Source organism: Vigna radiata, chromosome 8 (assembly GCF_000741045.1).
Source record: "Vigna radiata var. radiata cultivar VC1973A chromosome 8, Vradiata_ver6, whole genome shotgun sequence".
NCBI classification, from domain to species: domain Eukaryota; kingdom Viridiplantae; phylum Streptophyta; class Magnoliopsida; order Fabales; family Fabaceae; genus Vigna; species Vigna radiata.
Window position 1 is genome coordinate 41,961,874 of NC_028358.1, and position 67,603 is coordinate 42,029,476.

At 31.5% G+C, this 67,603-nt stretch overlaps 8 protein-coding genes across 17 annotated transcripts; 4 read left to right on the top strand and 4 right to left on the bottom strand.

Annotated features, from left to right (window-relative positions):
- Positions 1–234: 234 nt before the first annotated feature.
- LOC106772705 (F-box protein SKIP22-like) lies at positions 235–3,283 on the bottom strand. Its single transcript, XM_014659259.2, has 2 exons — positions 1,717–3,283; positions 235–541 (listed from the first exon to the last, which is right to left on the bottom strand). The coding sequence occupies exon 1, from the start codon at positions 3,150–3,152 to the stop codon at positions 1,773–1,775; it is 1,380 nt and encodes a 459-aa protein (XP_014514745.1). The 5' UTR covers positions 3,153–3,283; the 3' UTR covers positions 235–541; positions 1,717–1,772.
- A 5,339-nt stretch (positions 3,284–8,622) lies between these two features.
- Positions 8,623–28,650, top strand: LOC106771898 (pre-mRNA-processing protein 40A). 8 transcript variants are annotated; one of them, XR_001376536.2, is made up of 32 exons: positions 8,623–8,766; positions 9,068–9,123; positions 9,207–9,275; positions 9,359–9,706; positions 9,795–9,968; positions 10,063–10,139; positions 11,631–11,700; positions 14,285–14,337; positions 14,421–14,478; positions 14,580–14,938; positions 15,032–15,104; positions 15,193–15,288; positions 15,369–15,437; positions 15,562–15,639; positions 17,021–17,107; positions 17,201–17,235; positions 17,349–17,454; positions 18,838–18,918; positions 18,996–19,088; positions 19,192–19,245; positions 19,340–19,456; positions 19,642–19,740; positions 20,187–20,234; positions 20,310–20,402; positions 21,321–21,428; positions 21,528–21,592; positions 25,668–25,770; positions 26,204–26,488; positions 26,581–26,699; positions 27,112–27,221; positions 27,346–27,458; positions 28,615–28,650. XR_001376536.2 is itself a non-coding variant. In XM_014657928.2 (30 exons), coding segments are annotated over exons 2-30 (3,051 nt in total). In that variant the 5' UTR covers positions 8,623–8,766; positions 9,068–9,090; the 3' UTR covers positions 26,833–26,936. The 8 variants fall into 8 exon arrangements, 5 of the variants coding, with proteins under 5 accessions (XP_014513414.1, XP_014513410.1, XP_014513411.1 ...); XR_001376534.2 differs by lacking the exon at positions 28,615–28,650 and having other exon boundaries at positions 27,346–28,174; XM_014657928.2 differs by lacking the exons at positions 27,112–27,221; positions 27,346–27,458; positions 28,615–28,650 and adding an exon at positions 26,832–26,936.
- Positions 28,651–30,993: 2,343 nt separating this feature from the next.
- On the top strand, positions 30,994–31,564 carry LOC106771899 (phytosulfokines 3). Its single transcript, XM_014657929.2, has 2 exons — positions 30,994–31,224; positions 31,321–31,564. Exons 1-2 carry the CDS (start codon positions 31,093–31,095, stop codon positions 31,444–31,446), a joined length of 258 nt encoding a protein of 85 aa, XP_014513415.1. The 5' UTR covers positions 30,994–31,092; the 3' UTR covers positions 31,447–31,564.
- A 3,624-nt stretch (positions 31,565–35,188) lies between these two features.
- Positions 35,189–38,351, top strand: LOC106771328 (ribosomal RNA small subunit methyltransferase E). 3 transcript variants are annotated; one of them, XM_022785689.1, is made up of 8 exons: positions 35,189–35,418; positions 36,057–36,130; positions 36,667–36,809; positions 36,916–36,962; positions 37,052–37,160; positions 37,321–37,382; positions 37,635–37,773; positions 38,043–38,351. In XM_022785689.1, exons 1-8 carry the CDS (start codon positions 35,257–35,259, stop codon positions 38,192–38,194), a joined length of 888 nt encoding a protein of 295 aa, XP_022641410.1. In that variant the 5' UTR covers positions 35,189–35,256; the 3' UTR covers positions 38,195–38,351. The 3 variants fall into 3 exon arrangements, with proteins under 3 accessions (XP_022641410.1, XP_014512774.1, XP_022641411.1); XM_014657288.2 differs by having other exon boundaries at positions 37,659–37,773; XM_022785690.1 differs by lacking the exon at positions 36,057–36,130 and having other exon boundaries at positions 36,674–36,809.
- A 989-nt stretch (positions 38,352–39,340) lies between these two features.
- LOC106771282 lies at positions 39,341–40,351 on the top strand. The gene is made up of 3 exons (XM_014657236.2): positions 39,341–39,630; positions 39,718–39,764; positions 39,867–40,351. The coding sequence occupies exons 1-3, from the start codon at positions 39,411–39,413 to the stop codon at positions 39,996–39,998; spliced, it is 399 nt and encodes a 132-aa protein (XP_014512722.1). The 5' UTR covers positions 39,341–39,410; the 3' UTR covers positions 39,999–40,351.
- Positions 40,352–42,399: 2,048 nt separating this feature from the next.
- Positions 42,400–43,581, bottom strand: LOC106771703. Its single transcript, XM_014657708.2, has 4 exons — positions 43,077–43,581; positions 42,911–42,994; positions 42,764–42,831; positions 42,400–42,667 (listed from the first exon to the last, which is right to left on the bottom strand). Exons 1-4 carry the CDS (start codon positions 43,443–43,445, stop codon positions 42,634–42,636), a joined length of 555 nt encoding a protein of 184 aa, XP_014513194.2. The 5' UTR covers positions 43,446–43,581; the 3' UTR covers positions 42,400–42,633.
- Positions 43,582–57,913: 14,332 nt separating this feature from the next.
- On the bottom strand, positions 57,914–59,873 carry LOC106771482 (cyclin-D2-1). Its single transcript, XM_014657474.2, has 5 exons — positions 59,379–59,873; positions 59,194–59,280; positions 58,782–59,088; positions 58,584–58,708; positions 57,914–58,326 (listed from the first exon to the last, which is right to left on the bottom strand). The coding sequence occupies exons 1-5, from the start codon at positions 59,622–59,624 to the stop codon at positions 58,069–58,071; spliced, it is 1,023 nt and encodes a 340-aa protein (XP_014512960.1). The 5' UTR covers positions 59,625–59,873; the 3' UTR covers positions 57,914–58,068.
- Positions 59,874–62,086: 2,213 nt separating this feature from the next.
- LOC106770683 (nucleobase-ascorbate transporter 4) lies at positions 62,087–66,722 on the bottom strand. Its single transcript, XM_014656481.2, has 14 exons — positions 66,657–66,722; positions 66,466–66,563; positions 66,171–66,347; positions 65,922–66,022; positions 65,723–65,798; positions 65,592–65,648; positions 64,908–65,086; positions 64,636–64,732; positions 64,279–64,365; positions 64,134–64,192; positions 63,627–63,718; positions 63,238–63,315; positions 62,815–62,975; positions 62,087–62,725 (listed from the first exon to the last, which is right to left on the bottom strand). Exons 1-14 carry the CDS (start codon positions 66,706–66,708, stop codon positions 62,507–62,509), a joined length of 1,533 nt encoding a protein of 510 aa, XP_014511967.2. The 5' UTR covers positions 66,709–66,722; the 3' UTR covers positions 62,087–62,506.
- Positions 66,723–67,603: the final 881 nt, after the last annotated feature.

Genomic DNA, 67,603 nt, shown 5'->3' on the forward strand with positions numbered 1-67,603 from the left:
CTTCTAATTGAATGGGTTAAAAAACTAAACCCACGTAAATACAAGTGGGTTCGGCCTGTAGAATCTGCACCCCTACCTCTATGTGTTTAATTTCCCTAGCATTTCTTCTCCCTTCCCACCTTCGTATCAAACAAAGCGGCCCAATAACCAGCAATTATAGTGTCCAAGTTATTCCTTATATGCAATTACACTACAACTTAAAAACAATTTCCATTCGAATCATTCCACAAAAAATTCCGTGCCTGAAATCACTTCCCTTTAGCCATATTCATATATATTCTTTGTTCTTTTTATTTTCCTACACTATAAGTCGTTTTATGGAGGTCATTTACAATGTATACACTCAAACTTTGAACATCAAATTTCGTTCAATAATACTCGAAAGATCCATTGTCATAACATCCATAAGCAGTTTAACAAAAAACTATATACAAAAACAGTTTATTTCACTTCCTTTATGGAGGTTGCATTTCACTTCAGTCTCCAGTGTCCATGGCCAATACAGCAGCTCCCTGTTTCAGTATCTTCATTGCCTGCATAACTGCAAAATATGTATGGATCTAAATTTGACACTTGGTTCAGCAAAAGTAACGAACTATAAGAAGTCATGCTCAAACCCGAGCCATGCTATGTATATAAGATAACAAACAATGGTGATCCCATTACTTCATGACACTAATGGTAAACAACTACTTCATGATTCAACTGATAGCCTAATGCATGACAAAAATAGTAGCAGAAATAGCCAACAAAAAGAAAAACATAAATCAGTTGTCAATTCAGAATGTCAGACGTCCCATTTATTTGAGTATGCAATGAGTAGCTTAGCAGTTACCAATACAAAGTAAACCTCCACACACAAAAGAGAGGCAACACAATGCACAGTTCTCTATTTTGGCCCATGATATTCCCATTTGCAAGAATCAAGATACAATGTCATCACGTAGTTCATGCACTTCATTGTCCATCATCCTACTATCTATTTATTACATCTGCCTATCAAGTTAAACTGTACACACGTTACACTGCAAGCATGCATACTACGAACTAAAACTAAATTTGACTCACTTCTAATAAGTTTGAGCTCACCATTTATCAAAACATGTTTAAGTTCAAAACAATGCCCACAAATATGAAATACAGGATAGCACAAAGGTGTACCATTACCGTAAATAAATACCCCTGGCATCAATGTCGACAGCCGGGAGGAATGTTGAGCAATCAAGAACTTTTTCTAATTTCACAACATACCATCGTCACATGGTTAATTGGCTATTTTAGTAAGAAACATCAGAAGATTCAAATCCTTTTATATTAATAATGTTATACACTTGACTGTTGTACTACAGTAATATGTACACAGCAAAAAAGCATGAGGTCCATTCATTTTTGGAGAAAATGATCCGAGACAGTTTTATACATATGCTGGAACAGCATTAGGCTTTGCCTTGGCATAAAGGGGAAAACATGAACCAAAGCTACCGCACAAAGACTGAAAAGAACAACTATGTCCTGACCACATTTGGAATACTATCGTTTATTCAAAACAAATAACTACACAAGTCAAACCGACAAAGAACTATGATTTCTGACCAGGAAAAAAGACCGACAAATCAATACTTACAAACATTATTTATTCAAAAACCAGACACTCATGATGCACTAACTTAGCAACTTATTTTCCAAACAACTAAGGAGAAGACAGTTGAGCCATACCAAGGTTTGAGTCCCAGCACTACACATCGATGATGAGGAGAATTTAACTCAGCAGCTTATAGGTTGAAATCTCTCAGAGTACACGGGGGAATGATAATCCGGCCTGGCTGGTATCTAGGGAATGCAACACCAAAGACTGGCTGCACACCATATTCTCCACCCCAAATTGGATTAGGAGGCATTCTAAAAGGGTTGGGAGGGAAAATAAAGTGTCTTGAAATCCCATGTCGTCGAAAAGGAACCCCCTGCGACCTCTTTTTTGTTTCCCAGGACACTGCAAACAAATCCTTGAAAAGCCAACCTCTAGTCTCTCCTTGCCCAAACTCCTCCAAATACTTCTTCTTCCACAACTCATTGCTGGTGGACAAGTATCGCAACTCTGAACAGGTGCAAGCTACTTTGGCCAAATCAACACCGGGAAGACGCTCCAAAATCAAGAGCTTAAGCTCCATCGGTAATCGCATGAAACAAGGTGGAAGATCCAATCCAGCCTTTTCACAAAGATCAATCAACAGTGGCAATGCAAGCCTATCTTTCACCATCTTCCACATTTCGAAAACTTCGTTCCCAAAGATAATCTCTTCCCCGTCATTAACACTGCCCTTAGATTCAGAATTTGCTAGCATCAACTCTAATGGCCTAACATATTTACGTCTATCCAGACAAACATAGTGCAACCTCGACCCAGTATCATCAGACAACGAACCACAAACATTCACAAAATGCCCCAATGTCTGAAATTTCAAATTCACACTATACGAAGCACCATTAACCAGAATTTCAGGCAGGGCATACCTCAACGATATCACAGAAGAACATGCTGAAGGAGAATCATCAAGAAGGTGAAAACAACTAACCGCCATACCGGAGTCCTTGTCGATTCGAACAAACCCGGACTCAAGAATCACACCGTGGACCGTAAACACCAACAATTTGAAATCACTAACGTTGTTTCCGAGGGCTTCTTTTAGAATCCTTCTCACAAAGAAAGGTTCTGAATTGGTACCCACCACCACCGCCTCGTCAGATCCATCAATCATTTCGACGGTTTCCACCTCCGCTGAATCCAAAGTCGGATGCTTTTCTACGGTGGGGTTCGAGGGGGCGTCGCAGGCGAGGGTTTCCGGCGAGTTTTGGATGGTGGATCGGTCGCGGGAAGCAGTCTCCGGCTTGTGGGGGAGGGTTTCGTGGGAGAAGGCGATGGGGTTGAGAGAGTAGAAGACAAGGTCGCCGGCAGCAACGCCAAGGGAGTGAAGCGAGTCGTCCGGCGAAGAGGCGCGAATTTCGTCCTTTCTGTTGATGGAAAGGTGCAGAGAAGAGGAAGAAGAAGAGATGGTGTGAGAAACGGTGTCAATGAGTTGCTGCAGAGAACATGAATTGGGGACTTCGATTTTTAGGGTTTCTTTGGATTCCAAGGATCTGAGTCTCAGTTTCATCGTATTCGATTCTGTGTCGCTTCTTCTTTCTGCCTCAGTTCTTCTTTGATGGGAAAACTGATAAACGTTTTGTGTCTCGCAGTACTTCAATTCGTTGACGGATCGTTTATAGCTATCGCCTTGCTTTGCATGTGTGAGCCTGAAAACTTAACAAGCACGAAACAAAACAATTTTATTATATAATAATATTTGTTTTTAAGTAAATTACTAAATTACAATTAGGTCAAATATGTTTCCCTTCGCAATAAATTTAAGAATATTAGTTTTTTCTAAAATTTAAACATATAGTTTTAAAAAATATATTTAAGTTTTAAAGGAACAGAAATAATATATTTAAATTTTTATACTAACAAAACCCACATTTCATCTTTAATAACCTTAGTTCGTTTGATTTTTAATCGGTTGATTTTTTTTAATTAAAGTTATTTCTTATGATTATATATTTTTTTTCTTCCTGAAAAGGAGGCATTTAAATACAAAGTAATTTTTAATTAAAAGTCACGAGGAAGTTGAACATTAATCTGCGAACTTTTCCTTTTGAATCAATTTCTTGAATTAAGCTTGTGTGTTCCAGTGACAGTAAGATCTTTATAACTTATCCGTAAAGACCATTCAGTTTCATCAACCATCGTATACGTCTCTTCAATAATTTTACCATATTTATCATGTGATGCTCATCTATGTATAAAATGACGGTGATTGGAAAAAATTATATACTATAGACTATTATTTTTAGAAATAATAAAATAGACTATTATTTTTAGAAATAATAAAATAGACTATTATTTTTCAAAGATTTAATTAAGTTTAAGTTCTCGTAAGTTAAATTTGAAGTGAACTTCTATAACAAAAATGGTCTGTGTCATTGTATCTTGTCCTTTTATTTGTTTGTGATTAAAATAACAGGAAATATGAAAATTTTATGCTTAATGTAAAAATGATATTATTGTTATTTTAAAATAGTAAATGGCTTTTGTTTTTTTTATTAAAAACTAGTTATATAATAAGATTGTTATGTATTTTTTTATATATTTTCACGTAATCATCTATAACTATAAGGGGGCCTTCATAGTTTCACATTAGTCACATTACCATTTTATATCAATCATTCATTTTCATATTTCCTAATATACAAAAATAAGAAAGCAATGGAATAATATAACAATCACACCAATTTGTTAATAGAAATGTGTTAATAACCAAATAATAACAATCCTCGTCAAACAAAAAGGTATGCTTATAATTGTTTATTTACTGTTTTAAGTATTAATTATTACTTTTTTTTTTAAAGCATCATATTACAAAGTACTTTTAATGTCAAATCATTTGCTATAGTACTAAATATCAAAAAAAAATATTGTAAATGTATAAATATTAAACAAGAAAATCAAATAACAATCACATAAGTATAATGATAAAGAAATAATATAAGTGATCACATACTTGTCTTAAAAATAAGTTATAAAATTGAAAGCAAAAAAAAAATATAAAAATATTTTAAATTACCTAATTATCTAAAGTGGAAAGGAGACAAAAAGAAACAAACACGAGAATAGGAACGATTCATTAAATTCCTATACTTGTTTTAAAAGTTAGATACTACACATATTTATATTCGTAACCACTCAATAATAGAAACTAATATTTGAAAAATTTTCACAAAATGAATTAATTTGTCAATCTTAATCCAAACTCTATAATAGTAACAATAATATATGTTTCGGTGATAATTTTTGGAAATCGATAAGCTAACCTGGATCACGTGGCATTCCTATTTTCTGGCGCTTGGATTGACTAGATCGGATCTTGTCCGCTCGCACTCCTTCAACCTTGACCATTCGGTGGACTTCGATCTTTAACCGGAGGGAGAGATACCTGCAAAAGGCACTCCGACACCCAAGTCGGACGTGTGATGAAAGAATCTCGGTTCTTAATTGAATATTCGTGAAGGGTTTTTGTATTTGAGAATATGAGTTGAATGTGAATGAAGTATGATTGGAAGATACCTGGCTTGTAGCCTTGATTCTCCATTTATAATTTTGAACTGACATAAACCCAATAAAATATAAACGAAATAAAATATAAACAGATTTACCTGAAAATCTGATTAGTTAATAAATATATATAGCTAATTTTATATTTTTAAATATATATTCTTCATTATTTTATATCTTTAATAAGATATATATGACAACCGGTTGGTCCTAATATCATATTGTATAATATATTTTATTTTTTATTTTTACAAACGAACTATTTAAGACATAAAAAATTCACATTCAAAGAAATTAATTATATTTCAACCAAAACGTAATTATTTAATAAGACAAAGGCAATAAACAACTGTCAGTCGAATTTTTTAGTATTAATATATTAATTTAGTTTTAATTATAGCGCATTAAAATTAGTGTCCATAAAGTTTCCAACATAAGATCTAAATTCCAACAAGAAGAAAATAAGGATGTATTTCTTAATGAGTTTTTTTCTTTTTTCAATATTTTAAGATCTTCTACCCTAAGAAATTCAAAGAGGATGAGGAGAATTGACTCACGTGGAGTGATAACAAAACTGAAAGGAAAACACAAAAATTATCAATGCAAATAATATATACGGATGATTTAATCTTATTTCTTTTAGGTTGAGACTACGTCAAATTTCTTACAACACGTTAAATATCGCTAATTCGTACATAAGATTAAAAATATTATTTCACAATTATATTTACTTATTTATCCGACTATATATCTTAGGTATTATTTATTATTATATATGTAAAATGAATTGTTATTATTTTTAGAATATCTTATAGTATTATTTGCTTAAAAATTAACCTAAATATAAATTGGAAATTAATGGCAACTTAAATTACAACTTATAATTTGCATATATCTCTTATAAAAAAAATCAACTTATTTATTATTTTTTATTATTAGTACTGTTATAAAATTAAATATAAATCATTTTCATAACTTTATTGAAAATATTTTATTTATTTGTAGATTTTATAATTAAAAAAATAAAATAAAAAACAAATACAGTTAAATTTAAATAAACACGGTCACTTAAAAGTTGAATATGATAAAACAACTATTTTAATTTAAATACAAAAATATCTAAAAAATAAATTTAATAAATAAATATAGACATCGAATAAATAAATATTCATTATGTATAGGTATAGAAAATAATAAAATCACGTGTTTGCACTATTTTTAATATATGTTTGATAGATGAAGTTAAAGACAACTATCTATTGACTTGATAATCGTTGAGTGATAATATTCCTGCTGTGAAAAATAAAAATTAAAAAGTTTACTGATTTGACAATTAAAGTCAAATAGTTCATAGTGGTCAAACGAGACAAGTCTTCATATGTTATTTTCTGTTATGTTTTATGTGAGATTTTTTTTTGTAAATGTTTATCTAATATTTTTTTTTGCAAATGTTTATCTAATCATGAAAGGTACCAATCAAATGAGAATTGATTATGTTTTTGTTAGTATGTATATTGAGATATAAGTTGGGTAAAAAAAATGTATCATTAACTTTAATAACCATTCAGGTTCAAACAGAGTACTATGAGTTATGTGGTGATAGTCGTAAGAGGCCATAGACACTAAATTGTTGATCTTAGGTGCGAAGGGAACTAACTTTGTAAGTGGTAGATAAGTATGTTGTTTATGGAATATAAACATCACTATAGGTATAGACATATATTGAAGTCCGATATAAAATCTATATATTTTGATAACCAGTATAATATCAATTGTTTATGTGAAAATAGGACTTTGTTGTATATTATACAGGTTTAGTTTATAAATCAATATACTTTGATTAAATCAGGCAAAATATTGTGTAAATTAGGTTTTTTTTTTTTTTATTTTTATTTTGTGTTTTGTTGGATTTTTGTGACGATCACTTTACTATATAGACAAATATTGAGATAAGTGATAATATCTTTTATGGAAGACATAAATGCGGTGGAATAGTTTTATAGATTTATTTAGTTGTTTCACATACGAGTTTATTTCTTTTTAAAAAATCATGCAGTATCTTTAATTATATATTTTGTCTTATCAATTTTAGAACATTTTATTTAATAATTTTATAAATGTTATCCTTGAGAACTTGTTGAAAATGCTTGTTATATGTATTAGAAAATTATATTTAAGTACATATAAAAACCTCATATAATATTATCTCTAGAGAGACATTAAATGTCTCATGCGACTTTTTTATGCTGCATTAAATTACCATTAACATGTTTTATCAGCTCGTTTTGTTGTTAATATAACACAGCATATTTACATTGCTAAAAGTTGCTTGAGCTCATATAATTTGTTAGTCAATTTCTCTCACTTTTTTTGTATCTCATTATTATGCAATAATATGCCTTTCTCATATTACTTTGGCCACTGTTATGTCCTTGTTTTGGAGAGCACATCCCATCACGTGCTATGAATGGTTGAAAAATATCATACAAAAAAAGATGCAATAATATATAACAATGTATAATAAATCAATAAATATTAACAATATGCTCACAAAGGAGAATACTGTATTTTTATAATACGTTTTGATTATATAAAGCCTTCTCTTATTATCTTAAACATGTTTTAGTTATTTAGTATCATAAAAATTAAAGACAAGTGCATGCAATTATTTTAGTCTAATAATATCTACCAGTCAAAGTATTATTGTTTACTTTGAAATCAATGTTTACTATACATAATAACATCACAATAGTTGTAAGTGAGACGCTCATTTACTTTGAAGTCTTATCATTTTACAATCTTGTAAGATTCCAAGCTTACTGTATATGATACGAGTTATTTTAAAGAACAATACCGAAGTTATAAAGAAAATCTCACATAGGTACTATGGTAAATGAGTGGAATACAATAAACATATAATAATATATATATCTTATGAATAAGTATCAATATTTTTTTTTCTAATTTTTAGTTAATATAATCTTATACATTTTCGTACCCTTTTGTCATTTCTATTTCACTTTAAAGTCTTAGATTATTATTATTTTTATCTAAAAGTCTGGGAATTTGTAATAGATTTGAAATATGAAAAAAAAAGAGAAAGTTTATAAATAATATTGAATATTGATCAAAGTTCTAAGATTATATTAGACAGAGAGTTGGGATTCAGAGAAGGGGAACTTTAAGATATTTTAAGTAAATTTTAATATTTTGATCTTTTAAGCGGGAGACAGTTAATATATTTCACTTTATATATTTGAAATGGAATTTGTGTATTTAAAGGTAATAAAAAAACTCAAATGATCTAACTTTAGAACGTTTTTTGGTATAAAAACATTACATAATTTAATTTTAAAAAATAATTAATGGGCCATGAGTCCACGACCCGTTTCTGTCCTTGCTGGGAAATCTGCCCTAAAAAAAAAGCAGAAAATAAAAAGGAGAGAGAAAAGGTTTTGGTTTGGAAAATCAATTAACCAAAAAGACATAAAGAGGGACACTTACCATTACCAAGATAAAACAGCCCAGTCATCTTGTCTTGTCTCCTCATCTCGTTCACTGTAAAATCCCCATTACCGTTTCATCCAGCACTCAATCGCAGGCATCAACCTAATAAATTGGTACGTATATCTCATCTTCTCTTCAATTATTCTCCGTACACTCACTTTATTCCACCCTCGTTTCTTCTTGCAACCTAATTTCCTTTATCCCCGGTGCAAGAAGATTCAGTAGCGGGGACTTTCTCTTCCATACAACTTCTCTGTCGGTGAATTTTTAGGCACATTGTTTTGGGTATCCGTTTCTGTGTAATTTTTTAGATTCCAATTTATGGGCACCCGAAACTCGTCAAATTTATTTACAAAATGATATCTTTGGGGTTCTTAAGATACTGATAACTATACACTCTTTTGATTGCATTAGTGTGTGGAGGGTTCTCTGCTCAGATGTCAAATAATCCGCAATTTCCAGGTTTACAGGTAGAGTACATATTGAACTAGGAAATTTTGGTTTTCCTCTGTCCCTTTTATTTTTTACACGTGTTTTGTTTTTGTTATGAAAGCCTCTTCGGCCTCCTATTACCGGTTCAGTGGATCCTCCCCGCAATTATGCTCCACCTATGCCTGTTCAGGTAATGTATTTTTTTTTTTCCTGTGATTGTATTGGCTCTTGTCAAATTATTATTTATTTCAAGGAACGTATCTGTTTGTGCAGTTCCGACCCGTTGTTCCTGCTCAGCAGCCACAACAGTTCATTTCCATGCCTTCTCAACATTACCAGCATCATCAACATCAACCTGTTGGTCCTGGTGGTGTTCCCATGATTGGTGTTGGCATGCCTCCTCAAAATCAACAGCCCCAATTTTCTCAACCAATTCAACAGTTACCCCCAAGACCTAGTCCGCAGTTGCCACCCCCATCGCAGGCAATTCCAATGCCGGTTGCTCGCCCAAACCTGCACATCCCATCTGAATCAATGATGCCTCAACCTGATTCTCAAGCTCCAAATGGTTACACACCAGGTGTAGGTGGTCCAGGAATGACACTCTCTTCATCATATACGGTAAAGTCTTGGCCTGTATCCTGCACTTGTAGTGGATAAGCTAAATTTCCTATATGTGAATGCTGATTTGAAGATCGCCATTACACAGTTTGCAGCACCCACTTATGGTCAAGTGCAGACAAATTTTAATTCTACCGGGCAATTTCAACCTGTTCCTCAAGTCCATGCTCTCACGGGCTCTTCATCCCAGAGCATTACCACAGGGACAACTCTTCAGAGCAACGGTGGAGGACAGCCTTTAGTTCCAACTGTCATGCCTTCGGTACGAACCTTACTTATTTTTTTCATAACATGGATTGAGTCTTATGGCTCATATATAAGTAGAATTTCATGCAAATTTAATTTCTGTCTTTCAGGCTACCATTGTCCAGCCACAGCTAGCTAAGAATGGCTCCACAGATTGGATAGAGCATACCACTTCTACTGGAAGAACGTAAGTGATTTGAATGTTTGCTTGCATTCCTAGGGTACAATGCTGTTGATATTGCATATTCTTCAAATAATTTATGAACATTATGTCGTGTTGTTGGATCCATGTAGCCAATCCTATAAAGTGGGAAACGGTTTTGGGGTTTTGTTTTCTATTACTGGGGTGAATGAAAAAAAAATAATGTATACTGGCATTAAGAATTGTTTCATTTGAATTACTCCAGATATTAACTGTATACTGTTTTAATTTTACCTATGGCTCTTGTTGACTGAGAATCGAGTTGTATGGACGGTTCCTTTCTACTTCATTGAATATGGATTGGTACAGTAAAGACACTTTGATGTTTGAGTCAACAAATATATTGGTAAATTAATGTTAAGCAATAGTTGCATTAGTTAGTGGGAGATGTGTCATTACTTGATGATGTCAGTATTTGAGCCTTGCCACAAACATGACAACAATTGTGGGGTTTTGTGTTGCAATAATGACAATTTAGATTTTTGGCCGAGGTTCCATTTTTATCTTTGGTTCCAAGGTGGAAAAGTTGTTTTTCGCCTCTAAGAATGTCTATCTATATGTTGGAACATAGGGTGAAAATGACAATGACAATAGATTTCAATTGACATGATTGCAATGTAAAGGAAAAACTTTTTTTAACAACACTTTTTTAACAACTTTTTGACAACGCATACGTGGCAGCTTGTGATTGGTCTGTTTTAAATATTTTTTAAACATAAATTCAAATAGACCAATAAAATGATGACACGTGTCCCGTTGTAAAAAAAGTTGTCAAAAAGTGTTGTCAAAATATCATTGTCCCAATGTAAAATCCTACAATTGCTGTCACAATTTTGCTGCTAGGGTTGAGGACTGACATCCAATCAAGAAATGGCATTTGCCACACTAATTGGCACATTTACCGCTAATCACTAAATTACAAAATTTCTGCTAACTTGAATGTTATAGTGTCTTTGTAACCTACCTCTGCCGCATCTTAGGCTTAGTGGGAAGCAAGACAACTTTCTGTTCAAGTTGAATCTCGGTCAACGGAAGCCACACAACATTCAGTCATTGTTGAGTACCTCATATCAAATGTAGCATAATGTGGTATCATGGTTAAATGTAAACCAGGGGTTGGTAAAGCGTGATTAGGTTTTTATTTAGTCAAACTAGGTTGATATCGCCATTCATTTTGGGCACATATAATTGAGCTTGAAATATTTTTTACAGTGGTTGGAGGGAAATCAAGGCTGGGGGGCTCACCCAGATGCACCCACACAAAACTACCTGCATATACTTATAATTATATATATTGACTCCCTTGTTTGATGAAGCCGTCAATTATTTAATGTTCAGGACATTTGTTTGGTAATTTGGATTGAATATCTATTTTCTTAGGGTAATGCATATTTTCTTGGCACAAGAAACATTTATAGGCTTCTAGATATAATTGTTCACAAGTTTAATTGTATAACTTTTCAATTAATTTTTCAGATTTTATTACAATAAGAAAACTAAAGTATCTAGTTGGGAGAAGCCTTTTGAATTGATGACGCCTATTGAGGTTAGTTATGCGACTGATTTTGTTACCATTTTGTTAAACGACTTGTTATTTGTACCCTTGGATCTTTTATTTATTTGGTTCTGCCAAGGTCGCAATGTATATATCTCTCTTGGTCAATTTACTGTATCAGCTGAGTCAAATTATTCAAGAATTGTTATGTGCTTTCTATTTGTCCAAGTCCGGTGAAAATAATCTGCCATTAGCTCATTCATTACTGAACTGATTTTCTCTCAGGCAGGCAACCATCAATCTTGACTTTTACGTCTTGTTGTAAGGTCAGTGTTGTGATAAATGCCGGTTGGGCTGTCTGATATCAACTTGTTTTGTTTTCCTTGGGTGATGCTCTAGAAGAAATTTCTTTTCCAATTTTTAGTCTAGAATAGGAATTCCCTTCTATAAATCAGCAAGAATGACTAAAGACTCTTGATCTTGTCCTATGTTTATTTTTACTATTCGACCTTAAAACAATCATCGGGGATTAGTTCTTTATGGGTGGGGCATTTAGTAATGTTTGTTGACTTGGTACTCATGATTTCTTATGTTTGTTTCTGAGATATTATGTTATTTGTTTGGCCTTACGTTGGAGAAGAAAGTGCTGTTTCTTTCCCTTGTATGTGTGTGTTTTTTTTTACTTTTAAAGGGATTTCTTCTGATTATGATTATTTTCTTTCATGTGTACTTCATATGCAATGGTGGACAATACATATATTATATTGTTACATTAAATAAGGAGAATCTTATTATTGGCTTGACTTCATATTCTACCCTTTTCTATTTTTGATAAAGTGTCAATCGGATCAAGGTTGTCAAAATCAAGATCCTACCTAAGATTAGGAGGGGGCATAAATAATGCAATCATAGCATGGATAGAAAAGATTCTACCTAAAATATAAATTATATTTTAAAATTTAATTTAAGTAAACTTGAACTGAAAATTCATAAGGTGAATAATATACTCAAACTCGGAGGTCACAACTTAACAATTTCAAGTATAAAAGACAATTTCTTTTTTGTTAATACTGAACTATGGTGTTTGTCTTTTAGTATTACTGCAGACAATTCAATTTTTGTAATGCTTTTAGGACTTAATATATTTCAATTTTACCATATTAAAATCTACGTGTGTTACTGCCATAGCTTTAAGGTGCTTACAGGTGCATGCTGTGCTACTCTATTGAGAGGTAGGTCGTGCTGTGTGTCTTTGCTGATTGCTCTATCTACTATATTGCTTGAATTATCACAGCTTTTCGTACTTGCATTCTATTATCAGCTTCAAATATCATGATTTGTAAATAGATGAAGTGAATGTCTTTGTGGCAATTTTTTTGTCCAAATTCCAAAAGAATGTTGCTAATCTTCATTTGTGTGGAACAAGTGTATTGTTAGAACATGGGTGTTAATCTTTTTTTCCCTTTTTTGTTGTATTACCATGGGTCACACTTTGGAGCTCTGGTTTTGTGCTATGGCAGCAATCTATTAGGTTGCCTTCTGTTTCCTCTATGCACTGTTTGCTGGTGTATGATTTTAGGATCTTAGAAAGATTACTGTAAATAATATTTGTAAAAGAAATTTACAGGTGCATTTATTTATGGACTTTTGGTATGAATGTAAGGTGTACTTACATAATGAAGATTCAGATCATCATGTGCACTCCCTATGACTCCTTTAGTACTCCTGTCTATACACAATATGCTCTGTTGGGAGGATTGTGATTATCAAGATGGACATTGACAACATTGCTGGTGAAATGGTTTGGTTCACTTGGATTTTTCTATTAATATTATGCAAGTAGGAAACATGTAAAAAAGTGTCTGATTCTAGGATCTTCGAAAGATTACTATGAATGATATTTGTAAAAGAAATTTACAGGTGCATTTATTTAATGGAATTTTGGTATAATGTGAGTTGCAGTTGCATAGCGAAGGTTCAGATAGTCCTATCTATACAAAATATGCTCTGTGGGGAGGACTGTAATTAGCAAGACAGACTTGTCTAAGTTGCCAGTGAAATGATTTGTTTCACTGAATTTTCTGTGAATATGGTGAAAACAAGAGAATTAAGAATAAACAACGTGGAAGCTGATTTCCAATCAGCATTACTACTAAATATTTAGAATTTTCTTCTAAATAGACATTTCTCAGAGGTACATTATTATAGGATACTATCTAAGCAATGTATGACTTCTGAAATTTATGTATATTCAGTTTTGGTCAGTTTTGGAAATACTCAATCCCTTTTTTATTTTCTGAAGTCCATAACACAAGAATATGGGACTGGACCAATAGAAACTACAAATTACATAAAACATAACTTCACTTTTAGCTGCTTAGAAATTAGAAAAATATAAGGAGTTGAATAGGCTTGTTGTCATAGTGCTTGTTGTGAGTTGGTTGTTTAGTCTTTATCCTTTACCTTGCCCATTTATTTTCTGGATTTGATATTCTTTCTTTCTTTCAAATTCTTGCTTTCTGAGACCTGAATTTCTAATTTCTATTACAAGATGAAGATACTAATCTTTCTTTTGAAAAGAAATAAATATCTTTATGAGAAATGACCCTCTAATTGCTTTCTTTTATTTTGTTAGAGAGTGGATGAATCAACAAACTGGAAGGAGTATATTAGTCCCGATGGACGAAAGTGGGTGTTTGTTCCATTAATGTCTTTCTCCCTTCTATATTTGATATTCATTTATGTTATTTTATTTGATGAATATTTTGTAGGTATTTCTACAACAAGGTCACAAAGGAATCTAAGTGGTTAATTCCCGAGGAACTGAAGGTTTCCACCATAGAAAACAATGCTCTTTCAAATATTCTTCCTGTTATTTTCTGCCTTTAATTTTTGAGCTAATTTTATTCCTGCAAATTATTTCCTCCAAGTTGGCCCGTGAGCAAGTTGAGAAAGCAATTGCCAGTGGACCACATTCTGAAGCATTATTGAATTCTCATATTCAACCCTCTCCGGCATCTTCTGTGGCTGAAGCAACAGATAATATATCTGTAAGCAGTCAAGGGGAACCATCAAGTCCTGTTTCAGTTGCTCCAGTTGTTACTACATCCACAAGTACTCTACAACCCGAGATGCCTTCTGGACCATCTACATCTCCTTCTGCAACCCCTATAACTGGAACAAAAGTGGATGAACTCGAGGCACCTGTAAATACTGTCACACCATCAGATACCAGTATGGGAGGTGATAAAGCTGTTGATACGGATGTTAGCACTGCTATAACTCCAACGTAGTGTCTTTCTGACTAATCTCCTGTTCAGTCTTTATTTATTTATTTTTTCTGTAGATTAATGGTAATTTCATTGTACCGTAAATATTGCAGGAATGACACTAACAATGATTCAAATCAAGATGCTCTAGGTTCTGCCGATGGAGTTCCTGCAGAAGAGAAAGAAGTACGTTTTTCATTGTTTTTTTGTTATGTCTTGGATGATGTTATTATTTTCTGGTGCTTATCATACTGATTTGTCTTAAATTTTGCAGGATGGTAAAACTGATTCAATAGGGGAGAGAAGTAATCACGTGGCTGCAGAAACAAAGGCAGTTGAGCCAGAAACCCTTGTTTTTGCAAATAAGATGGTATGAGAATGAAATATTCAATATATTTTTATCAGTATTATGTTCCTGGGCACTAATCATTCGTCATATTACCTTATTAGGAGGCCAAAGATGCTTTCAAAGCACTCTTGGATTCTGCAAATGTTGGATCTGACTGGACTTGGGATCGGGTAGAGTGATTTCATTAATTAATATATTTTAATGCCACCCACCTGTATACATTTTTCAAATTTTTAAATGTTTGTCTCCTGTTATGTGATTTGCTTGCTTGACATGGACATTTCTATGCTTTAGGCTATGCGTTTAATAATTAATGATAAAAGGTATGGTGCGTTAAAAACACTCGGTGAAAGGAAGCAAGCTTTCAATGAGGTAATTCTTATATAATTTGGAGAGAACTCTTATTGCTTCTAAGAATTTCCTTTATTCCCTTATTCTTTTTCCTATTATGTTACTGTTGCTTTAGCTGGCATATTTTATTCCGTAAGGTGCAAGTAACAATTGTTTTGTTCTATTTGTAAAGTATTTGAACAAGCCCAATTTGAAATGTGTAAATAATAGAGAAGGAAAATTGTGTTAAGATAACTGTGTTTTAGTAGTTGTGTTTGTCACACCTCTGGTTGTGACTGTTGCTGCACTATACCAAAACTGTTTAAAACCCATTTTCGCTTACATATTTGAGTTATCAGATATTTTTTCTATTATTTTCGTCATTTCCCCTCCATTTTTGGTACCAGAAACTACATAGTGTTTGAAATTCTTCATCTCTCATCATTCACACAATAATTTTTAAAACCTTCCTTGATTTTGAGCCAATCCATGTATGACCCACTGCATAAATGTCCTACTCTTCAGTCACATTGTCAGCTAATATCCTCCTATGGGTTTCTGTTCATATTCTTCACTGCTCAGACACCCTCTCTTTCCTTGCCACTACTCATGCCCAAGCCTGTTAGATTTTTGTTCTATAGGCCCTATGCTGAATTCGTGGTTGTGTAGAGACTCTTGCAACCTTCGAGCTTTTTTTACCATTTAATGCCAATATGGTCCTTGAATGTGTGTTTGGCATATTGTGATGTGACTTTTAATTATTAATTATGAACATATTTTTATTTCTGAGCATTTTTGTGTCCTATAAAATATTCATGTTGTATCTGTTCTTATACATTTTTCATCTCCGAACATGCTATAGCACTTTTGTAGTCGTGTCTATGATCAACAACTGTCTTTAGAGGCTCAAATGTCTGTCAAGTGGTATTGTAGATGTGCATCACATGTGATGTATGCTATAGAAATACAATCTATGGAACTATTTTTTTTTTTAAATGTTTGCAGATTATGTTTGACTTGTTATGTACTTTTGAAAATAAAAGAAGCTTAAGTCCTCCTCAAGACAAGGAAAATTATACAGACAGGTGGGGATGGGTCAAATTTCATGTACTGGATAAACTATTATGATCTTCAAGCCCACAATTCTCATTATTTCGTTTGATCAATCTAACTAACACTTCTCATAGTCTCCGTATTTCTTAGAAAGGAACATTTTATACCGAAATACTATTTTAAATTTAGGCATGATATTTATTAAGAGAGAATAGGTTACTTGAGACCATGTTCTCCATGTTTAGACATCCCTACAAGATTTATGTTCACATCTCTTTTAAATGCACGGGTCGGGGAGACTCTATAATATGTTCTGGATGTACATTAAATGTTAGTAAATTGATAACACTTTCTCTTTTTCATTTTTCAGTACTTAAATCATAGGAAAAAACATGAAGCTGAGGAAAAGCGAATGAAACAGAAAAAAGCACGGGAGGATTTTAAAAAAATGTTAGAAGTATGTTTATGCGCTTCAGTTATTCTTTAAAGGTGTGTTATGTGTGGTTTCTTTTTCACCTTTCTTTTGCTAATATATTAAATTATGTTCCAGGAATCCACGGACTTGACTTCATCCACTAGATGGAGGTTTGTTATTTTAATGATATTTAAGTTGTTTTTTTTAGACATTGCATCCAGTTGATATACTTTATGATAATTATTATTATTCTTTGCTATTAATTCTTTTGGACATCACCCAGCAAAGCCGTGTCTATATTTGAAAACGATGAACGTTTCAAGGCTGTTGAACGTGACAGAGATCGTAGGGATATGTTTGAAAGCTTTTTGGAGGAACTTGTAAACAAGGTGGGTTCTGCTACCTCATCCTTCAACCATTTACAGAACCTTTGGGCATTTACTTTTGAGTGAATATTTACTATATATGCCCATATTTGTTAATGTTAAGTATGCCGACCTTGCTTCTGGGTAAAAACTTTGGATTAGACATGTGTGCTATGTCCTTGTATGATATATGGTGTTGTTAGTCTCTAGTGCCTATATTTGCACAAATAAATTTTGTTTTTCACTATTAACTAAAATATATTCTGAATGTTTCTGGGATGATCAAAATTTTGCTAATGTGAAGTGCAAAACTTTTTTTGAAGGATTAGTTGATTTGAGTCAGTGGTAGCTAGTGTTGTCAAACTCGAGGATCGTATTTCAACTGGGAATAGATTTAAAGTAATATAGACAAGAAAAATAACTCATAATAAACCTTATTACATATTAAGATCCAATGCATACAGAACTCAACATAGGTCCATAAATCATAAAATAACTCATTATAATTGATAAATTCATAATTGCTTACTAAAATTATAGAAGTCTAACTGAACACTCCAACTCTAAATGGCAACTAGAATAGAAGAAAATATTAAAAAATTTAAAGGACATAACACTGAGAGAAATATCTTATTAAATTTTTATAATTTACTGAGAAGAAGCTTCACTGAAAAGAGAAAGTCTGAATAGCTAGCAACCTCCGAAGCAACAGAGAAGACTGATGGACACCTAACATTGGGTGTCACTGTCCGTGAAGATTGATGTCAATGATGGTATTGGCAATGGTTGTGAGCCTTGTTGTCAGGAACAGCAACACATTTGTTTTGATGGCCAGGACTACAAATAAAGTGTTGCAATGATGGTGTCCATAATAGGTACACTGCAATACCCAGTGACAGGAGTGGTATAATGGCCGACAGTGGTGATGAGCATAGTTGAGGAGAGCAGAGTCACACAGGACGTTGTTTGGTACTGATTTGCTCATGGTAACCCTAGGGGAAATGGGTCGCCTTTTTTTAATTTTTAAAACTGGGTCATTGTAAACCCAACCCGGAAAGCCCAAAAACATGGGTTGGGTAACTTGAACTGGGTAAGCCTGCCCAAAACCACACCTTCAGGATCTATGCTATATGCACTATCGGCCTTGTATTCTTGGTTCTCCCATACTCACAGGATTGTGCATTTTGCAGTTTTGACAACATTGTTGGTGTGGTAGCTAAGTTATATTATGGAAAAATTAAGTCTGTTATGAGTCAAACAACAATGGAATTAAAAGTTAAGAAAAGATCAAAGTTTCAGTTCTTACTGGGTATGGAACTATGAGTGGAGTTTTTTCACTGTAATCAATGCATTAAATCGTAAAAATCCTTTGAAGTGCTTTAAATAAATATGTAATAATTTTTTCAGGAACGAGCAAGGGTACAGGAGGAACGAAAGCGAAATATAATGGAATACAAAAAGTTTTTGGAATCTTGTGACTTTATAAAGGTAAATAGGTTTATTATGCCCTAAAAAATTGAAGATTTTTATGTTGTTATAGTCTCATCCAACCTTTTGCTTCACAGGCTAGTACACAGTGGAGAAAAGTTCAAGATCGCTTAGAGGCTGATGAAAGATGTTCCTGTCTTGAAAAAATTGATCGCTTGGAGATATTCCAGGTAGTATCTTTTTTATTTATTTTCAGAATTGAAGTTGTCATTGTATATGAACATATTTACTACTGAAAATTTGTGTCTATCTAATTTATATTACTCCTTTCAGGATTATTTACGTGATTTAGAAAAGGAAGAGGAAGAGCAGAAGAAGATTCAAAAGGTACTATTATGTTCATCCTTTGTAGGGCTCTATAGAGCTTTACCCCCTACTTCCTTTGTTTATTGCTTAATATATCTGTTTTCAAACGTAATAGGAAGAATTGAGAAAGACAGAACGTAAAAACCGTGATGAATTCCGCAAATTGATGGAAGAGCATATCGCCTCAGGCATTCTTACAGCAAAAACTCACTGGCGTGATTATTATACAAAGGTTAACTATCCATTTTGTGGTTTTATTTATTTGTACTTTTTGTTATATTTTAAAATGCAAATTTTAAATTGTGGTAGCTTACGTAATATTACCTTGTTGAGTTTTCTCCATTTTCTTATTTGTTGTCTAGGATCAACTTTTTTATTAATGACCATGGAGATGATATTTTTTGAGTGGTCTTGTAGGTGAAAGATTTACATGCCTACATAGCAGTGGCATCAAACACATCGGGTTCAACTCCCAAAGACTTGTATGAAGATGTTGCTGAAGAGCTAGATAAACAAGTGAGCATGCTAATCTCTCTTTATGGTTGGCTTTGAACTTTTTCTACTAATTTCATGGGTAAAATTTATGATTTTTCCTTTTAGGATCTGTAATCTCATGCAATTGTACATTAATTTATTTTTAAAACTTAGAAAGGTATTATTATTTGTTGAATCTCTTAAATTCTCTCTCGTTAAATCATGAGGCTGAACATCTTTAGTTGGAATCATGTACATCCATAAGGATTTACACTATCCTAGGTGAGTTAAAGATATCCCGCATCTATAAAAGATCAAATTGGGTTCTAATGAGACTCCATTACAATACACATGTTATATTGAAATGAGTTCTGCCATGACTAAATAGAGCTGGTGGACTTCTACTTTCATGGATCCTGAAAAACATTACGATTGCTAACAAGTGGTTCTCATAAAACGGAAATCTTCCTTTGTTTTGTATATGACAGTATCATGAAGAAAAAAGTCGAATAAAAGATGCAATGAAATTGGCAAAGGTATGTTGTATAAGTCTTCAGTGGTTTTTGCTTATCAAATATTTTCTGATGGATATGATTTATCATGTATCTCAGATCACCTTATTCTCAACCTGGACGTTTGAAGACTTCAAATCAGCTTTATCAAAAGACATTGGTACTTCTCCAATATCTGACTTCAATTTAAAGGTAGGTAAATGGGTGAAATATATGTTTTTGTCTTCTGTTTTATGCGTTTCAAATATGCTCAATTTCTTTACTTGTCTCAACACTAACTACAAGTCTGTTTATTAGAATGAATGGGGGAATTAAACTTTGCATGTGACTAGTTTTTCTCAGCCATTCTTTAGTTGATGGTTTTTTCTTTGCCTGGTTTGATTTTGACATTTTGTTTATGCGTACGCGTGTTGGAGTATACTAGGAGAGAGATACTAATATTGAACAGTCAATCTTACCTCGATACCCAAATGCAGATAGGGAAACTAGCTCCTTAACAGAAAATGCATCGTGCACCATTTTCCTTACCTCGATACCCAAATGCAGATAGGGAAACTAGCTCCTTAACAGAAAATGCATCGTGCACCATTTTCCTTACCTCGATACCCAAATGCAGATAGGGAAACTAGCTCCTTAACAGAAAATGCATCGTGCACCATTTTCTTTATACCCCCGTGTCTTCATTTTTTTTACTATGGTGACCACTACAGTGTTGGTGGTTATCTGATTCATGGTAGATGTAAGTGCAACTGTATGAGGCTTGAAAACCCCTGTATACTCTCATGATGCATTGAGACTGCCTTTTAAGGTGAGGTGATTTCCTTTAATGCCTTAGATTGTCATCATAAAACTCGTCTATATAACTGAATTTTTTTTGGAAAACTGGTTATTATGATAATTGGAGAAATCTAAGTTACTTTGTTTTTGATATATCCTTGATTGTCTTTTGTGAATTGTTTACCAGAGTCCTTAATATTTCTTTCATTTACAAGTGACCATAAAGGGTGTCATATGTATTGAAGTGGTCAAGCTTCTTAGAGTTTGATTCAAATCATTTTCAGTTCAGAATATAATCTATATATGCATGTTTGACCGATTGGTATTCTGTAGCTTGTGTTTGAAGAGCTACTAGAAAGGGTGAAAGAGAAGGAGGAGAAGGAAGCTAAGAAGCGCAAACGTCTTGCCGATGATTTCTTTCATCTGCTATATTCTATCAAGGTGCAGTATCATGAACATCAATGTCTAAGTTATGTTATATTGTAATGGTTGAGAAATAATGAATATTATATATGCTTTTCTTTTGCCTACTTACTGCAGGATATTACCGTGTCTTCAAATTGGGAGGACTCAATACCACTTGTTGAAGATAGCCAGGAGTTCAGGTCTGGATCAATGATAAATTTAAACATCATGAATAAATTGTTTTATGGGTGGAAGTGGAGCAATAAGGCTTTATTTAATTAAAGATGGTCTTAATTGTTTAAAAATAAATGAGTATATATTTGGAAAAAAGAAATTAAATCTCATTTAGTGGAGTCTATTCCATGGTGTTTTACTTACAAGGATTTAATTTGCATATGAATATTTGAGTATTATTTCGAACTCGTTAGGAAAAAAAGCTATCCTTATTTATAGTCATAAGGTTGTACAATGGTAAATACATGTAATTGGAAATTACAATCAATGATATAGGCATAGTAAAAACAATAAATTATAACTGAGGATGTTGATTTCCCCAACATTTCATTGTGTAATTACGGAATTGTCTGTGTTAAACCCAAATACTGACATTTAGTTACTAGGGTATGAAAACATGGTCAAATGAAGTGATCAAAACTCTGGCACCCATTTAACTGACATTCAGGGTGAGAGATAATAGCGGCAGTCATTGATAGGATCGTATGCCAGGTTGTGAATAGGTGAGGGGATAATGAGCAGATCACAAAGATAAGTTGATGATCAAGAGTGAAAAGTAGAGGGAAGTGAGCGTGAAAAAGTAGGATGAAGTAAATCAAACTCGTGGCAAGACATGGTAGAGTAAAGCCAATATTAGGAAAGAAGAACCAAAATGAAGAATCCATGCCATTCTTCATAAAGCAGGAATGGAGCCATTACAGGGAAATGTAGGCTTGAACAAAGCCAGTGATGTTTTTAACAGTGTTAAGTCTCTCATCAATTATGATCATTTTTATATTTGTTAGAGCTTGGACAATTCTCTTTCTATTCAGGTAGATTTTTCGGTTGATTTAACCCCACTCCATTTCTTATATGGCATCTGATGCTATATACTCTTGATGTTAGGGTTGCTGTGGATGCCCATTCTAGTAAAATAAATGTTCGATGTATTAGGAAAAATACAAGCTGGTGTATAAACTGATACCTTATTAATTGGCCGTGGTGGATTTGGCTCTTGTAAAGTGTGAAATGTATAGTTATAACAATAACAATTGCGTGGAAAATTCAACAGTTGATTTTGTGATGTAAAATACACACACAAGTATAACAAACTTGCTAAATTTCAAGTTAGTTTTTAATTAAGCTTTGCATTGCATTTTTGGATAGAAAATTTCACCTTTTCCAAGACATTCAAATACATTGAATTTGAACCGATCTCTTTTTAAATTCTTTCATTTTTTAAATGTTTTCTTCAGATAAGGCAATTCAATTTTTTTTTTAATTTTTAATTTTCTAATTTGGACAAAGTATTTTAATTACCACCAAATGCAAAAATTATTTAAATATCAAACCATTGTTAATAATTAAAAAATATCAATATTGACTTTTTTTAGTCAAACTTGGTTCATGTTATTTTTAGGTCAAATTTCATCAATATAATTGATATTGACAAAGCCTTTTTTTTTTACTGTTGACGTTGGCCGAAATTGATTTTAATTAATTTCGATCACAATTGTTTAGGTTGGCATTGACTGGTGTTATTTTTTGTGACGTTGGTTTTTTATTGACTTCTCAATCCATGTTGGATGAAAAATTCCCTTAGATGACCAAAAATAATCCTTGTTAATGTTGGCCCAAAGTTTTCCATTCGACATTGGAGAAAAGTCCTAACAGACTATTGATAACGAGTAACATTAGTGTCCTTAAAAAAATAATCATGATAGACCATAACAAAAAGATAATCACAATTGAAGTCAATTGAAAAAATCTAGTTCTCATCTGTAAAAAAGAATAGCCTCCCCTACAATGGCCAAGATGGCACGGGTTATCATCGAGCGAGAAATAACAATTGTCTACAACAACAAAAATAATCCTAACAATTTTAATAAAAAATAACTCATATCAACATCAATTAAAAAATAGTCATCCCAACAATGTAGGGGAGGCTAAGGAGAGAATACAAAGAGAAATGAAGAATTCCAAATTCTTATCTTTTAGGTGGAATTTGAAATTCTCTAATTTTAAGTGATCCAATTAGTCATAAAATTCTAGAATTTTATTTTCTTTTGAAGTTCCTTACCCAAATAACATGGTTTTTGTCATAAGACATTTCAGATTCTTTATAAAAATGAATTACCCTCTTAAAATTCTCTATCCAAAGACACCATCAGAGCATCCAAATATTTGAATGGTGCTGTTCTAGCGCTTTATTACTTTTGATTGATATCCTATTTTTCCATATTAAATTTAGAATAATCCAGTGCGAGAAAATTGTGGCACCATTGTGCTGATCGCCACCTCTATTCCCTACTAACCTGCCATACAATTCTATCTTTCTCTTGCGGCATTGCTGACTAGGATTGCAGTCAAATAGTGTCTGGTGCTGCCCTCAAGGGGGAAATATGTCATGTTCGGTTGACAGATTCCACTGCAGGTGTTTGGCTTTGTTTTCCTGGAGAATTCAAGCCTTCTTTCTTTTGCATATCTAACCAGTGACTAGATCTGGTCCTTTTTCTTCGAATTTAAGAAATGATCCAGATTGAGGACGGGCCAGTGTCCTTTTCTTTCGATATTCACATTTTTATTGTACTTTGAAATAACTTTTTTTAATTTGCATAATAGGCTGTTTTGATGCATGTGATGTGTCATTTAAGTGGTTCAAAAACATAGACTACTATGCATTTCTTTTAATTAAAGTATTGAAACTTTTTAGTAAACTATTTGGATTATTGATTTTGAGTATTAATGATCAGGGAACTGCATGGTTTGATTAATTCAAAATGAATCCATTAGTGTGGACAAGTTTTTAAAATTCGTCCTAAATTTATTTCCAGAAGTGGTTTTCGCTTTGAAAATCCAGTTACAAGCGGATTTTGTGTTTAATCCAAAGCATCTGAAACCTCTTTGGATATCTAGCCATATTTCTGGAGCATTCAGCACCACTTGATTATTGAACTTAACCACTTCAGAACCTGAACCCAAACCTGTATCCATTTGGGGTGTATTGGATTCACTCCACCCTCGAATCCTGAGAACTGACTCCACCCAGTTTGGTGCCTCCCATTGTCAAATGCCCAAAACCAACTCCAGCGATGACGAGAAACTGTGAAGCAGACATTTACTTGAACTATGTAAGGAAATAAATAATTATTTTATCCATCACAACCACACCAATTATATTCTTATCATCTTTATTTGTAATAATCAAATCCTTTAAAATAAGAAATAAAAATATGTTGGGATGAATAGGAAGATTCTAAATATATTTTTAAGTACTAAGGAGATTCTTAGAAAGTAGATTTTAAGTTCAACTCGACTTCACAAAACTGATTTTTAAGGTGGCATTTGCATTCACTTCTTACTATAATTTGTCTATATCACTGATCAGCGTGAGATCTGTATCACACCTTATAATGCTAAGGCTTAAATATCTTGAATGTGTGACTAAATATTTGTAGGTGCTGTAATAGATTTAACAAAGCTCGCTAAATTAGTTTTGATACCAACCTAACAAGTAAACTTAAGGCCTAAACCTCAAGATTGAGTTTGCATCCACTAATATATTATAATTTAATCATATTTCTTATTGGTGTGGAATTTCCAACATAGATTGAGGATATTTTTATCTTAATGATGTACTATTTACAACATATTTGATGGAATACCTCTTAGCAATAGATCTTTGTTTCTTGAGGATCAGAGGATTTTTTCTTGAGAAAAGAACCAGAGGATCATTGCTAAAATGTTTCTTGGATAAATGTGGATATCCAACTAAATTTTGAATATGGACAAAGAATATTCCAGTTAAAATACATTTTATATATTGAGTTTCTTTATTGGATCTGGATATGGTTTGTTTGGATGTATATATCCAGGTATATGCATCAGGCCTATTAATGATGAGTGTCTTGAACAACTGTATATATCTTAGGTAAAGTGTCTGTGATTTGCAGTAACATGTTTCAGCTTCTCTGCTTTGCAATGTTCTTTGGGATTTTCTTCTTTGAATTAACCTATAATACATTCAAGCTCTTATTTGTACTTTATTTTGCATGTTATTAGGTCTATTGGAGATGAAAGCCTTTGCAAGGAAGTATTTGAGGAGTACATTGCACAACTTAAAGAAGAGGCAAAGGAAAGTGAGCGGATACGGAAGGAGGAAAGGGTATAATAACATGTTTATATGTGTTGCAAATCCCGCACAATTATAGGGTAGAATAAAGAAGAAAGGAGTGCAAATTTGTTGTGGATAATCCAGTCGGCTCTTTGATTGTTGCCTAGTTCAATAGCTAGGAATATCAGTTATAATAAATTGTTATTGTGAATTGTGATGTGTGCTAGAGTTTTCCGATTTATCTGTGTTCTACTTTTATTTGGACATCTTGCTAAATGAAGTATTATTAAAGACGAAAGTATGTTCTTATGTTTAAGTTTTGCTGTTTTATCTTTTTCTTTTAAGGTGTAGACGACTTCCTTTTAATACACTCTTGTTACTATAATTTTCTACCATTAAGATAGAAAACGAGTGAATTTCTTTATTCATAAAATCTTTCAATAGAGAAGGAGTCACTGAGTAGCTTATACTATTTCTTCTGCAGATGAAGAAGGAAAAAGACAGGGAGGAAAGAGAGAGAAGGAAAGGGAAGCAAAGACGGGAGAAAGATGGAGGGCGTGAAAGAGGGAAAGATGAGGCACACAAGAAGGATAAAGCAGACAGTGACAGTATGGAGTTATCTGAAATCCAATCATCCAAAGAAAACAAAAGGTCTGAAGATGATAGTAGAAAACAAAGGAAGCAGCGTCATAGTCCCGAGCACGAAATGGATAAAGAGAAGACTAAGAAATCTCACGGTCATGGAAGTGACCGCAAGAAGTCAAAGCGCGTATGTAGATTTACGACTTCTGTCTTAAATATATTAATAATTTCTATAATTTATTGTTCACTGATTGTCTTCTGCCTTTTGGTTCCAAGCAGCGTGCATCTGGCCATGAATCAGATGAAGGACGCCACAAAAGACACAAGAGAGACCACCGCAGAGAAGGTGATCATGGAGATCTTGAAGATGGGGAATTTGGAGATGGTGTGGATAGATGGTAGCCATATTATTCTATTCGATCTCCTGTGATTACCTCTTGTTTAGCTCAATATGTATTATTTTTCCAAAAAAAGGTTAAAAAACAAATTTTCAAGAGAACTTACTAGTATTCTAATGTTCTGCACTGTAGATTTTGCTACAAGAATGAAAGGTTAAGTTCTCACGTGAGGATCCCAATTGTTGCAACTTGCTTTGATTGATAAATGAAACATTCTCATGTCCAGTTTTCACAAAATCATGTTCAAATTTTGTGTATCACAAAAATCACTAATTGAATAAAGCCCCATTAGTTATGTATCTGACTTAGCTTCAACTATGAGGGTTATTGGCACTTGTATGATTTCATTTTGGTCCATATGTAATATCATTGTAGTTTAACGCTGAATCTTAGACAAATGTTTTGAGTGCAGACTGGAACGGATCGGACTTGGTTATGTTGCCATGGTGTTATGTCACTGATTTCCTGTAACAATTATTGTTTCTCTTTCCTAGGCTGAACCTGATTCATAACCCCAAATAGGTGTGTCCAAAACTCATTATGGACCTACATTCACAAATATTTAATGACATGGCCTAAGATTTCTACGAGGTTTTGTGCTAATGGTTTGCAGCTGATTCTACGTTTAAACCATTATCATTTACAGTTGATCTGCATTCTGGCCTGTGATCAGAACTCGGCACGTAGGGAAATGCTTAACACCGCGAGCTATTGGAAATTCCGAAATGGCCATAATCGAGAAATCATTCTCTTAATCAGGTACCCAAGCACCGCTTATTTGACTTGCGTTGTTTTATCTATCATTAGTGAAGCTGACACTAGGCACAACCCTTTCATTTAGACTTTGTTTTTCCCTACTATAATCATTACCGAATTAACTTTTCGAGATAAAGTTTATTTGCATAAGGAATTTACTGTAACTTCTTTAGCACGAAAATGTAGATTATAGATAGTGCGATAAAAGTATTGTATCAGATTATGGTACAAAGTGCCTTTTTCTCGGTTAGTACCGAAGAACTCTTCCACAAATAGCTCCTAGCCTACCATTTTTTAATGACCAAGGCACGGTATGAAGAATGAAGTTAGTATTTCAAACAGAAAAAATGGTAATGAATGATAAAGATTTCCAAGTATTTTCGCCCTTGGTAGGGCCAAACAACAGCTGCGCTATTCCTTTCTGCGCCTTTTTTGATTCCTTTCTTCCCACCCTTCCATCCGTTTTTCTTTCATCTTTTCCCCCTTTTTTCAATAACTTAGTTGGTAAGAACTTATTCCCTCAAGTCAATTTTTGGCGTCTATCATTACAAACATATTTAAAATAAAATGAGTGTGAAGTTACAATTAAGGTCCTATCTTCAATTCTTTAAATAAACGTCATTCCAATCAATTTCTCCCCTTCCCCCCTGATTTGAATACGATCTCATTATGACAACTAAACCAGTACTTAACAATTTGGTGTCATAGGCACAAGCACTGAGGTGCTTTCACCCATATTGAAAGTTCGGAAACAGTGATAACTTGGTTCGTTTTTATCTTTTTCTCTTGCATGTTGGAGTTTTAAGTCCACAACAACATTAATCACTAACTAGTCACATACACCAAGTCAAAAGTAGAATATATACATTACTTGCCTCTTATGTGTGGACAAGCGAAATCAGCTCATTAATGTGGGAGACTTGCGCAGCACAATTATGCACTTAATAATCCGGTCCCCCCATCTCCGCTCTTTAGTACCATCAAAGCCTTTAATAAAATAGAAATGGAGAAGTTTTGGGCTATTGCAGAATTTTCTGAGTTTTAGCATTAGACGCCACTGGATAGTGACTTGTGGGTTCTGACATTGTAGACCACCTCAGTTGCTTAATCTATGTGAAAATCTGTCTCAGATGTCCAATTATACTTATATTTGGTACAGGTTCACTTAAAAGCTTGGTTGATTCAAGTTCAAAGCTTGGTTGGTTCACTTAACATCCTACACCGAACTATCATAACTTGGTATATGAGCAAAATATCATTTATTACGTATGACTTTTCCAATCCTCTCGTGCAATGAGTTAGGTTTGTTCTCAATTCTAGTAAGGTCTAAGAATGGCCTAATCGCTAGTGTCCAAACCTTGATTACATGGGAAAGTACATGAACCTAACTTTTGAGTTTGAGATAAAGTTAGAACGAGTTCTTTCTTAATTCTAACAAAAATTGGATTTAATATAGACATTATATTGGCATCGAAAGGCAAAGGAATGCAACTTATTATTACAGAAAGAGGAAAAACAGAGTTTATATAAAACTCTGTATAACAGATTTATCAATCTGGAATTCATAAATTTCAGGTTTGTAAAAGTCACTACGATGCATGTATCTGTTGCAAAGGTAAACACACGCCAACAACATTCATAAATACAAAAATGGCAATCCTGTTAAGAGAAAACTCGTGAATATGGAAAGGTAGATGCTGAGCTAGATCATCTCTAGAAATGCAAAAGCTGAATAATAAATGAAAAGCTTCTTCCATTTTCAAATTTCATGCTTTTGATTCTAACTCTTCTTTTGGCAACTTTTACGTCATCCAGTAGTGCCACCTGGTGCACTCTAATTACTTGTAGCTGCTAATGTTCCCCATTAGACATGCCAAATATTATTTCATGTGCAACTTTAAAAATCACTGTCATCAATTTTGCATTACATGTGGATGCACATCATGATTGTTTTGTCACGAATTGGTTTATCATGTTGATGTCACGGGCATTGATATTTTAAAGCTTTACATTGGTAGAAAAAAAAAAGGATTAAGTTAAAACATGAACCTATGCATAACACGCATGAGAAAAAAGTCCATCATCTCAATTACTGGGACCATTTCACCAATCACTATAGATGCATTATTTTTGCAGTCGGTCCTACTTGTGTTTGGAAAGAGTAAAGTTTCAATTTTTTTTTTCAATATAAACGTTGCCCATTAACTAAAAAAGCCGAATAATTATAAAAAGTTATTAATATTTTAATCAACTTTTTTTCTGGAAGGAAATTGGAATTGAAATAATGTGGCTCTAATTTATAGAGGAACGTATTTTTCTCTATATTGAAATGTCATTTTGACAAATTCTTAACAACTTAAATTCCAAGGGCCACCAAATGCTTTGGTTCACATTGAAAGTCATTTTTCTAGAATATTACAATGGTTGAACAAAGAAAAATCCAACACTAGTTATTATCTTTTAACTTTTTTAAAAGTTGTTGTCATTAAGATGGTGAGTAAAATACATTTCATGCTATCTAATTTTTATACAGATAATTATAACACAATTTAAATAAAATCTATCACGACTTTCTTTATAAAACAAAATTTCTATAAAAGCTTATTCTCTAGTGCTGATATTGAAGCGAATCATAGCATAGCAACATCATATTTTATGGTTAAATATACATTTGCACTTTCGAGTGAAAATAACCATACATGATGTTGGAAATTCTTTTTTCTACCAATTTAAATACTCAAAGGCCAGCATACGTTCAATTGTTGTCGTCGATTATTTCATTATGTTTTCTCAAATATTTTGAAGTACAAAGTCTTGTTAATCTGATATAATTATTCAATTATATGTTATAATACATAAAATACACTACAACAATGTGTTTAATATATTATTTTATGCATTTATTTAACATCTTAAGTTATATGGTACTGTTAAAGATGAAAGTAAGAAAAACTATCTTCAATACCACATATACGGTAGTGTTCTCCCTTAAATTTCACCTTATTCTATTTTAATTTTCAGTCAATATATATTTTTAAAAAATCCGCCACCATTCCTTGTCAGTGCAATTTGCCAAAACCACACGTTCATAATCTCTGTCAAATCTCATATTATATATATTTATAAGAAAACTCAAAATCTTAGTTTTTGATAACATACCATGATCACTAGATGTCCAACATCTCAAAATCTCAACTATCCATCATCTCAGACACCTTAACATCAGGAACACACCTTCCACACTAATCTTGAATGGTCGTAGCATAAACATTATTCATCTTTCAAAAGTCAAAAGAGATTGTTTGGTGAAAGAACATTCTAAAAGTATTTTAAATGCAAAAAATAGTGAGAATAGTCCCCACCACAATAAGGGAGTGATTTTGTAACAGTTTCTTAGGCATTAAATTTTAGTAAGAATTTTATACATCTTTCATATTCTCTTTATAAAAGTTCTGCAGTTACATGTACACACGCGAACACGGGACTCCACTGTTAACAATCCAAAGAGTAAAGTTCCATTACTGCCCCTACACCAACCATCCATATAAATTGATCATAGAGTCATATTCTAGGTGCATGATCAACATATATAACACATAGTAATTGTTAGTTGGTAGTTTTTCTTAGAAAGCAGAGAATGAAAATGTCGTCTAAGGTCACTAATGCCACCCTTTGCCTTGCAGTGTTATTCCTCTTCTTAACCTCCACATATGCTGGAAGACTTGGCCCTGCTTCTTCCTCTTTCACTTCAACCAAAACTCAAAATGTGGTGAGTTAATTTTCTTAATTCATATCATATGAACAGTTACATACATCATATGTTTTATTCAGTTGTTAATGATCTTCTTCTCGTATGTGCTTTAAGGCTTTGGAAGAAGAGAAGTTAGACGTGGAGGAAAGTTGTGATGGTATTTCAGAAGAAGATTGCTTGATGCGAAGAACACTTGTGGCTCACACGGATTATATCTACACACAGAACCACAAACCATGAGATTCATACCTGTTTCTCATATCAGATGCAAGCTATATATAACTCCCTCGCTTATCATTGTAATTATGCATAAGCAATACTTTTCACATAAATATATATATAATCCACTTTTGAAACACTTAGATTTCTTTTCCTGCAGTTGCTGATAGGAGTTTCTTATAATCTGTATTAAAAGAAGTATTCCTTTTTGTTTCATATTGTAAACCGATACATATATGTGGATATCGATTTTGATTGATATAAATTTGGATATTACCCTTATTTTTATTCATCCATAATTTTTTGAAACTGGGTTCATTCAGACATCAGAAAAGTATGTTTTTTTTTGGGGGGGGTGGTGGTGGTGGGTGCCTAGTGGCATGATCGCAATTTGATTGGTCATATCAAAGAGAATGGAAGCTTGCATGATGAAGCTCTGCATCAGCTGTAAAGTGTTCAACTTGTTTGGGAAATAACCAACACAATGGACCGAAAGGCAGTTTGGTTCCCAAAGTGAATAATAACATGTGCATTAGGGATGGACAAAAGAGAAAAGCTTCAAATTACAGATCCTTCAAGATTATAGCTTTGGCGTTTCTTTGCTTATAATCAATGTTTAATATATGTATATATATCACTGTTACAAGATAATGAAACTTGTTTGGGACAAAAGATACGATGCCACTGCCACCCAAAATATTCTTGCTTTAGTTGAACCGTGTTGGCTAAATGAGTAAGTCGTGATTATTATTCTGATAAGATTTATGAAGTTCCTCGTGCAGGATCGGAACAAAAATAAAATACTTGAAAATTAATTTATCTTAAACACTGTGAAAAAGCTGTCTCTACCCGACGCTCATTTTTTATTGCTATTTGCATACCCTGTTTCTTGTGTGAGGATAAAGAATCACACCTAACTATTGTAAATTCACCCCATATTGAGTGTGTTTGTAAAGCTAAACCTTTTAAGTCTGGTTTGATTGGCTCACGGTATTGGTTGGCTTCATAACTAGCAGATTGGCAAAAATGGTATTCATAATCAGTCATCGTGATCACACTAGCTATGCTTTATAGCCTTTAGGTCATCAAGTGCTTTCCTCTATCAAGATATTCCTATTGCCAGGGTATTGATGCATTCACACACATTCAATTAATCATAACCATTCATTAAGATTAAATGTGTTATATATTTTATTTTATAAATCTATGTCTAAAAATGTATATCCAATAGTTTAGACTCGTGCTTACGTGAATGCTTGAATGTACAGAATCCATTTCCAGTCTGACATAACCTACTGTTAATATTATCATAAAAAAAAAATTACAAATTGAAAAGTGTGTTTATCTTTAACTTTTAACATTTTTAAAACAATATAGGTATTCTTGACGAGGTTTCGGTTTAGGAAGAGATTCCCAGTAGCCTTTAATCATATGAAACATATCATGTTCCAAACAACAAGTAGCAGTGGACTTTGCGGCTACATGCCCACACACAGAGCACATCATTACTGAAAAACCCAAGAGGCAAAAATGTTTATCTTATCTGTTATCGTGTCCATTCATTTTTGGTTTTAAAAACAGAGATATTACCTGTAAGATGGTAAATATATAGTATGAAACTTTTTGAGTGATTGTTTAACATATTTACCATGTTGTTTATCATTATGGCAAGTTAGTGCATTGTTGACCAGTGTAGATAAGTTGGCCTACAAGCATGATTTTGACATGCTATCGATGCTGTGTCCTTCAGCTGACTTCAAACCACTATCATAAAATTTAAAGAAATTTTATTTTGAGTGGATTAATAGGCTTAGAAATGTAGATCCATCACCTAACTATGGAAGCTTCTCCCTTTATTTATATTTCCATCTGTTTCTCGTACGGTATTTGCAACTCTATTTGGAAAATAAAGTTTCTTACAATTACTACAATCTTTGACTTCGACACCTAGGATTACTAGTGCTAATTATTCTCATCATTTTTATGTTTACCTTAAAAGGGAAGTCAAACTCTACAATAATCGATAAACCCACCGTAAATCAAACAGTAACGTTTTCCTCTTTCTTTAATTTCAAGATCATTGTCACTTCTTACACACAAAAGCTAGATTGTAAATTTATTTTATGTTTATAAGATTTTAATGTTGAACACATAGAATTAATGAAAAGATAATATAGTTTGATCATATTTTTTTACAATATTTTAACACGTGTTATTACGTGATTAGTCTATGACAGTATTTATAATTATTATTGTTATTATTATTGATTGTGGAGTAATTTTAGATCAAAAAATATTGTGAAAGTATCATTATTTTTAATGAAATATTATACCAATTTTGTAAAAGTTCATACGTGTCTTTATTTTTTACTTTTGTTGGGTATAATATCTCTGTTTTATTCTTTTTCTCTCAATAATGGATATATGATACTCTTCTAAATTTTGATGAAATTCTTTTTATCACAAATAAGATAGATAACAACTAATAATAAAGATAATATCAAAATGACATATTTGTCAATGTTATTAATATATTATATAAATTTTTCAATCGAGTATCAAATAAAAAATGAAACAAGAAACTATACAAATAAGTATATTTATATTTGTTACTAAATTAAGAATTTACGTTATTAAATTCTCAGAAATAAGAGTAATATTTTTTATATGACAGAAAGTAAAAAAGATATAAATATAAAAATAATTTAATATAATAAAGTTGAGTTTTGTATTTCACATCAGCAGAGACATCGTAGCAAAAATAAGTTATTTAAACTATAAGAATAAAGGATTTTCAAATTATGAGCCAGAACAAATATAATAAATATGTTTGATATTATTTTCAATCTTAAAACTTTGTGGATTTCTTTTTATATATTACTTACCTCACTCATTTTTCTTTTAACCTCTCCCTTCAATTCCTAATTAATACCTATACAGTGAGATTATTACCCACAAATGCTAATTTATTTTTCATCACTACTTTCAATCAATGAGATCATAATTTAGATTGTCTTCCATTCAAAAGCATGCACGGTGTTTTGCAGTCAGTTAAGAAAACCAAGCCTCAAAATGGATTTCTGCATATATTATTATAATTCAGCATTTATCTCTTTGATTAATTAGATAAAACAAATATTATAGGACTCTTCATGTTATATCCGTACTAAATGAAATGATGAATTTATTACTGGGTTATAATGTTAATGACAAATTTAGTTTATTAAATTTTTCATTATTTCAAACGTTAAATTGTTAGTACTCACATTCAAGAAACAATTTGTTCATTTACCTTTTTAGTTTTTAGAAAAATTTCTAAATTACTTAATAATTGTTATTATTTGTATCGTATAACCATTTAGTCAATTATAGATTAAATGGTCAATTAGTATTATGATGCAAAAATAAATTATTATTTTTTCAAAATACTGAATAATTTAAAAAGTGAAATATGATTATTAACAATTGGGTAGTAATTAAGTTGTTACGAAACACCATTATTAACGTGTTCAATGATGATCTCATTCGTAGTAACATTATTGAATGGGTTTTCATCGTTTCGGAATGTATTTTTCTGGGAATGCCTTAGCATGGTCCGAAAAATGGTATTTTATGAGCTCATTTTCCTCTTGCATGCGATAAGAGAAATTATGGGCGTGCAGGAAGTAATTGTCTCTGGACTAGAATTTTAGATGGGCCTAACCTATGGGCCGTGGTGGATTTCCCGCCATAAACCTTTTCTTTCTCACCCTACCCTGCAAACGCAACACAACCGTTTCCGGTGAAGACAAGAAGAATCACAATTGAAATTGAAGTGGGTGCCGAAGAGAAATGTTGCAAACCCTAGGAGGCGTAACCCCTCGCTTCGTGAACCGGTCATGGCTGCGAAACCTGACGGTGCGTGCAATGACATTCTCTTCCTCCTCCGATTATGGAGACCAGTCACGTGGTGGCCTTCCTCGTTTCTACTCCGAAATTCTTCCTCCTTCCAAGGTATTCATTTTCTTCTTCTTTCTCTCTGCTTTGTCTATGACTCTTTTATATTACTACAATTATGTTTACTGCGCGAGTCCTTATCGATTCCACTGTTTGTAGTTTCAATTTGGAACCAGTTTCAGTTAGCAACCCCTCGTTTGTCATTATCCTTGTCGGATGTAATTCATAAGCAGCACGTAGCTTTATGGAGCTAAGGCTTTGGCAAAGTTCGTAATTTGTGTTTGGAAAAGGCCATTTTAACGGTGCTGACATTTTTTTTTCAATGTTTCCCTTCTAAATTGTAGTTCTCTTCAGTGTGCCTTATTTACTTTGATTAATGATAAAATCTGCCGTTCTTTTCAAACAGTTTTGACCACTGTGTTTTCGCTCAGCCTTCTTCTTTTAAGCTCAGCGCTTTTTTCTGTTTTTTTTTTTTTTTTTTNTTTTTTTTTTTTTTTTTTCTGTTTTGTTTCTGTTTCTTTTCTTCCTGTTTATATACTCCTTTTTTACTCTGTTTCCGTGAGGGAATAAGAATGCAGTGTTCATTTGTTCATTCTTTTTTCTGTTCATCCTTCCGCTATTTTTCATCTTATATACCATGTTGTTAATTGAAGATATGTATAATGTTTTATTTAGTTTTACCTGGGAAAATGCAGGGTAGTGTTATACGCGTGCAAGGTGATGAATTTTGGCATATGACAAAAGTACTGAGGTTAAGCACCAACGATAGGTAATTCTGATTGATGATTGCTCGTTAATTAGATAGGCCATTCCTTGAAGTTTAATATTAATTTCGCTTTCTTTCTTGAGATAAATCTAATTTATTCATACAAGTTGCGTTAGTTTTTTTTTTTTTTCTTATGAGAGAAACTTGATTTATTTTTTGTTAAATTTTTTTCCTTAAAATTTTATATGATAATAATTGTAATTTTCCGATGTCAATTAGGAAGAGGTATAAAGGCATTAGTAAATCACAGTAGATGAATGTCGAACGTCTTGTCTGCACAAACCTTGTAGGGTAGTGTCTCTTACTAATTTATTAGTACTGAAAAGGGTGGATGAGAGCGGAGTTGCTTTGATAGTTTATTTTCGATGATTTATGGCAAATATTTTGTTTAGCCAGGATCGTTTATTTAGACACAATTTTCTTTGGTACTAATTCAAGGGATGCAAAGGAAGAGATAGTTCTTGCTCATTTTTTTAGCACTACATTTACAATCTGATCCGAAGAAGATTTTATTGATGATCCTAATTATGCTGTTCAAGGGTACAGCTGTTCAATGGAAAAGGAGGTCTTGTAGAAGGATGCATACAGGACATTGATCGCAGTGGGCTTGATTTTGTTGCATCGAGTGATTTGATATCAATACCTCAACAAAATACACAATTGCACGTATTTGCTGGTTTTGGCAAGTTCTTGTAGTCTTTTACCAAACTACAACTACTGAATACTTGCTGCATATTTTGTAGTTCTTACAACCAAATTTTCACTCATTGAGAACGATATCTGTCTAGGTACGCTAAAGGGTGGTCGTGCAGACTGGCTTGTAGAAAAGTGCACAGTACGTTTCAGTGATATCTTGAGATTTTATCTGGTTAGACTTACAATGTGTTATGGTTCTTTCCTTTTATTCATGTTTAAATGCGATAGGAACTTGGAGCCAGTAGTGTAACTCCTCTATTGACTGAACGTTCTCCATCGATCTCAGAAAATCGGGTGGACAGATTGGAACGTGTCATTTTAGCAGCATCCAAACAATGTAACTATATTTTTACTTTCATTTGAGATTATACAATTATTATACTCCCGTCGGAATTTTCTTTGATTCATTGAGACTGAAGCGAATTTTAAACTTGGGTCTAAGACGGCACTGTATTTTGCTTTTGTTGGTGAACCTTGCATTTTTGCCTCTTTTGCAGGTCAACGACTGCATGAAATGGTTCTGAAAGATCCCGTAGAGATTAATGACCTTTTGCACCTTGTGAGCTCTCCATTTCGTACTACCTAGACTGAAATTTATGCATGATTTTCAATTCCTTGAGAAGAATTTTAACCAGTACATTGTGATAACCTCCATTAATCAGTGATTTGTTTGTAATTCTGGATGTCTATGCTCTTCTATCTTCCTGCTTTCCTTTTTCCTTCCTGTAAATTCCGAGTTAAACAAGGGATTTGATCCATGTGTTACTTGTTGGCTATATAATTCATATACGTGATTACATAATAGAATTAGCTTGGTCTATTTTCTGTCCCTCAGATTGCACAATCAAAGCTAGCTCTTGTTGCGACGGCGAAGGCAACTCCTGTTCTTAGTGCGTTGACGTCATTGGAAAAGGAAACCAGTGGCTTAATAATTATTGGACCAGAAGGCGGTTAGTATATGTTTATTGCGGTTCAATTTCACCTTTTTGTTTCGCCAAATGTCTAGAAATGATGGGAAGTTCAACTGATAAGATAATAAATTGAGGTTGGCTGTGAGCCTGAGGTGAATTCTCCCTCTCATCATCAGGGTAAAATGACACTGTTAACCATGTGTGCTTGCCTATTAATTGCTGTGTTTTTTTGGAGGAAATGAATATATATACCTATTTTTTTCTCAACTCGAACTGACGCTAGTTTATGTTGCCATGGGGTTCTCCAGATTTCACCGAGAAAGAAACAAGTATGATGATGGAAGCAGGTGCTACAGCTGTTAGTCTTGGACCTCATCGTCTTCGGGTTGAAACTGCCACGATATCACTTTTGGCAACTGTGATGTTATGGTCTGACTCGCTGCAAACTTCGGTCAGTTGATTCCTCAGTGTAGGTTGGTCAGGCATGATTATGTTTTAGAAACAGAATATATATTTTGTTTTATTTGTCTTTTAGATTAATTTATGGCAACAGATATAAAGCTGTAAAGATTTTGTAGAACTTTTCCTTCTCTATTTGAGAGAATTCACTGTGGCTATCTCTATTCATAAATCCATTTGAAGACAAATAGGGTAATTCTGCGCAAATGTATTTTCTATAATGGATAACACGTGAATTTATTAGTGATTTGACTTGGGGTATAATTAGATCATTTCTCTTCCCACCTTCTGAAATGTCATGTTTTAATTATATCTAAAGATTTTTATCCCATTCTCTCTCGATTTCTCATTATTATTATTGCCCTTTTGATCATCAAGCTATTATTTAAACTTGAATTTAAATGTCCTATTTGGTATTCCGGATCAATACCGCACCTCATTTCTGCATCATAGGGCATAACATTTTATATTAAACTAATAAGATTTTTTATGAATAAAAAACAAATTAGTTAATTTATTAGGATAGTGATTTTTCTTAACAAAAAGACATGAAATACTTTTACAAAGAATTGTATACATTGTTATTATCTTCGTCTAAACTCTAAATAATTACTTTTTATTCAAAAAATCACGACAGACTAAAATAAAATCATCGAAGCCTCTCAAAGCCCTCTTTAAAGTGTGTTCCAAAATATAAACAGTCACACAAACTTATTCTAAAAAAGTCTAAATTCCTAAAAAAAAAGCTGAAAAACTATAATATATTTATCGTATTTCTTCTAAAAATAATACAAACACATAAATCAATACAACTCTTAAATACATTATTAATATTAACTTTTAGTTAATTAATATATAAAACTTATCAAATACGTTTTTAAATAAAATCATCCTACTCTAATAAATATAAATATTAAAAAATTTTAAAACCATAAAATAAAAAACATTATTAATAATCGTATGCTTCTTAAGTTTATTCTCAAACAAAAAAAAAATAATAATAGAAGTAAAAATAATTGTAACTTAAAATATCTTATGATTTGTCGAATTAGGCATAAGATTTTCACATGACCGCATGATATTTTTCTATTGTTTTTTTAATCAGTTAGTCCCTACAAAAGCTAGTCCACAATCTGCCTCATCTCATTATCCATTTGGATAACTCTTAGATTCTTGGTTGCTTAACAAGAGACATTGAAGACAAACAAAAATATCCAATGAGTTCAATTGGGCAAAGCATATTGATGGCACTAACCGTTACACTAAACAAGTATGCTTCATCTAATTTGCAAGCAGTTCATAGAACACAAGGAAAAGGAGCACACACATCCACACCAACCTTAAGCACCAAATTGGAATTGGGAAGAAGAGGCCTTGTCTTATCCACTCTAATTGCCACCACCCAAATACCTGACTCTAGGACTCAGCTTCTTCAAAGTACACTTTTCTCTTTACTCTTCTTCTGTTATCACAACTTTTATTGCTCTTGCTAACATCATAATTTTGTGATGAAATTATCACCAGAATATCAGAAGAAATCAGAGGAAAACAAGGAGAAAAATGACAAAGAGGTAAACATATCACTAGCTGAGTTCCCCCACTCATGCATTTGTCTTTTAGTGTACAATAGATGAATAAAGTGTGTGTTTAATTTTGTTTCACATTGTGTGCAGAGGCTGGATAGTTATTACAAGCGAAATTACAAGGATTACTTCGAACTGATGGAAGGAACACTGAAGAGAAGGGATGGGAATGTTTCAGATACAGAAAAGGGTATCCTTGATTGGCTTCAAAAAAACAAGTGAAAGGTTTTCTTGTTTTACTTTTCAATGGTTGCTCAGATGACATGGAATTTGCTTTTGTAGACCGTAGCTCTACCTATGGAATTGTACACTAGAGATCCACATAGGAACCCTGTACATTGTGATTTACTGTGTCCTTGAAATCCTCTGAGTACAACCTTTTCAGGTGATTGAATTAATTAGTTTACTTTGACATTGGTTGGCATCACATTCTTCATTGTCTCCCACAATTCCAGCTTTGTGGGATTTCTTTTTGATTTGGTTTTATCTTGTGGGGTATTTGGATATGCTGGCAATTTTGTTCTGAACAGGAGACCCAATTGTCTGTGGCATAATAAGATAAGCATTTCACTGCATTGCCATTACTTGTTCAAAGCACAAGAAATATTATTGGCAGGCCAAGGCCTTAAAGTCTTCCCTCATAAAGAAGTCTGTGACTAAACTACGGAATGATTTGTTAGGTGGTCAAACATTACTTTTAGGTTCACCAATCCAAATTCCACATGCATTCTATGCTCACAAATTCTAGTTAAAGCCAGATTTATTTTTAAAACTCTTGTCATGAACTTTGCTTCTAGCCGGCTTCACCTGTACAAAGGGTACCTTTCTTCAATGTTTTGCCTGTACTAACACTGTGAAAGATCAAATTTCAAATTTCATCATCAGTCAAAATAGTTATCCAATGGAACAAGTTGGTTAGCTGATCTTGTCCTCAAGGTGTATGTGAGAGTCCTTTGTCCTACTTGTGAAGGCCACCAGATTGAACAGTGGAAATTTAGTACCAGTTACCAAAATAAGAGTCTACAATTCACCTTTACTTTCAAACCATGAAATAGAACTATGCAGTGATGTAGTTAGTATTTGCAGTGTGTATGTAATTCAAGTCACGGGAGAAAGAAACTAATACAGGAAGAAGACAAAAAAAAAAAAAAAATCTGTGATTTAGCTTAGTTTTATGGGATACATAATTGAATGCTGTTAGTGTTTTATAAATCAAAAATTTAATTGCATATTACATAGAAATTTGAGAAATCAGGTATAGTTTCAGACCATACAATAAATTATCATGTCCTTGGCACAGAGCTTTCAATCCTCAAGAGTACAGACATTGTCCTGAGAAATGGAAACATCCAAACTAAATTGGCCATCATCACATAAATAAGGGATGAGACAATAAACTTGTTGGAAGCAACGAAGCACCCTCCTTACCCTCTTCCAATGACAGAGGGGTTTGCTTTGGGCGGTGGTTGGAAGAACACAAATGTTTCCCCCCACAACCTTTTTCATTCTTATCCGTTTATATCGAAATATCTTCACTTTTTTTTTAATCATTTTATCTCTCTCTACAATTTCATTTCTCCTGCATGTTTATCTTTTCATCATCAACACTATCATTGTCAAACTTCAAAAAATTACTCTGTTATTTAGTAGTTATTATTTAAAACTGGATAGGTTAATCAGTCATATCAGTAGTGTGTGAGCCAAATTTGAATATTTTGTGGGATGAGATTATAATTTTGTGATCCTAGATTGTGTTGGTATCTTGTTTAGCTTTGTTGAAGCTTTTTGGATTCATGCAAGATATTTTGGCCCTTTATTTTAATAAACTAATTAGGAATAAGTAAAGGAATAAAAAGTGAAAGGCAGAATTGTGGATGACATAAAGTCCCATGACAGTTTCCAAGCAGACAGAGTTGGAGGGAACAAGACCACACAAACCAACATCAAATATCATATTTTAAAAGATGATCCTTCCAAGGGAAAATAAAGTTGACAAATTAAACAAAATGGGGCATGTTACTTTGGGTCAGGAAGATCACAGGCAGGATCTCCAGAGCTTGAAAGATATTTTGAGATAGACATGCCAAATATTCCAACAACACTCTTAAAATCCCTGTCTCTTTTTCATCATTTTTTAATCATGGCTACAATAATTACCAATATAAAGATCTGCTTAATCAAATGTAAATGAAAACTGATCCTACCTAACTCACAAAAGTATCATGTAACCTGAATCTGAACGATCTGTGAGACCACCTTTTGTATATAAAGTCGGCAGCAATTAAACTCGTTTTGCTTCATTACTTAACAAATGCTTTATCCGTTTGAATTATCAATAGCATGTCTTGGTCTCTTCCTCACGAGTGAAAAGTTTCTTTTTTGTTTGTTTCTGAAGCATGAGATTACTGAGTTCATATTAACATTTTGTATTTTAAATTAAAGATTATTGCTCTCCTGGTTCACCATGAAGCGAATTTAGATATAATATCTGTTCCTCTTAATAACGCAAAATATTGCATTTTTAATTGAATATTTGAACCAATTGAATGTTGTTTTGTTAGTGCTGCATTTATATTGAGCGTCAGGCTTCATGGAAACAAAACACACATGGGAACAGCCTGCCTTGCAAATGTAATCATCATTCATTCACAACAAAATAAGATTTATAAAGCTAAAAAGCAAACAAAAAATAAATCAAACATGTCTTTTCATGTTGTTTCCCACTACATTAACGGCTACAAAAGGAAAAAATAAGAGAAAGGTACAGGGTCCCTTTCAACACCGCGATTCTCCATCCATTGCAGAGACAGCCATTAGCAGAACCGACATACATATATATATATATATATATATATATTCACCTTATTCCCATCCTTTTCCCTCCATACCATCTGTCAAACAAAGAATGCATATTAAAAAGATCTCAATCAAAAGCAAAAATTAGAAATCTGTTTTCTTCATGTACACAAAAGAAGAAATTAACTTACTTGTTGCCTTCAACTTCATTTTCTGATTGTAAGAAACCGAAGTGTTCTTCTTGGAATGACGATCTTCCCTGAAAGAATATGAATGGTTGTAGTCTTTTGAAGAAGTGTAAAATGGTGAAATGAAAAGAAGAGAGCAAAGTGAAGTACCATAAAATAAGTTGCAGAAAAACCTTGTGAATAATCAACCACACTCCCTACAGATGTTTGTTGGTTGGCCCTTGCAACATTGTCCTGGAAATTTGTTCAAGAATGAGGAGTGAGAAAACACATTGAAGGGAGGAAATAACATGCAAGGTCAAAAGACGGAGCATACAGTGGAAAAGTCAAAGACAGGAGAGGTAGCAGTGTCATGAAGAAAAGTGAGATGTTGATCCTCAAGGTGTTGATTTTCCTTAACTTTCTGTTTCTTTTTAGCACTCTTGGCGAGCTTGACTGCCTTGGAAGCCGAATAGAAGCAAGCATTGACATCTTCTTTGAAGTAAGAGTCGTAGTGTGGAAAAAGAGGAGGTCCAGAAGAAGCATCAGAAAGCATGGACAAATCCTCCTCCCCAGAGTCTTCATCTTTGAATCTTTTGTCTTTGTGATGTGAAGAAGCATTCTGGTTAAGGAAAGAGTGCTCAAGGTATAGAGTCCAACCAGACTCACAGCCACTACTGCCAAGTTCTGAACCAAATGTGTTCATCTTGGCGTCTTTAATTTTGTTTTTCCTAGTATATAGGAAAATATAGGAGTGTGGGAAAAGGAAGAAAAGAATGAAAGAAATTATGAAAGTGTTGCAGAGGCTATTAAGGGAATGGCAATGAAAGAAAAAGAGTGGATATGAGGTTGAAAAGAGCATAGAGAATGAGAGTGAAATAAATGGTAGACTGCTTTTGTCCTCATTCTCTCCTCTCATTCGGCTTTGTATGCAAATGAGTAAGTGCCAGTTGGGTGAGCCACACCTCTTTCACATGCTATACAGCAAAGCACTCTGTAACTGTACCCTCTTCACAATCAAAACTTCCTGCATCTCTATTTCATGATAAAATTAAAAACCATAAAAGAAATTACTAGTATTTATTTAATTAATATACAGCACTGCAAAACTGATAAAGCTTTATACACAAGTGCATCAATGGAGAGACTGTGAAAATGTTTTGGGGCATAGTGCAGTTGACTATGATTTTATGCATCCATCCACATGCATTCTCCTTTCCAAAACTTTCCACTGCCAGAATTTACATAAGCATGTGGGCACGTGTGCATTCAAAAGGACACCCTTCCACTCCTAACTATTTAAAATTCATTATAATACTCTTTATATAGTTTCGATAAATCATCAATTTATATAGTTTCTCTTTTAAAATTGCTTTCAAACTTTTTATATATAATCTATCTTTCTTTTATTTAAAACATTCAAATCCCTCAGCGTTTATCCAAACTTCCAATGTTACGTACTATTTAAACACATGTCTGCACGTGTATATGCACTTCCATCTAAATCCCACCTGCATTTTTTTTTTCTACTTAGATGAGTGTATTGTAAGACGTAGTTTAATAATTCATAAATCATAACACCAACACAACACAATTTTATAAATAAATATAAAATATTGGAATTATTAAAATCTTTTTTTAAATATCAATTCAGTCCACTTTATTTATATACAAATCTGATGGATTTTCCTTTTCTAAAAAAAAATTCTCAAAAAACACAAAATCAATAAGTCATAAACCTAATTTGCATTTATATCATTTTCAATCCAAAATATTAACTAAACTTATGTGTTTTTAATTATATATAATATTCAACTATCTCACTTTTTTTAATATTCAAATAAAAAAAAGTTATAGTAAAAGTAAAATCAGAAGAAGATCAAACTTATTTAGTTAAAAATTTTCAGATAATTAATTAATTAAAAAATGTTAATTATTATAAAACATGACTGAATTTAAGATTAAAAAAAACTTTAAATCGAAATTAGCTTATCTCCATATTATTCTTTATAGGTTTTTTATATGATTTTTCAGTTTTTATTTTTTAATTTATACTTACTTTAATTCAATTTTATAAAGAATGATTTTTTTTTCTTAAATTATCCTAAATGTATGTCCATTATTTGTCCCTTCCTATAAATGAATATAAATTCAAATTATGGATAATGATTCTTAATCTGACCTAGATGAAAGGTGTTATGCACGTGACGATGGTCAAATAATACAAGTACTAGCTAGGTACTATTAGACGACTGCGAGACAATTTAAATAGCCAGAGAAAAGATACAGAGGTAGCCTAATCTGTATTATTTAATTATTGATAGAATAGATTAAATTTATATTATTTAACTATTACTTTTAGTTTTAGTCCTAAACAACATAGTTGCGTTAATTTAATTCAATATAGCTGAATCAATTAATTTAAGACATAAGTTTAGTAAAAAAAAAAGTCAGAATATATTGAAATTATAATGTTTATATATTTAAAATTTAATATATTGTATAAATATTTTAACATTAAAAGTAAAAACATTATCTTACAATAATGAAATTATTTCTTAAATTTGTAAAAACATTAAACATAAAGAAAAAATACAAATCTTGTAAAACCTCATATCATAACTTAAGAAAAGAAATTTAAAATATATATTATTTTGACATTACATTTAAAAAACAATTACCATATTTAAAACATTATTTGTTTTAAAATTGAAAGTTCTCTGTTAATTTTTAAGGATATTTTGAAATATATATATATATATATATATATATATATATATATATATATATATNTATATATATATATATATATATATATATATATATATATATATATATATATATATATATATATATATATATATATATATTGTCACCGACACCAGTTCTTAAAGTATATTGAAAAATAATAGAACTCATTTAAAATAAAATAGAATTTCCTGATACATCTGCATGATCAATAAATTATAATTGGTCTTATGATGATTATATTTTATAATTACCGTAATTTAATTTAAATACATAAATATTATTGCTAATAAATAAAAAATACTAATGTATAAAGTAAAATAAAAAAAACAAGTTTTAATATATTTGATTTTAAATAGCTCAACTAATAGAAATTAATCAATTTTATTCTTCAAAACATACATTATACAAATTGACTCTTGGAATACATTAGACTTTTTTTTCAACTTTTAGAAAGTAAGATGCAAGCAAAATTTTATTTTTATTGATAGATAAAAATTTATGACTTAAAAAAATTACTGAAAGTATTAATTTTTATGAAGTCAACATATATGTTTATTGAAAATTGATATATTGTGGATTTCACTCCGTGAATATGTTTTCCTATTTAAAATATTTATTACAATAATTTTTCAAGTATTAACAAATTATTGTTGATGAATCAATTCGTTCGTAAGCTAAAATTTAATGATGAAATTCAAAATTTAATTTATAGATAGATATTTTGGTCAATAATTTATAATTATAGTTATTCATGAACTAAGTTATCAATATTATCTATCATTAAATAACATTCCATATTATTGATGGACATCGGTAAATAACAATTCATATATGGATAATGATACTTATAATATATTTTTTTTAAAATATTTGAACATCATCTACATATCATTCTCTGATTGACCGCACAATCAATCATAATAATCATAAACACTATCAAGAATCAATCACATAATAATACGTAAATGATATTCAAATATTGTAAATAAATATTGTTAAATTATCATTATTTTTCGTATTTATATATATATATATATATATATATATATATATATGAATGCATGTAGTTGTGTTTCGTATGAATTAGGATAAGATCAAATGGAATGTTGATCTGGTGCTCTACCAGTGCGGTCCATCATATGCTTAGATTTTAAGTTCGATTATTTTATTTTTATGTAAGAAAAATGGAGTGAGTAATAGAGACAGGCTTAGCAGCCATAAAAGTTGAGGCAGCCGTCACTAATATTAAAATTTGATACAATAACCAAATGGTCAATGTTTGGTTAAAAATAATATTAATTAATGAATCTGAAATTGTCTGTTCCAACATGGAAACTAGAATTAACGAAGCTTCCTAGTATTGATGAGGTTTTTTAATTTTTATTATATTTTCAGTGATAGGAGTTGGTGATCTATACTCATTATTAGAGGAACCTAAAAGAAGGCGTAAATAATGCAAATGCGTACCGCAAGAATTAATGCATGTGTTTTGTGGCTTTTGTAGAAAGTAAATAATAACTATTACATTAATATTTTGATTTGACCTAGTTCCCTTCCAAAGTGTCAACTTCCATTAGCTGGTAATTGGTAATAATGGAAGCTACACTGTCAAAATGTGAACCTATATACCTTACTGCTCACTTTACTGTCTTTCTATAATTTTCTCAGCGTTAATGATAAATCGATCACAAACAATGAGAAAGCTAAAATTTACATTAAAAAAATGCGGCCTATCTACAGTGGGTTTCTGGCTACTGCATGCCTACTGCGGCCTACACCTTACTGCTCAATGCTGCATCTCTACCTTTAAAAATTAATACCATCCATTTCCAAGATATATTATTTAAAACAATAAATAATAAAAGAGATGTTTAGAAAATATTTTCTATATTATTTATACAACTAATAAACGAAGACACATTTTTATATGTTAGTAACTTTTTTCTATATTTCAAGTTTCGTTTTAACCAAACTACGAAATGAGTTTCTAAATTGGTTGTGGAAAAAGGTTTACTGATATATTTTTTTTCTATAATTTTCTCACTTTTGAAAAATAAAGTAAGAATGCCTCGTAGTTTTGTATTTAAATATTTATTCATGTAAAAAAAAACACTACTTTGTAAATTTAATTGTTTTTCAAGAAGATAAACTAAATTAATTTACTACATTAAATATGTCTTTTTGTAAGCAATTTGGTTGATACGGATAAAGGCAGGCACAACATGCGATGTGTTTTGTCATTTTCCCCGCTGTATACTGTGATCCTGCACGAAAAAATATATTTTACAATTAATTGTAGGTAATGGTTTTATTAAAAAAAAAAAACACTGTTGCTTTGTCATATTATTTTATAAATTTAAAGTTTAATTTTTCTAATTTTTATATTTATAAAAATAATTTAATGTTTTTATTCAATGTAATTTTTATACTTTTAAAAATTATTTAATATGATTTCTTTCGTTGTATTAATATTGTCATTTTTTAATTTGTCTCTGATATTGGATAATAAATACGTAAACTGGATGAGTTATTATATTAACTCATCATATATACGCATATTAACGCATAATATGAATTTACTATTGTTTAACTTTATGCGTATATATGATGACTGACATCATAAGACTTTATATATATATGATGTTAGAGTTAGGTTAAATTATGACTGACATCATAAGATATATAACTATTAAACTTAAATTTAAAACTATAAATTGTTCTCGTTCTATATTTTTTATATAGAGAAAGAGAGAGAAAAGAAGGGTCATATAGAGAAGAATGATCAAATTGCAAGTCGGTAAGATATACATTCTAATATTTTGTTAAATTACATCTTTGTAAAATTTGGAAAGATAGATTAAAAGTTAGTATCATTCATATTATATATACAAAGATTTACGTTAATCTTACACTATTATATGTTTCTCTTATAATAATTTGAAGTTTTCGATTTCATGTATGAAAATGTATTTCTATAAATAAATACAATAAATAACAATAATAAATTAAAAAATATAAGTATCACTTATAATGAAGAAAATTCACAAATATTAAAGAATAAAACAAGGTTTCTAGATATAAAGATTTTTGTAAAAATTGATTAACTCCCATTGTATCCTTTTATTAATCTTGAAAATGTTAAACATTTTTTTCTAAAATTTGTAAAATAATTTAACTTTTAGTGAAAGTTGTATGGTGTCTTAAATTAAATTTAATTCACGTGTTTATCATTATTCATATGAAAATTCTATCATTCTATTAATTGACTTTACTTATCATAAAATAGAACATTATGTCATATTTACCATTTCAAAATATATTGCCATACCCTACTTCAGTTATACAATCATCTTGAGATTATTGTACATAATCTCATTTCAAAAAACATCTTATATTTTTCATAATCTCTTCATTTATGACAACTTCAATTTTTATATATATTATTTTTTGTTTTTTTTTTGATAATTTTAAAGCACCTCACATACTTTAAACAGTATTACAATTCATAGTTTTACCAAAAAATAAAACAGTACACTTCTTACATTTTTACATTTTTTTATATTGTCAAATAGTCAATTATTCATTAGTTCTGGATGGTAAATTCGAGTCAAATGGGCGATCATCAACCGTTCCTAATATTATGATCAAATTTTTAATTTAGGATTTATTGGATTGATTTGTATATTTTACTAGTTATTGTATATAAAAAGAGAGAAAGGAAGAAATTTTAACTACAAAAATTTTCTTCTTTCACATTCACATTTTTTTTCTTATTTGTTTGAAGTTCACAATAATCATATTAAATATAGTTAGTTCTGTTATTATTTGATATTATTGTAGCATTGTAAAAATTAATCAAGTAAAACTTAATCCAAGAAAAACAATTAAAAGAACATTTTACTTTCACTTAATAATTTATTTTTATTGCTACATAATGTCACAATGTCTTTGTAATTACTTAAAAACACATTAAAGATAACAAATAAAGAAAACATAAATTCCATTTAAATAAAAAAGAAACCCACAAATAATAAATAAAAGGTGTGAGACGTGTATTTTTAAAATATAAATTTAGTATTTTATAATTTATTTAATAAAATTTAACGTGAAATTATTGTTTATCTATTAAATAGGTAAATTTACTTTGATATAAAATTATATTTATATAAAATTAACTAAAATGTAATATTTGAACCTACAATTTGATCTGTCTATAAATATATATAGACGTGTATGTTTATATTCAATCATGTAATATTTAGTCACACTAATTATATTATTAGAATATAATTATAGTGTGACTACAATTAATAATTAAAACCTGCTTAATATTTTCTGGTGTTTTTATTAATTATTACATTACGCCATTGCTCAGAAGTCAATTTCTTTGTACGGCTAATTAACTCTATTACATATTACATACGTTCGTCCGTACAAAGGACTGAATCTCGTACGATGTAACAAGTGGAACTGATCATGATCATGGGACCACCGTCCTATGTTTTTTTAAGCATCTTAATAAACGTTTAAAATTATAATCACCCCTCAAAGAAACTGGTCACATATTATTATGAACAAATACATTTTACAATTTAAAAAGAATATTTTATTAAATACTCAGATATTATTTTTCAATTGAATACAGAACGATGAAAACAATAAAATAACCTAAGAATTAAATTATTATTTATAAGAATATATCTACATATCATATTATACCATATAACAACACTCACGTTCATTCAAAATTTAAAAAAGATACTTATTTTATTTAAATTTTTAATAAAAAATCTACATTTTTAAATAGATATGTATTTTTTATTTAATAAATGATATTTCATATCTTTAACTATGTCAAAAGAACATTCTTATTTCATTTAAAGTTCAATTAATATGTCAGTTTAGAATAAAAGAAGAAAAGTAAATGTGATGCTATTAAAAATACAATAAACACTCATTTCAAATTAAAAAGATAAGTTTAATTAATATGATTTATGGACAAAAAAATTGGAAGAAAATCAATTTATTCTATTAAAAAACTGATTGAATATAAATAAAAAATAATCATTATAAAAGTCATTTGAGTAATATCTTATCTTTAAATAAATAAATGAAAATTGAGAAAACTTAAAAAAATGGTGAGAGTTCTAGAAAAAAGAATTTTAGAAAAAATAAATTAAATAATAAAATTAGTTTATAAAAACTTTATTTGTATTTTAAATTTTTATTATTAAAATGATTGAGTTTTACCATTTTAAAAATATTATTAATTTTTAAATACTATTTTCTAACTTCAGTTGTAAATTATAATATCTTATATAGACTAGATATAATTATATCAACATAACATATTTTATTGTATGATTTTATTTAATATATATATATATATATATATATATATATATATATATATATATGATAAATATAAAGACGATAAAATAATATTGTATTGGGTGAATATGGATATAAATATGTATAATGTGAAGTTTTTCATTTTGTATTAATTTCTCTTTATTTGGTTTTTGAACTTATATTTAAGAAATACATTTGATTATTTTTATTCTATCACATTTATTAAATTATTATTTAGTATTTTGGTTGATTATATAGCTATAATTTTATAAACATCAACTAATAATTAAATAAAGGTTTAATGTCTCAATAGGTCCCTATTTTCTTACAAAATCTCAAATAGGTCTCTTTCTTTTTCGGCATCTCAATTGAGTCTTTATTTTTGTAAAACTGAATCAAATAAGACCTTTCTATCAAATTGAGATGACACGATTAGGAAGGGTATGCTAACAGTGTAATTTTTTATTACGTGACATTAAAAACGTGACTGAATTGTATTTTTTTATTCTTGAATTGAAAAATGAAATATACAAAATATACTTCATTTTTTAATTTAAAAATTAAAAAAATACAATTCAGTCACATTTTCAATGTCACGTAATAAAAAACTACATGGTCAACATACTCTTCTTAACGGCGTCATCTCAATTTGACGGAAATGCCCTATTTAATTCAATTTTAAGAAAATAAGGACTTGATTGAGACGCGGAAAAAGAAAGGAACCTATTTGAGATTTTTGACGAAAATAAGGACCTATTGAGACGTTAAACCTTAAATAAATGTCAAATGATTATTAAAAAATAAAACTGATAAAATACATGCTTCAAAAATAAATTATGAAATTAAGGATATATAAAAGTTAATATAATTTATTTAATTACGTAATAACTTGAAAAGGTTGTTCAATAGTTTAAATTGTTGGCATGGATGAGTGTTGGAACATAAGGGGTAAATATGTATTTATGTCGTTTTCAATATTTAATTTAAAAAATTAGATATTATTAAAAAATTTATGAACAGATATAAGGATGGTGTATCAAAATAAAATAAGTTTGAACAATGGCTATGAGATCGAATTTATTCTTTATCCTTAAATAACATGAATGGAAAAATCAGCAGTACAATTAAAAGAAAACGTGATATTACTTTTTTAAAATCAACATTTTTTATTTATAATCTTATTATATAGTTGATTTCGGAACCAATTGTTATTTCAAAGTTTTACATTCTTAATATGTAATTAGATTGCAATTTGCATCATCAAGCGACTAACTTATAAAAAATAAAGTAAAACAAGATTAAAAAAATTCATAATGTGTAAACTTAGAACTTAAAGATCAATCTTTATAATTGAATATATGGTTTTACACAATAGTTCAGATGAAGAATAATTTGGGTATTTGGATTTCAGTTTCTTTATTCTGGTCTGTTGGTCACTATCTCAAATTCAAATCGAAGCCGAACTAAAAACACAGTAGTGAAATAGGTTGTTCCAAAATATAACTTTTTCCACCATCCCCATCGTCCATTCATACAAAACTTTAACTAATTCAATTTGTTTTTTTTAAACCAAGTTTAATTTTGTTTCTGAACTAAATTATTAAGATGTTTTATATTGTTTAACTGAATTATTGTTAGAAAATAAATCATATACCGAGATTAGTGAGAGAATATATTATTATTATTATAGGTGATTTACATTAATAATGTTACATTATTATAGAATAATACATTATTATAGAATACTATATGAATAAAACAACATAATTATAGATTCTCTCTTGTATATATTTCTCATTATTTTATTCAAAATTAATAAAACAATTTTTTCCCTATTTTCTTTCTTTACAATTATTTAAAATAAATATTCTTTTAAATTGATCATCATCCACTAACCCATCCATTTTTATATGATACTAAAAAAAATCTCTAAATAATGGTTAATTTTAATTATTCAAAAAGTTTTGAACAATCAATTGAAAAGTAACTGATTGATCATACATATTAAAATATTTTGGTATTTATAATTGGGTCAAACAAATACTTATAAATTTATATGGTGACCACAAAAATATATTGGATAATATTGTATTACAAAAAGTTTTAAATGACCAAAGAGATTCGAGGAAGATGATGACGAAACTAAAAAAACAAATATAAAATATAGAATAGATATGAAAAAAAATTGAAAGTCTTTCGCATAGAAAACACAACCATGCAATAGGGGTGGAACATGAAGAATCATGTGCCTCCCACCTCAACCTTACTAAGCTAGACTAAACAATTATGTAATCGACACGATTAAAATGCTCTCATTCACTCAAAAAATTGTATAAAATAATTAAACAATGTCTATTTTTGACAAGTATGGTGACTTCACTAATACGATCTAACATATCATAATGTATATGATAATGATACTTATACAACAATTTTTTTACAACATTTGAACATCATCTACGTGTCATTCTGTTATTGGTTCATGATGGTGCTTATAATTATTATTATGGGTTAAATATGTTTTTAGTCCCTATACTTTGGGACGATTTTGGTTTTAGTCACTCTTTCAAACTAAGGTACAATTTAGTCCTTCAACTTTAGAAAACTTAGGTTTTAGTCATTTTTACCAAATTTTTTTAACTTTATTTGTTGTTTCAAAGGCGTTTCTCAGTTAACATTGAAGCAAAAATGTGTCAAACAATGTAAACAATCCAAATGCTATAATGAAACGTGCTTGAAACAACAAATAAAATTAAAAAAATTTGGTGAAAATGACTAAAACCAGAGTTTTCTAAAGTTGAAGGACTAAATCGTACCTTAGTTTGAAAGAGAGACTAAAACCAAAATCACCCCAAAGTATAGGGACTAAAAACATATTTAACCCTATTATTATTGATTGTGGAGTAATTTTGAACCAATCACAGAATGACACGTAAATGGTGTTCAAATGTTGTCAAAAAAAATGTTGTCTAAGTATCATTATCTTAACATATATATTTTATTTTGAAATATTAACTGTTTGTAAATATTTTATTGGTGAGAGTGTTACATCATGTTAAATGGAGGGGAAAATAAAAGAAAGTTATAAGTGTTTTTTTAGCATTTAATTATTGTTGTTGAAGTTGTTTTAATTGTACATTATTGCTTCACCATAAAAAAATTGTTGAAGTATATGTGGAAATCATGGATGGCGAATGATTTTTTTAATTTATTTGCTTTACTCAGTTTTCTTAAGTGGAAATGGTTGAGATTTTTTAACCCCATGACTGTTTTAGCCCGCCCAATTTTGTCTTGGACAAAGGTAGAGAAAACCAGCCCACTGGGGAAAAAAAACATTTTCTTACAGTTATATAAAATATGGTAAAGAAAAGAATTAAAGTTTTTATTCCCATTTTATTTTTGTATGAAAGCATTGTTGTGTTTTTACCCCCAATACTTCAAGATAGAATATGGTCAATAATTTAGATGCATGCATCATAAATTCATTAATTTTTTTATTAAAAAAGTTATATAAAATAACACAATGAAAACTACTAGGTAGATTAGTGGACTAAATAAAAACTAGCGATTATAAAATTGAAAATACCAAGAGTCCAGATTACACTCTTTGCGAAGAAAGGGTTTAAGATTTTTTTTTTTCTTCAGAAAATTTTAATCTTCTTTTTGTAAAAGTGTCATTGAAAGAAGTTACATTACAAATTCTATAAAAAAAAATATTTAATTTTCACTCGTTAAAAATTTGTTCAGTGTATCTTTTTGACATATTTTTCTACTAGTTTATTTAATTAGACGCTCTCACGTTATTTATGAGTAAGCGTGTAATAAGTTTGGAGTTTAGTATGTTTTATTTTTCTATTTACTTTTGTTCAGATGAGTTTTAGAATTTTTTTAACAACTCATACGTGATAGTTCGTAATTGATCTATTTTAAATATTTTTTAAATATAAATTCAAATAGACTAATAAAATGATGACACATATTTTATTGTCAAAAAAATTATCAAAAAGTGTCGTCAAAATACACCTAAATCTGTACACTTTCTTTGACCTTGTCTTTATCTTACGAAATTAGCCTCTGTACTTTGTTTCTGTTTCACATGTAAGTGTAAAGCGCTAATGAGCTAAATAAATCTCCAGCTGGCTGAACTGAATGTTTGGTCAAAGGAATGATCTAAACCCTATTCTTCCATTCATGAAAACAGTAGGTACTGTTTCCCATCCTCTCAACCACTGTCTGTCTCAGCTAACTCTGACCCTAACCTACTCACAGCTTTCCCACCTTAGAATACATATCCATAATTAAGCCATAAAACTCCAATTAATGTTTTTGCTGTTCTGTTTCAGGAATTGTAATATTATCCTATTATATCTACCAGCTTTCATTGTGGATGGATTAGAGTTAAGTTTTACGTAAATGGATTAATCCTTATTATTCTTTTCTTTTCAATAATTTCATAGTGTAAAATTTTATTTTGAAAATTTTAATCTTGATAAGCGGATTTGATTGTTTTAGACAAGTGTCACATCTATCATATAACTTATGTGTAATAAGTGAAAATACATGCTTACATGTAATAAGCCAAAAACTTCACATGCATGAAAAAAGTTTATATATTTAGAAAATGAATGCAACTTAACTTGTGTAAAGATATAAAGTGATTCGTCAAATTAAAGAGTTTGTCTCATTGATTAATTTTATTGTTTTAGTTTTTCCAATTACAGAAGAAATAGATCTTAAGAAGATGTAAGAGAGTTATAGTAAAAGTGAATTTTGGAAAAATAGTATGTTTAAAATTAATATGATTATTTTATAACAAAATTATTTATATTAAATAATTGATTCTTAATAATTTTAAATCACTGACACTTTTAAAATATAATTGTATAAGTTTTTATATTTATTTTTTGGGTGTTTGTTCCAACACATCTTTACTTTCTTTATGCATTTTTAAAACATCAATTCTGTTTTTTTCATTAAAAATCAATTAACTTTAGAAAGTTGATTAAAATTTTACAAATTTAAAAAATAATTAAAATTTCATTTGATGCTTGAAAACCGACTAATTCTTAACTAGATTTCAAAAACATGTTAGGTAAACTTCTTATTTTGTTTTTAAAAGTTGTTAAGAAAATTTCTAAACATGTTTTTGGTTTAAGAATCCGTATTTTTTATTTTTTATGTATTTTAATTTATCTCTTATTCTTTATTTAATAATAATAACAATACTATTATTAATAAATAAAAAATAAAATGAAATAAAATAATTAAAAATAACTTTAACTAGATTTCAAAAACCAAATAAATAAATTTCTTAACCGGGTTTCCAAAATCAATTAAATAAACTCTGCTTTCAAAAGAGGTTAAAAATTCCTTATCTTACTCAAGATTATTTTTAATTAAAAATTTTCATTTGTTTATTTAATAATAATAATAATAATTAGCAGTAATAATAATAATAATAATAATAACATTATTATTATAAAATGAAAAAAAATTGAAAAATTAAAATAAAAAAAGGAACTTTAACCACATTTTTAAAGGTGGTTAAGAAATTTTTTAACCAATTTTCGTGGTTGATTCTTAATTAAAAAGACAATTAAAATTATGGAGGTGTAAAAAAAATATTATTTTGAAAGATTAAAGCTGAATTTTGATTATTAACTTTTACAGTGATTTGATTCAGAATTTAAACAACTGTATAAGAACTAACCATTTAATTTTGGAAAGGACCTTTTTAAGGAATGAATATTTATTTTATTCTCTAAAATGGTAGGAAGAAAGCATCTCAGTGTTTTGCTTTACAATGATAAAACTAAAGTTCACTTTCTTAGGGGCTAAAATATTTATCTATTTATTTATTGTTATAAATAGTATGCATATCCCTATGAAGATGAGATTGTACTAAAAAGAGATAGAATTACAATTTGGATGCGAGAAAGATTTAATACAGTGGTGCGTAAGAAGTTATTTTGTTTGTATGTTTAGAAATAAATAAAAAAGAATGAGGGGTTCCTTGTTGTTTGAAAAGAGTTAGGTGGAAAGTAGAGAAGATATTGTGGCGTGCACACGCGTCCTGCAGTGCCCAAAATTTTGCTGATGGGAAGGGTCCCATTTACAGCCTGGGATGTCAATTTCAAATTGACCAACTTCCCTTACCAATGCATATGCATAACACCTCTTCTTATTTACTCTACTCTCTGCCCTACCACCCTACATTTTTTCTTCCAAGGACACCCTACTACTACACTTTTTTTTTTCTAGCCCCTCAACTTCTTGATATTCTTTCTTCTTCTCTTAACAATTACTATTGCATCTATAACACAACCACGATATTATTGTATGGTATTATTCCCTACTAAAAACAAACATGACAAAAAGGCCATTTTCTAAGATTGCATTTATGGCATAACATTAACAGTGAAGATGAAAAATTAGGAGAAAAAAGAACAGTGAGGTCAACTATAACGAATATGTTTGTCTTTACCCTCCCGTCCCGTGGGTGTGTATTGGGGTATTTAATTATTATATCCAAAGTCCAAAAGGTCTCGTTATTCTCAACACCACCTTTTTCCTTCCTTCTTTGTTCCCCTACCTACAATCCTATGCCCCTCAGACTCCTACTACCATTACTACCACGTCATGTCACTCAATCTATAATAATAATCATTTCATCTCACTATTTCCCATTCGTCAAATCACTTTTTTCTTTCCACTATCTCTCTTCTCTTTCCCAGACGTGGCTCTTCCCCGCTGGCCCGTTAGGCCCAACCACGCCATTTCCATTTTTCCCATATTTCTCTCTTTTCAAGCCCATTTGAGCGCCACAACTGAATTATTTCACTCTCCTCAGTTACTCTGACCCATGCAGTACTTTCCAATGCACGCACTGTTTAACTCTTCCCCTATTCATCCAAACCACTCACTACAATCACGCAATTATTATTACTAAACACCATCATTCAATAATGCATTCTCACTTTAAAATTATGCAACATCATAAATTCAAAATTTATGATCATCATATATAAATATATAATAAAATAAGACCTTCATAAATATAACAAAAAAAAAGACCACAAAGTAATTAACCTCTTTCTCCCTCACAAAAGATACTCAAGAAAAGGACACATTTATATATTATATTGCGCCTGTAATTAATTATAATATTATAAGAATATTTGAATTAAATATTTTCATGCCGGGAATGAAGTTCTATCCCATCTTATCTACTGCTGTGGTGCATTCGGAGCAGAGGATCGAAGCCGTTTATTTGGTGGCTCGGCTTCTGGCCGTTGTTCCTCTGTTGAGCCTAAGAAAATCCTCTCAGAAGGTGTGTCGCAGCTGGTACAGTTGGCAGCGTCCAGCACGCCGACGGGACTGGACGGAGGCGGCTCGGCTACTCTCTCTTTCATGGTAGAGCTGGATGCGTAACACGTGTCCACCACGTACTCCTCCATTAGTTGGTGACAGCATCTCACCATTTCCTGTCCCCGAAGAACAAAGATTCATTATGTAAATAATAATAATAATATAAACAAACAACCCCAAACAGCAAAAACAACTTATCATCACCAAACACTGTAACACGGGTACACCTTTCCACGCTCCTTTAACCTTCCTATTATTTTAATTCTAATAGTAATGATAATTAAAACAATTTAATTTACTTCCACTTCACTTCACTTAACATCCAATTTTATATTTTCAAACCAAAAAAAAATAAAATTTAATGCAACGTTACCTCGTTTACTCTATCATGAAAACGCAGCCACAATTGGCCATTGGCAGAAACAATGTCACGGCCAGCCGAACAGAGCACCGCGGCGGCTGCCACTGTGGAGGGCGCGAATCCCAAGAAGTTAATCACTGCACAACAGAAACGATGTTAGAATAACACATTTCTGAAAACAGCGCGTGGTTTGGAGTACGAAAAAGTTACCACGGGTGGTGCTGAGGATGAGATTGGAGGCGGCGGAGAAATAGTGAGTTGTGGATTCAGAAGAAGAGGAGGAAGGGAGCTTGGTGATGAAATGGTTAAGATAATCGTAGGGCGTGACGGAGCGAAGTCTCCATTTGAGATTGGACATGACCCAAAGCTCCATTCTTTGAATCGTTTTGGGAGCAAAGACGAATTTGGGTTCGAACAGTTGGAGGTCCAGTAAGAACGGGACATGAGACTCTTCCATTTTTGCTGCCAGAGACAGGCATGCCACTGATAGCAGCTGAAACGGCCACCCACTCGATTGCTGCCACAAAATGAAAGTAAATTAAAATAAAAAATTATAAAATAATAAAGAATAACAATGTTTAACTTTTCCTGGAGAAAAAGGGAAAGAAGAAAAATGCATTACGGGAAGAGAACATAGAGAGAGGAAACGGTCCAAATAGTTGACGGAGAGAAACGCCGTTACCGGAGAAAACTTGTAGAATGCTTGAACCTGCATTGCCAAAAACAAATCACTCCTTCATGCATCTAAACCAAAGTGCTTCTGCCTGCGTGCGTGCGTGCTCGCTCGACCGAGTGCATTGTACGTACCTTTAAGATCCAGTTGACGGCGTCAAGGCGCGCGGTGACGTCGATGGAGCGGTCGCGGCAGCGGCGGAGGTAGTCCTTCTCCGGCATGTGGTGGACCTCGGCATCGAGGAGGCCGGCGATGGGCGAGTCATCGGAATCCGGAGAGGGAGGGGTGGGAGGGGGATGGTGGTCGGAGGCAAAGTCGCTGGCGCGTTGGTGGCAGAGGAAGTTAGCGGCGGCGGAGGGAGAGTCCGGCGAGTGAGACATTGCGGCGTTGGGTGAGGAGGCAATGGTGTTGGGTCATGGCTGGGTTTTTATGGATTTGTGTTTGACATGTTGAAGTGGTTGGGTTTCTCTTTCTTTGTGTCCGAAGTTTTCTTTTTTGTCTGTTTGTTTGGTTGCAGAGAGAGTGCGAAACAGTTTCTTTTTAATTTTTTTTGTATTGCAGAAACGAGGAGTTGTCAAGCATAGACATGACAGAGGAGAGAGAGTGTTAATGGGTTAATGGCAGTGACATATGCGGTGGGGGTGGTGATTTATCTGTCGCTACTCACTGTTTATTCATCCCCAGCCTTACTTTTTTCACAACTCTTTTTATTATCATTATTCTTTATAATCTTCATAATACTAAATCTTTCTTTAAAAACATTGCTGCATTCATCCATAAAAATCACTTGACATTTATATTTAAATGTGACTACGGTGTGTGAATAGTGCTAGGAGTGTCTCTTTGCCTTACCACCATTTTTTACACTCTATTCATACAATGCATGGAGAAACGGAATGGGTATAAAGATGATTTAAACATTGGAATGCTAAACCAAACCAGTGATGAGCTTCACAATAATTACTTAATTTTCGTTTGTTACGCCACATCATGGGCTGATCAGAGCGTAAAAATAATCTAACCAGAGAGAAATTCTACAATCTAAAAACACATACAATGTGTTTCGTTTCTATTACTAGATTTTAAGAATGCAAGTCATGTAGGATTTATGTAGGATTAGTCTAAGTAATTTATCAGACTAAAATATATTTAGTTTGCGTCACACTTTTTTCTGTGGACCTGAGTTGTCAGGAATTATATATTGTCATCTATAGTGTTATATATGTATAATAATATATTACCTCATTTATTATTTATCTAGTTAAATAAATGATAAAAATTTTCACAAATAGATATTTTTGAAATTGAACATATTATTATACATAACTAAATAATATTGCAATTAAACTTTCTTTGAAAAAACAAATAATTAATCATAAGCATAGAAGGTGTCACATGAAAGTAGTTAAAAAACTATCTAAAGTTTTAGGAAATAAGGTATTTATATATTATAAACTCAAGTAAAGAATTAAAAAAAAAAAGTAATAAAAGGTTATTGTCTTCAAATCTAAGATTGGGACACTCCTTGGACAAAGTATCAAAGATTAAATGAGTTAAATTAATTTATAAAAGATAACTAAATTTAGCACATATTTTTAACATTGTTTAACACATATGTGTGATGAATGAGTTTGTTTTAGATTCAAGTGAATTGTGATAATAATGTTTAAGTGAGGAGTGAAAATATAACTTTTAATGGTGCTTAAAGCAGTTCTTTGAGTTTTACATGTGCAGTAGAGAAAAAGAGGAGTGCACTTAGCAAACTTATGGGTGCAACTAGAGATTTAAAACTGTATTTTTATTTCCATAAAAACAATTTTTGTTATTCACTTCTCATTTCTATTTCCTTAGAACAATTGTTTACAGTGAAGGATTTAAAGAAATTTTTTGCTCGATCTCAATAGCTTCATTGGATGGATAGTCTGCTTATATGTTTATGAAGACTTATTATCTTCTATATACACGTCATATGAAAGAAATAATTATTGAAGAAACGTTTGAGGTTCCTTGTAAAATCTAGTATTTAAATTGTTCGGAACCAATAAAAATTATCACGGAAAAGAACATAAAAAATAGGACAAAGAAACCAAATAGAAATAAATATAAATATAAATTTTAAATAAAATAATAATGTCATTATTTTTGAGATATTATATATAACATATAAGTTGTCGATGTATGATGTTACTTATGATTATGTTTATGTATAACATCAAATCAAGCCTTATGTTAAAGTCAAAGGGAATCACTCAGTTCGCATGACACGTGAGCATTCATGTTTTTTACATAGTCGTTTACGAAATTGCATCAGGTGTTGCTTACACCGAAAAAATGAGCTCACTTAATTGAAACTACGTGTTGAAAAATATATATATATATACTATCAAAGATGTTGTTCAAAGCGAAATCAAAGATTTCAGACAACCTTTGGCTTTGTAAGCGTGGGTTGAACAATGTTGTGTATTGAAAATTTAAATGAAAACAATATTAAATGATAAGCTGAGTCTGTATTGTTGAGTTTTTCCTTCTTTACCTAAAAAGAAAAAACAACCTTTTGAGGAAGAGAATTTATTTTGAGCTAGAAATATCTATATTTCTACACCGAACTAATTTTTTCATTAATTATGTATCAAACTTTTTTCACACCAACAATTGGTTGACACAAAATTATTGTTGTTTTTCATGTGACTATATGACAACACGGAAGCTGATTACCGTAGGACAAGGGCTGCCATATGGACCTACTTAGTCTTAACCATGCCTATGTGAGCCTATAGCGAAACCATAAATTCCATGTTCAATTCCACAACACAGATTTCAAAACTTCAATTTGCACGTTCCCATTTAGTCCTTTGATTTCATACATCATTATCGTTTTCATGTGTTTTCCACTTTGAGTTTGGACTCAATTTCAAGCTTCAATCCCAAAAGACACTACATTCACACCCTCACAGCCCAGGCAGGGGTGCCTGGTAAAACATAAGGTCCGATTAAAATAACTCAGCAGAGTCAAGTAAGTATACTAAGGTTCTGTAAACATTCCTAATGCAGAGAATATACCGCTTCAAGTACATAGACTTGTAAGACAAAAACATGCATGCAAGTTAGTATTGCCATAAACCACAACTCTTTTGTTCTAAATCTTTCTTATTCATACTACTTCAGTTTGAGATACGATGATATGTTGTACTATATTTATACATAGAAAGATTGTCCTGAGAAATATAGATTTCCTCTTGTTCATTTTGAGGTGGAAGTGCACTCAAATTGAGGGGAAAATTTTGTTCAGCTTCAAAGGAAGTGAATAGAACTCTTCACTTCTAGTATCCTGGTTGAAGCTCCTGAATTTTTCCCACCAGTGTCTCCCACTGTCTCGCCGAGCTGAGGCGTCTCCACGACGCAGAATTAAATCCAAGAAGTAAGCAACTACTACTGCCACAGTTGCTGGGGATGAGAGAAGCACTTGCACTGTGTTGTTGAACTGCAAAAGGAGAGTTACACTGAACCATAAGAACCAAAGGTAGCTATACTTAAACAAAAATCAACACGATGATGTATTTATCTACAAACCCCAGTGGAGCCTGTATGGAGACGACCATGTTTGGGTAGCAACAGATACTCGTTGAAATACTGTGGAACAGATAAACCGATGCAGAGAGAAAGTCCAAGGATGAACATTGACCTATAACTGTTAAGATTGCAGAATTGAAGAAAACCAAGGCCAGCGGATGCTGCTCGTCATCGAAGAAACATTACAATCAAATATGGAAGTAACTCAGGAAAAAAAGCATCAAATTAGTATGATCCAATTGAAATACATTTTACGTAAGTTTCATGGCAGTCAGTAATCAGACACTTATTTGCTTTTATTTAACTTGTAGTTGTCCTAAAGTGCAAATACACGACATTAAGATTGTAGAATTAGTTTCCCTAATTGACTTTGCATTCTCTTCAATGTATCATCCGATCATATAACACAAATCACACACGTACCTACGAAGGCAAAGAGAATGCAGTAAATAGCTGCTACAATAGGGAAAGGCACTGATGCAAGAAATGCTCCAAATTTTCCTGTCACAATAGCACAATCCCGAATGGTTAAGTAGAAGACACTAGGCGGAAAAAATAACATGAAAAACTTGATAAGTTTGACTTTTTTTTATCACTTAGACCATGCTTGAATTGATGAAAAGGGATGAAACAGAGAGTAATGGAATGAAATGATAATAGTTGTCGATGCTTGTACTGTTTGAAATGAAATGGAATGAAATATATCCAAATAAAACCTTAGGAAGGAACGATTTGTCCAATGCAAAAATACAATATAACATATTTGTTTTTATCAATATGTCCGAGTGTTTAGAAATAAGTCGTTGCAACACCTAATATAGAGAAGAAAAGCATGAATCCAGCTGATATTTGTATGACTCTGCGACTTCCTACTCGTGTTAAACCCAAGAGTCCTGCATTTGCACTTGATGCAGGAAATAAAAGGCAAGACAGTTAGATAATTTCTTTAAGGTAATAGTAAAAGATTTTTTTTTCCGAAGTTCAGACGTTTAATAGAAGACAAATGGACAACCATGTTATTCATATATTTGGTCAATAGGCAAAATCTTTAGCATCATTTTCAGACAGAAATGTGCTGCGTTAACCAGTGGTTGACAGGATAACCTCTAGGTAGTGTAAGTCAGGTATTCCTTATAACCTCCAAGATTTTCTTAGACGATAACATCTTAATCTCATCATAAAACAAATTCACAGACTATTAACATTGAGTGATAAAATATTAGAAACTCATTTTATGCACAGAACCAGGAAAACTCGGATAGTTAGCCTAAGAATAGTAGTTAGTTTTAGATGATTTTCAAAAGGTAAGCATAATATACACTGATGCAGTGGATCCAGTTCCAGTGCCAAAAAATCCATCCAAGAGAGTACCTATGCCCTGAAATCATTGAACTTGGATGAATAAGTCTAATCTTTTAGAAGTAAATGGACGTACAAATGTAATGTCAAAGAATCAAACATTACCAGCCAGCCAACACCACGACCAAGCACAGATGGTGGAATAGGGGTTGCTTTACCTAATCTTGATGCTGCAATGAATGTCCCTGTTGACTGTCCCCAAATAATGAAAAAGGCAAAACTTATCTCAAATACCTCCAAATAAAAAAGAACTGTCAAATTACAAGATAATGTCAAAAAGACAGGGGCAAGGCAATTTCACGAAAATTTCGCAAATTAAATGTGTTGTTCAACAAGTCGTACTGACCTAGGTACACGTTGTCATGTGCAAAATATTGCTGGCATTAGATTTTGTGATTGTTTTTTTCAATAATATAAAAAACCATCCTCACAAGTATTTTTACACTAAAAAAAGAAGCAAACCTCTACAGTTGCAACAAGAGAAGCAGAAACCATAGCAAAAATATCACCAGCATTAAAAGAAGGGCTTCCCCATTTAAACGGACGTGGAACTCTTATCCTGCACAAATGGAATGAAGTCTAATTGAAGCTCTAAGTACAAAATTGAAAAAACTAGTTTAATATTTTAAATCCTTTGATGTTACCATTATCATATATCATGTCACAAACACAAAATATGGATCTGAAAATACTGCACGAGTCTTGATAACACAAACAAGGTACTTAAGACTTACCAGGGAGCAGCAGTAATTAAAGCAGATCGATTTGTAAAACAAGTCATTTGAATTTCAACCGATGTTTCTTTGCATGCTCCAATTGCAGAAAGAAATTCAGCAAATGCCCATGAAATTACAATTGAAACTATGATTGCAAATCGATTAACTCCTCTTGATTTCATCCTTTGAGCAATGTACTGCAAGGCCAATTAATTAGCAAAAGTACAAATATCAGTTTTAAATGTTGATTTTTGTGGATAATTTTATTCAAGAGTTAGCCAAAACGATTGGTGAAGCACGATCTTTCCAGTGACTTTCTCTTTCACTTAAATATATAAAAAAATAAAATCATATGTTCATATATGACTTCTCCACCAATTTTTAAATGAAATATTGAAAGTAAAATAACATTGGATTATTATTTCTTCCTTTTGAAGTTATGTTCTCAAGCCTTTGACTTATTTATCTGTATTATCTTTTAAAAATTTATCCATTTCGATAACCTTAAAATAAAATTGTACTATCAATGAGAAAAAACCATCTAAGATATTTTTTTAGATAAAAATACTAAAAGGTAAAGTTTATTAAAGTGCTGTTAACAGATAAGTAATTTAACCTATATTATTGCTTCACTAATTACTATCTTGTTGCTATAGAAATATTTCAGAAAAATTAAACTAAAATGAATGCGTAAAATTATACCTGGAACAAGACGAGAATGAATAATGCTGGCAGAGCAATCTCAGGACAATGTAGTATCTACAAGAATCAAAGGACAACCAGCGATTATGTTCGTTCAACAACTAATTATGCGCATAAGAAAAGAGCAATACTGTTGGAAATATTGATAAGGAGAGTCCGAGGCCAGTGAGAGTGACAAGAGGAACCACACTAAGCGGGCTCAGACACCTGCAACATCGGTACTAAATATTAGTGATTCTTCTATTCCAAAATATAAAGATTTAATGAAAGACGCAGATTGCACTAAAGAAAATATCAAAATAGATTCTAAACTCGAAACATGTATATTACCTGGCGAAAATCCTCCAAAATCCTAAAAATCCGACACTCATTTGAAAACACGATGCAGCAATGAGTGCCCCCTGAATGGCTCTCATCGAATGTATAAACCTCTAAAAGATCCAACCAAGAAAATTTTCAAATCAGTGAGACGCACTAACACTTTTATCTCCAATACTGCTAACCATTAACCATTTTACCAATTCACCAAATAGTGATTGGATAGAGCTACAATACAACAGTGCAGAAACACTGATTAACCTGATGCGGATCTTCAAACACACTCATCCTCTTGGAAACAGCAATGGACACAGCAGGAACTAGGAAAGTGTAGGATGGTCCCATTACAACAGGAAGACGTGTTCCAAACCACGTTTGCAGCAGTGTGTTAATCGCCGCAACGAAAAGTATAGTCTCTATCATTTCAGCCTTCTCCTCCTGTTTTATTTCAAAACAAGAAGAAATTCGAGCGAAACAGAAAGATTGCTAAATAAACACATGTATCGTCATGTATAAATAAAAATGGCATTAGGAAAACTTCAGAAAGCTTTATTACATTGCCACCACCCAGCAAAGGGACAAGGATGCGGGAAGCCATGGCAATGGTCCCAACCTCAACCACGCAATGCAGAAACCCAAGAAAAATCCCTTCAGCTGCAACCAAACCAAAAAAAAAATAAAATGTATGACTGTGAAGTGTTAATAATTAAGTTTAAGCAGAAAAGAAAGTATGGCAGTAGCATATACGCCATGAGGGAAATCTTGCAACGCAGTAAGCAACACCGAGAATTTCATCCATGTCTTCTTCTTCCATTGCTTGTCTCTCGTTTTCTTGTTTGTTATTGTTCATTCTGTCTCTGATTAGAAACACGATGAGTGCTCCAAATGCCTTTTACGGTTATGGCCTATGGCCTACTCTAGCATTGCGATTTGCAAGTGTGAAGAGAATGCACCCTTTGCTTATATATAACAAAAGTGTCTTTACATGTTCCAAATTTGTTCTTTGGTTCTTGCCTTAAAATGCGCGTGTTTCAGAAGCTGAGACACGGACACAAAAACTGTTAGACAAAACTGCACTGAAATTTGTTATACTTAAAGTTATTGTTTTTTCATCGTATTTAATGTCGGACTCCACATCCTATGAATTATGTGATTAAAACATTTGTAATTTTGAATCTTTATAAAATGATATTTAGTTTGGCTTCTGTATAGATATATTTTTGTTATATGTTTTTGGAAACTTATTTTATAAAATTATATATACATTATATGAACTTTAAATTTTTAATTGCCCCCAAGCTTTCAATCTTGCTCCCATAACTTCTATACAATAAAGTTATACCATAATGAGGAATGTATCACCAAAATAAATTAACTTGTTCAAACATAAATGCATTATGTTGTGAAGGATAAATTTATGGTTGATTCTAGAGGTGTCAATTTAACCTATGGCCCCAAGGCCAGCCCTAACTCACTATTGAAAAAGTTCTATTTTAATAAGCCCCTTAAGTAGGGGGCCAGAAAAAAGCCCCAACCCCCAAAGCCCCCTCTCAAGTGGGTTAGGGTCAGGGTTAAAGTGGGTTAGCCCCACTCTAAAACTTTAATTAAATTTTAGTCTCAGTCCAAAACTTCAAATTAAATTTTAGAAATAACATAATTTATATACATAATTTTTTGTAATTTTACTCTCTCTC

Bases quoted from the DNA above. Each gene is read 5' to 3' on its own strand.
- LOC106771482 (XM_014657474.2), bottom strand. From the start codon at position 59,624: ATGTCTCACTCGCCGGACTCTCCCTCCGCCGCCGCTAACTTCCTCTGC. The intron at 59,281-59,378 runs GTACGTACAATG...TTGGCAATGCAG, and splicing joins CCGTCAACTGGATCTTAAAG to GTTCAAGCATTCTACAAGTT. The intron at 58,709-58,781 runs GTAACTTTTTCG...TCTGTTGTGCAG, and splicing joins CATCCTCAGCACCACCCGTG to TGATTAACTTCTTGGGATTC.
- LOC106772705 (XM_014659259.2), bottom strand. From the start codon at position 3,152: ATGAAACTGAGACTCAGATCCTTGGAATCCAAAGAAACCCTAAAAATC.
- LOC106771282 (XM_014657236.2), top strand. From the start codon at position 39,411: ATGAGTTCAATTGGGCAAAGCATATTGATGGCACTAACCGTTACACTA. The intron at 39,631-39,717 runs GTACACTTTTCT...AATTATCACCAG, and splicing joins TAGGACTCAGCTTCTTCAAA to AATATCAGAAGAAATCAGAG. The intron at 39,765-39,866 runs GTAAACATATCA...CATTGTGTGCAG, and splicing joins AGGAGAAAAATGACAAAGAG to AGGCTGGATAGTTATTACAA.
- LOC106771899 (XM_014657929.2), top strand. From the start codon at position 31,093: ATGAAAATGTCGTCTAAGGTCACTAATGCCACCCTTTGCCTTGCAGTG. The intron at 31,225-31,320 runs GTGAGTTAATTT...ATGTGCTTTAAG, and splicing joins CAACCAAAACTCAAAATGTG to GCTTTGGAAGAAGAGAAGTT.
- LOC106771328 (XM_022785689.1), top strand. From the start codon at position 35,257: ATGTTGCAAACCCTAGGAGGCGTAACCCCTCGCTTCGTGAACCGGTCA. The intron at 36,131-36,666 runs GTAATTCTGATT...ATGCTGTTCAAG, and splicing joins AGGTTAAGCACCAACGATAG to GGTACAGCTGTTCAATGGAA. The intron at 37,383-37,634 runs GTGAGCTCTCCA...TAATAGAATTAG, and splicing joins TTAATGACCTTTTGCACCTT to CTTGGTCTATTTTCTGTCCC.
- LOC106771703 (XM_014657708.2), bottom strand. From the start codon at position 43,445: ATGAACACATTTGGTTCAGAACTTGGCAGTAGTGGCTGTGAGTCTGGT. The intron at 42,832-42,910 runs GTACTTCACTTT...ATATTCTTTCAG, and splicing joins TTTCTGCAACTTATTTTATG to GGAAGATCGTCATTCCAAGA. The intron at 42,668-42,763 runs GTAAGTTAATTT...TTTGTTTGACAG, and splicing joins AATGAAGTTGAAGGCAACAA to ATGGTATGGAGGGAAAAGGA.
- LOC106770683 (XM_014656481.2), bottom strand. From the start codon at position 66,708: ATGGATGAAATTCTCGGTGTTGCTTACTGCGTTGCAAGATTTCCCTCA. The intron at 66,564-66,656 runs GTATATGCTACT...GTTTGGTTGCAG, and splicing joins TGCAAGATTTCCCTCATGGC to CTGAAGGGATTTTTCTTGGG. The intron at 64,366-64,635 runs GTTTGCTTCTTT...ATTTGGGGACAG, and splicing joins CTCTTGTTGCAACTGTAGAG to TCAACAGGGACATTCATTGC.
- LOC106771898 (XM_014657924.2), top strand. From the start codon at position 9,091: ATGTCAAATAATCCGCAATTTCCAGGTTTACAG. The intron at 9,124-9,206 runs GTAGAGTACATA...TTGTTATGAAAG, and splicing joins CGCAATTTCCAGGTTTACAG to CCTCTTCGGCCTCCTATTAC. The intron at 11,701-14,284 runs GTTAGTTATGCG...TTATTTTGTTAG, and splicing joins AATTGATGACGCCTATTGAG to AGAGTGGATGAATCAACAAA.